Source organism: Abrus precatorius, unplaced genomic scaffold (genome assembly GCF_003935025.1).
Source record: "Abrus precatorius isolate BTA unplaced genomic scaffold, Abrus_2018 Scaffold11, whole genome shotgun sequence".
Classification (NCBI taxonomy): domain Eukaryota; kingdom Viridiplantae; phylum Streptophyta; class Magnoliopsida; order Fabales; family Fabaceae; genus Abrus; species Abrus precatorius.
In genome coordinates this window covers 4,297,242-4,369,330 of record NW_020874303.1, presented here as the reverse complement: position 1 = coordinate 4,369,330, position 72,089 = coordinate 4,297,242, and the positions used below count along the sequence as shown (strand labels likewise).

The 72,089-nt window shown below is 32.9% G+C and overlaps 5 protein-coding genes and 2 non-coding genes across 9 annotated transcripts; 4 read left to right on the top strand and 3 right to left on the bottom strand.

The window, feature by feature from the left end:
- Positions 1–14,245: 14,245 nt before the first annotated feature.
- Positions 14,246–16,475, top strand: LOC113854000 (NAC transcription factor 56-like). Its single transcript, XM_027484774.1, has 3 exons — positions 14,246–14,538; positions 14,663–14,970; positions 15,300–16,475. Exons 1-3 carry the CDS (start codon positions 14,355–14,357, stop codon positions 15,915–15,917), a joined length of 1,110 nt encoding a protein of 369 aa, XP_027340575.1. The 5' UTR covers positions 14,246–14,354; the 3' UTR covers positions 15,918–16,475.
- Positions 16,476–21,913: 5,438 nt separating this feature from the next.
- LOC113856396 lies at positions 21,914–23,181 on the top strand. Its single transcript, XM_027488197.1, has one exon. It carries the CDS (start codon positions 22,072–22,074, stop codon positions 22,399–22,401), a length of 330 nt encoding a protein of 109 aa, XP_027343998.1. The 5' UTR covers positions 21,914–22,071; the 3' UTR covers positions 22,402–23,181.
- A 2,217-nt stretch (positions 23,182–25,398) lies between these two features.
- On the bottom strand, positions 25,399–28,396 carry LOC113854549 (purple acid phosphatase-like). The gene is made up of 8 exons (XM_027485584.1): positions 28,232–28,396; positions 27,938–28,135; positions 27,531–27,642; positions 27,172–27,401; positions 26,883–27,021; positions 26,275–26,495; positions 25,693–25,814; positions 25,399–25,591 (listed from the first exon to the last, which is right to left on the bottom strand). Exons 1-8 carry the CDS (start codon positions 28,394–28,396, stop codon positions 25,399–25,401), a joined length of 1,380 nt encoding a protein of 459 aa, XP_027341385.1.
- Positions 28,397–32,370: 3,974 nt separating this feature from the next.
- Positions 32,371–35,366, bottom strand: LOC113853976. The gene is made up of 7 exons (XM_027484727.1): positions 34,503–35,366; positions 33,728–33,868; positions 33,535–33,648; positions 33,262–33,435; positions 32,920–33,035; positions 32,517–32,604; positions 32,371–32,407 (listed from the first exon to the last, which is right to left on the bottom strand). The coding sequence occupies exons 1-7, from the start codon at positions 34,998–35,000 to the stop codon at positions 32,402–32,404; spliced, it is 1,137 nt and encodes a 378-aa protein (XP_027340528.1). The 5' UTR covers positions 35,001–35,366; the 3' UTR covers positions 32,371–32,401.
- Positions 35,367–39,936: 4,570 nt separating this feature from the next.
- LOC113854041 (trafficking protein particle complex II-specific subunit 130 homolog) lies at positions 39,937–52,676 on the top strand. Of its 3 annotated transcripts, XM_027484859.1 has the most exons (22): positions 40,196–40,259; positions 40,725–40,954; positions 41,665–41,846; positions 42,446–42,629; positions 42,774–42,864; positions 43,027–43,187; positions 44,673–44,762; positions 44,887–45,048; positions 45,297–45,358; positions 45,516–45,606; positions 46,837–47,000; positions 47,114–47,324; positions 47,538–48,083; positions 48,189–48,401; positions 48,660–49,047; positions 49,134–49,224; positions 49,359–49,443; positions 50,275–50,457; positions 51,133–51,148; positions 51,449–51,726; positions 51,962–52,052; positions 52,188–52,674. In XM_027484859.1, the coding sequence occupies exons 1-22, from the start codon at positions 40,196–40,198 to the stop codon at positions 52,367–52,369; spliced, it is 3,765 nt and encodes a 1,254-aa protein (XP_027340660.1). In that variant the 3' UTR covers positions 52,370–52,674. The 3 variants fall into 3 exon arrangements, with proteins under 3 accessions (XP_027340659.1, XP_027340661.1, XP_027340660.1); XM_027484858.1 differs by lacking the exon at positions 51,133–51,148 and having other exon boundaries at positions 39,937–40,259; positions 50,275–50,464; positions 51,434–51,726; XM_027484860.1 differs by lacking the exons at positions 40,725–40,954; positions 51,133–51,148 and having other exon boundaries at positions 40,071–40,259; positions 50,275–50,464; positions 51,434–51,726; positions 52,188–52,676.
- Positions 52,677–53,221: 545 nt separating this feature from the next.
- On the bottom strand, positions 53,222–53,293 carry TRNAQ-CUG. The gene has a single exon. It is a non-coding gene; the product is annotated as a tRNA-Gln (tRNA).
- A 13,175-nt stretch (positions 53,294–66,468) lies between these two features.
- LOC113856735 lies at positions 66,469–66,664 on the top strand. Its single transcript, XR_003502970.1, has one exon. It is a non-coding gene; the product is annotated as a U2 spliceosomal RNA (small nuclear RNA).
- Positions 66,665–72,089: the final 5,425 nt, after the last annotated feature.

The window sequence follows — 72,089 nt, the reverse complement described above, 5'->3', positions numbered from 1 at the left end:
ATAAACTATGATTGGATTCCGTTAAAGCATTATGCAAAACTAAAGTTATATTTAAATAAAAGGAATTGAACAAGAAATATCATCGATCTTGAAAATAAGCGTTACGTCATTTTCTATATATCATCAAATGTTAAATGATTTTAAAGGAGTAGTCACTCTCAAGATTTTATTTTCCACCATTTTTTGAGAGTCAAGTATATATCAATTAAGAGACAAAGACTCGGTAAATATTACAATGGAATAATTAAAAATAAATAATGTTAATTTATCTTTATATAATAAATGTAATTTTTTATTTTTGAATAAAAATAAATTTCAGAACTTTTTTACTAAATTACGTGATTTCTCTTATAAATTGAATATTAATGTTAGTTTTCCATATTTATTTTTAAACACTATTTTTTAATGTTTTAATTTAATTTAAATTTTAAAAGGATAATTTATGACCTAAATTACTTCTCAAAATTGAAAGAAAATTTTACCTGATAGACTATTTGCACTGTGATAGTAAGTGAATGTCAAGGGTCATCAAGGAGAAAACAAAGAGAATGTAACGAATATATAATAAAAACAAGATTTCATATAGGTACCGTGTATAAATTTATAAAATATGTAATATTTTATTTTATTATTGTAATTCAAAATTATATTTAATATCAATTTAAGTATTACAAAATTATTATAAAACACAATTTTTAAATGAAATGAAAATTTTATTTTATTATATTATTGATTAAAGTAAAATGGACAATTTGATTTTAAAAGAATAATATTATTTTTAATAATAGTATATTAAATGTTAGTGAAATATTTGATTTTATTAAATATTGTTCTTGGGAGTGGCTCATGGCAAAACTTTTGAAAAGCTTAATTATGTATGTAAATTAGATTAATGCTCCATTAACATGTATTATTAATTCCTTTAGAGATATAATGGGTTAGAGTATCTTTCGTACTCATATTTTATCTTTAATAAAATGTTAATAATTAACAAAAATAAAATAAAATAGTTTTATATATTTGAAAGAAAAATATCTTCAATATTTAAAAGACCAAATTAATATATAATACAAATATGTAAAGGAATAAAAAAAGTTCAAAATATAATTTATAAACTTTAATTTATAAACTTTTATATATATATATAGATATTTTCTTTCATATTATAAAAATTACTAAATATATAAAAAAAGAATAATAGTAAATCTACTAGTATACATATAATGAGTCTATAATTAATGATGTATAACAATTATTAACATTTGATACATTAGTAATAAATACTAATTTTCTTAAAATAATATAATTCTTTATAAATATAACCTAATATCATTTCATTACCGTAGACTTGTAATAATTATATTAATAGTTTAATTATCTTTAGATAAATATCATACTAAAATTAATCCAACACCAAATCTACAATTATCAATGATAATTTTTTGGAATTTATCTGATCTCGTAAGACGTTTAAAACATGTATTATACCATACTCTCAAGTAAAGGTTAGCAAAAGCTTATATAAATACTTAAAGACATTCTAGAAGGAAGCAAGTACAGGATCCAGGATAAAGGAATCTCTCTTTTTTCTTTTTTCTTTTTAATTCAGTATCAAAATAAACTAAGAAGACATTACATTTGTTATTATCTTTAATTAACAGTAACAAGGACGGACAAAAGGAAGGGTACAAATGATTGATTGGAGTTCGTATTCTATGTGTTCATCCACTTAGCCCTTCAATTAAAAGATGATAAAGCGAGACTTTACTAACTTTTCTTTCTCAGCTTTTCGTCAATTGATTCTGCAAACTTTTGGATATGTTCACTGGTATGGTAAATTAGTGAAATATGCAAATGATGCAAATAGCTATTATATAAATCTTATAAACGTGAGTTTTGAATTAGGCGAGTACAAGTATTATTCTAATGGCAATATTATTATTTATAGTGAAGCGTTGATTAAACCTTTGGCACGCTTTACACGGTTGATGTCTTTTCGGCTGGCTTTTTTGTGTGCACCAAATTAAAGAAAAATGTTAAAGTAGAACTTACCTTTGAATCAAAGTGTCAAGTGCCAAATTTATTCGGATTCCGAATATTGTTTTAAATGTTTGTGGCAAAAGGAAGAAATATGATTTGATCATTTCACTTTAGAAACATTATGCTCGGAGCTTACTAAGAAAGCTCACGAATCACACTAGAATATGTGATTATTTACAAATTTTTTTGTTATCAAGCTTCAACTTTCAATTTATCATGTAAGTTCAGTGTAACCTAAAGGGAGGGGTTGAGTAGCCAACAAGAGTTCGTTAACTTGGTCCATCTTTCGTTAATGACAATTGTTTGATGTTAGTCACATCCTTGCTTGGCTTAAATAAGGTTGAATTCAGAAAAAATTATGGAGATGGTTTATAGAGTCTAGTAAAAGGAAATGCCCCATGGCATTAGGTCATGATAAACACATGATCTAACAAGTAATATCAAAGCTTTGTAGCGTTGTAGGCCTAGTCAAAGCTAGTTTGATTGAAGTTAGGTCGAATTAGAATCTTGATTTTTCTTTCTAACAGCTGTTTTATGGTATACAATAAAAAATGAATAAATAATATCGTATACAACAAATAAAAATTAATAAATGGTAACATTTAATATTACTAATACATTATAATTTTTTTTTATATATTATGTAATTTTAATAAAAATAAACTACTGTATTATATTTTATGTTTTAGGACACACATTAAAAAAACCATTATACAAAAGAAGATTTTTTTATCCAAACAAGGAAACAAATTAAGCTAATGTTAGTAATAGTTTGGGTTATAGTTTGATTCAACCTTATAATAAGTTGAGAAATGTTAGCAGAAACTTTTTATTATTAACTAAAATTTATAAAATTAAGTTTCATTTTTTTTCACTTCTAAATTAATATTTCTTTCTTGTACTTTTGTAATTTTTGATAAATTTTAGGACAAACATTAAAAAAAATTATAATACAAGGAACAATTTTTTTTTGGGTCCAAACAAAGAACAAATTAAGTGAATGTTGGTAACAGTTTGGGTTAGAGTTTGATTGAACCTTCGTGCAAAATAATTTTTTTTTTTCGTTTTTGGTCCACTGCTTAATAATAGGTTAAGTGTAGAGGTTTGCCTATTTAAAAAAGGTTTAAGTGTAGGGATCTGATCAGCCCACAACAGATGGAACTGTTGATCTCCGAAAGCCCATTTCATAGTGATCTGCTTACTTGAATAGCTTGGTAGTCTGTCACCAAAACTTATAACATTAATCTGAAGGGCCCATCTTTTGCTGATCATAGGCAACAATGAAAATTGACAATTGAAAAAAAAAAAGAAAAAAGAAGGGCAACAATGAAAAAAAAATAGTTAAATTTTTTTTAAATATTAGTTTATATTTTATTAAAAAATTCGTCTGGCGTTTGAAAAGCATAATAAAACAATTGTTATTTCTGAAATATATTTTAGTTAGAATTCATTATATTTTAGTTAAAATTCGTTTATGTTAAGCTTCAATATTTATATTATTTAGTATTTTTTATAAAATACAAGATTAATTAATTTAATTGTTTAGTAATCTTATTTTACTTTCATAATCATGTATATTAAATTTCATATAATTTAAATATTTGTATGTATTTAATCTAAAATTTAATATTTATTTTATATTTTCAAAACATATCACATATTAAAAGAAAAAAAATGATAAAGTCTATTAATTTTATTTTTAAATAAAATTTTAAGAAAAAAATTATAAGCAATTCTTTCATTATTTTTATTTTTTTAATCCTCCTACACATCCCCCACAAACTGTGCATATACTTTTCAAACGTAAGATTAATCCTTGTTTTAGCGTGTGTAGCTTAACCCCAGATTACGCGTGATTTTTTCAAAACTAGTAACTATATACAGGTACAATATATAAGAAAAATGTATGTGATATACATGTTGTTATGAATATTTTAAAATTACATTTATAACATAAGAGACTTTAATAAATTTTTTAAAATAAGAAAATTTTAAACAGAATAATTATAAAAAATATAATTTAAAAAGAATAAGTCAATTTTAAAATATATGAAATATTAGAGTGTTATACTGAATAAATTGATAATATACATGAAAGCAATAATTAAAAAAATATTTTTCTATGTAATTTATATATTAATAACTTTTTACATACATATTACTTACATGTCATGTAAATATTTAGTTTTATGATTTTCTTATAAATATTTATCCTACAATATAGATATTAATACAGTTTTATATAAAAATTTAATCAATATTTAATGCAAACGTTTATTTATGTACTTTATTTATTTAAAGTTTTGTTAGTCTCAATATTTAAAGTTGAATTTAAGTATTTAAAATAAAAAATTATTAAAAAAAGTGTATTCATTGTATTGAAGGGTATATTAAATATTTTTTTTAAAATTAAATCTTGCTATTATTAATTATTTAAACATATTTCTAAGAGTTGAAGTTAACATTTATTTATTTATAAAGACGCTATCGTAATAACATAAAATATTAAAATGCTTTCATATAAATTTTTAATTCTTGTGTTATATTAATATCAATTCATTGTTATAATTTTTATATTTATAATTTTTGATAAAAAAATTATTCCCAAATAATATAATAATTTTTTGACCAATATCAATGAATACAATTTTATTAAATACTCAAATAAACTGGAAAGAAAATTGTTTCAGCAGGATAATCAACATGTAGAGCATTTGTAAAACTTGGTCCTAAAGTATGTGCAGTTATTATACACGTACACGTGTAAGTGCAACTTATATGATACCGTATATTAAGAACTATAGAAGATACAACAGAAGAGCAAATGAGAACATTAATTGGTCAAAAAGCACCGAATATGTAGTGATGCATAATGAAAGGATCAGTTGATTTAGCAATAAATGGATGCAAGCATGAACATATAAGCTATAATGTGATTAGCCATTAGCACTAGATGGAAGCAGCTAGCAATAGCCTATAAGGTGCAAGGTGATTTTAAACCAGACCGAGCATATTATATGTATTAAATATTTTTAAGAACCTATAGACCCTGATGATGCTAAACAGAGAGGAAGAAAAGGAAAGCTTTGAATACACAAAAGATAACATCGTCCGCAGTTCATTGGATCATTTTCATGGTTAAGACGTAGTGGCTTAATTTGTGGCGGTGCATGCTTTTGTTTCCTGTTTATGAATTTGTCTTGTTCCACAAAGAGGCAAGTTATCTGCATTTGCAAACAATGTCGGCAAAATTTGACTTAAAAACAGCTATTAGTGAAAGCAACCCTTAAACTCGCATTTTCTCTCACATTCTGTATAAGGCTAAGCAGAACCCAACGCTAATACAACTCTGATTGCCTTTCTTAAGCTCTACTTGATGAGTCACCAATCACCCTTTGTTCTGTTCAAGTGTATCTTTCAGGATATGAAAGCGAAATGCAATTTACAATTACATTGCATGGAATTTGTCGAGCATTAATTATATATACGGCAGTAGACTCTGGAATTTCATATTTATTTTTTATAGGGAAAATATTTGTCAACCAAATCACTCCGTACTAAAAAGGAGTCAAAAGGATTAACAAAAATTTAAAGTTGATTCTCTATTTGTCTGAGAGGAGAGAAAATGAGGACATTGCAAAATTTTTTAACTTACATTAAAGAAAAAGTTAAACACAAAAAATTCTATTTTTATCTATTAAAAAAATTAATTTTATTTTTAAATAGTTATAAAAAATATAATATTATCTATACTTTATCTCTTTTATATTTTAATCTCGTTCAATTAGAAAGTGTAAATAAAATTCCTTGCAAATATTAGCCAGTTATTATTGAATGGTACTTGGTTTGGCCACGTGTGGCTTTTTTTGGGTCGCCGTCTCAAGCCCACTACTAGACAAATTCAGGAGCTGATCTACACAAGGAAAAAAAAAAGTGAACCAATGCTTGTAAATTCCCAATTTGACCTCTTTTGGAAGTGGTAATCTATAATGCATGAAAGGAACCTACATGAATGCATTTATTACGACAAGAAAATATATGGAACTAGTAGAGAGAAGATAAATTTGACAAAGAGAACAAGAAAATATGGAAATGTCACTGAAGATAAGCATGCGTTTTTGTTCGTAAGCGTATTTTAGAATAGATTACATTCTTTAACATTTTATATTTAGATATATCCTTTTATCCTCTTATGCGTGCAAGCATCGTTTTGCAGCTTTTTATCTTAAAATCCACGTGCAGGGAAAAACCCACCTCAACTTTTGAATAGAGATAAATCTAAAAGATGAGTTCTCTTTGAATTGATTCTTTTTCTTTAATACTCAGACTACATGTTTTTTGCTATATATTAGATCCTTTTGAATATAAATAAGTTACTCACAAGCATATATTATCGACAGGGTAGCTTGCATCCCAAAATCAAATGAGAAACTAGTTCACAATTTACCACGTTCTCTCAATATATAACCGTACCTACCAAGTACCAAATTCATCATATGTCGTAGCACATATCATGATCTCTCTCTCATAAAATGTCTTATAAGTTATAACAATATGTTTTTTTAATATAATGAACCATAGCTCATAAGAATCCCTTACCACTCCCTCATTTTCGGTAACTACGGTTGACATCACGAATTATCATGTAACTAACTGTCACATGGTAAAATACAAACATGTGGGTTATGGGATCACAACCAGTTTCATATGTTGTTGTAAGCCATTAAAATATGACGAGATGTTACATGACCTTGGTGAACCAGAAATTAGTAGTCATTTCGTAGTTTTCCAATTTTTTCCCCCTCTAGCCAAATGCAAAATCTACATGGTTTCATCCTGAATTTTATTTAACATGATAATGATGATAAGATAATAAAACCGGAACTGAAAAATAAAGATATATATATTTTATATATTTCCTTCTTTTGTTTTTAAATTTGGAGAGTTTGTGAAAGAACTTTGGCTTGCTGTAGAATCAGGTGTAAGGTGCCAAACTTATGGTTTCCTGAGAAGGATGGATTACACCGCAAGCCAACTGAATGAAAAGGTCTAAATCATGTGTGAAAGGGTCATGCAATTGAGGCCCTCTTAAAATCAGTTACAATGGAGAGGGAATTAGGCAATTTTTGGTGGCATTCTCCGAGGATGCTTGTCTTATACAGTTTATTGGCATATCAAGAAACAACCTATGGAAAAAGGGGGAACAGAAGGGGTAAAGAAAAAGGTTTTGTAAGATTAAGTCAGTAAACAAGTCTTTGAAAATAGTAAAGCAACGTGTTGAAAGCACCTAGCAATTAAGAGATGACCCTAAAAAGATTTTCGGTGCAAGAGAGGGAAAGGTCATGAAAAACATAACAAGGGTGCTGCAAGTCCTATTAACTCTATTCCCTTATGTAAATTAGCAACCACTCCTTGAAGTGTAGTTCGCTACTATTATGTACCCAATATCACAATTTTCTATTGTACTTTTTTTTCCCCTGTTTATGCATGCCGTTGCATGAGCCCCACAATTTCTTTACTACCCTCCTCCCTACATGATTGAAAAACTTCCATGTGTTATCTCTTAATATAGGTAAAATGGTTGAGGGGTATCGGCAATATTTAACCATATAAATGCAGCATTTATGAAAGATGGGGACGGTACATAATGACATAAATCTACTATCTATTTTAGTAAATTCCTACGGGTTAGATGAATTAATTATTACATGTTATTATTCAGTTCATGAAGCTTATCCTATAGCTATCCGTGACTACCTAAGTGTATTGCGAGAAAACCCAAGTAAAGTTAGGACAAAAATGAAAATGTTAGGGGAAATTAAACGAGAAGATAAAAATGCTGTTCTCGTCTACGGTTGACACGCACAATGTTACCCTTTTCTGTTTTCCGAAGTGATAAAATTTAAAGGAGAGGTTACGTTTTCCACAAGAGAAATAGATATTGATTGATAAGATAACATGGTATCTCGCTATGGACCGAGATGCGCATGCTTATGTAACTCACATGCACAACCACGCTATGTATCTGTCAAATTCTTCAACAACTTGTACCATTTCCTTGATGGTGAAATTAAAATAACTTTTTCTTTTCTGTTTTGGTGTAGTAATAATTATGTATCTTAATAGCAGTGGTGATTGGACACAAACATCTAGGTCATGAATTCAAATATATACTTCTAAAATGCTAGCTACCCTTCTTATTTCTTAAACGAATAAAATTTAATTATTAATTATATACTAACGATTTGATTTTAATTGGACTTACTTACGTCCATTAATATATTTTCTTGTTTTAAAATAATTAAATTATTAATACTTTATATATACAAAGGATACAGTGTATCGTACCGACAAATAAATTTATTGGTACTATCAAAGATTGATATATATTATTAATATAACACATCATAATATTTATATAAACAAATTAATTTTCGTTAGGTCATATCTTCACAAATATTACTAACAACGAACTTTTTTGTTTTTTTAGTACATTGAAAATTTTTATGGTCATATATTGCATTTGGCAAAGGTTAATTTCTTCGAAGGTTAAAGGGGGGAAGTGGGAGGAGAAAGAATCAATAGGTTATAGAGTACTCATCGCTAATTGAATATCCCAACAGAATTAACGTAAGGATTAGAACAAATTGATAGTGTGATACGATGGATGAGTATCATATGTGCAAGGCAGCAAAACTGGATTCTTGTGTATTGTGTTTTGGGTACTGTCAAGGTTTCTTTCTACTTGGAATTGCATTTCGGGATAACATGGACACAGATGTGGTCCAAGCATACAATATAGGCTAAACATCCATAATCACCACGAGGCAAATTATTTTCTTGGCTACTATTCTTTTCACCAATTTGTGAAAAACAACTTCGTTTATTATTCAAGGAAAGTGGGCACTATATATCTCTCTTACACATTAATTATCTATGTATCAATTGCTAATTAATCAACCTCAGTGGAAGGCATAGAATAGTGGAATTAATGTATGTAACGAACACAATACCATAATATCCTGTTTCCCCAAACCTCTCGACAAATATGAATGTTGCACTTAAAAGTCTCGTAACAATCCATTTAAAATTATATAAGTAAAAGAGCTATGAATATATAAGTTGTGTAAAATATTTTAAATAGATAAATAATTCAAACTTTAAAATGTATTCTTGATCTAGAGTCATATTCAATGTTCTAATATGATTTCAGAGTTAAAGGACAAAAGAAGCTTAAAATGGACAAAATAAACGTCAAGAAAAAAAAGACTTATGACATTAAAAAAAATTATAAAAAAAGACAAAGTCCAAACAATAATGATAAAAAGAAGACTATTCTAAGTGTTCAAATTTAAAGTGTAAGTCTGAACTAAAAATAAAGTTTAAATATAAGTCACATTTAGGTTTTGTTAGACAAATAAATAACTCAAATTCCAATTTAAAGTTCATTCACAAATCTTAGATAAGCTAGTTCACATTTAAAGCTTATTCACAAAGTAAGAATAAAATGCTAACACGTTTCTATACTTTCATTAGCGCGTCTAACTACGCACATAATTTTATATGAAATCAGTTGGTTGTGGACATTTCTCAGTAATCAGCTATAAAATAGTTATGAATGACTGTAAATCTGAAAATTAATTTGCAGACTAACGTTGTTCTAAATGTCTAATTTATGGGATTATAGTAGCTAAATATTTATGCCATGTTATAGTGGCCGTGAATATTCCAGAAAACAATTAAGGTGACTAAAGTAATTAAACATCTTTTCCATTAGGATATATACTTTTATGGTACACTATTGTATTCATAATAAAGAGTGAAAATTATGTGGTTGTCTAAAATAATCTACATATATGGATAAACAAAGAGACAAATAAGATCTGGTACATGCTGGAGAATCTTGGATGAAGATATCTGTGAGATGCAACTTAAAAATGGTATCAACTCAATCATCATCATCTTCTTTCAACTTTTTGGTGTGGGATTACAAAAAAACACACGCTTCTTTTACTTTGGAAAATCTATAATATATTTGTTTTCTAAAGCCAAATATTACTTATATTAAAAATCAGAGATCGAAGTAGAGAGATAGATGGATTAGTTTTGCAAGTTGAGCATGGCTCTGCCCATGATCTTATTTCCGAGACTGAGATGTGAGTGCTGCTTAGAACAGATAAAGTTGGATATGGCTTTACGGTTATTAGGATCAGTCAAGCAAATGGACCTAGCACATGCTTGAACACTATCATTTTATCTTGAATTATTAAAAATCCCATTTTTAGTTATTTTCTTCATATTTCTCTTAAGATTATGCCTTTTGCACTGACTTATTTAATACATTCAATATCCGATAATTAAATATCAGACTTTTAGAGTACATAATATACTAATAAACCTACTCTTCAGTTTTCTTCTATAAGAAATTTTTAAAACCTTTTAATGATCCTTAGGATTTTTTTAATAAAGTTTTAGCAATATTTTTTTTATATTTATCCTTCATAGATATTATTAAATTTATTTAACTTCTAAGCTATTAATATGACAATTGAGTTTATTTTAAATAGAAATAAATTTGAAATTTATAATTATTTTTTAACAACTAATAGTTTAACTAATTTTAACAACTTATCTTATTTTATGTAATTCAGTTAAAAGAGACTTACAAATAGGACCAAAATAAATATATTTAAAAAAAGAAAAAATATTTTATAAAGAAGTCAATTAAAAATATTTTTTATTTAAAAATATATTTATATTTAATAGCCAATCATACTTTGACGTAGATTGTTTTCAAAGAAGTCCTAAGCCCTAAATATTCAAATAAAAAAAGTAATCAATAGTTAAAAAAATGGCGTAGATTATTGTAAAATGATTTGATTATATAAATTATAAAGATCATATAAATTCCTTTTTTGCAATGCCAATACGAAATGAGCTATGTCTTGCGTAATTGTGTTCCACAAAGACCTTGAATAGTTTCTATATTCTAATGTAGATATTTTTCCAAAAAAACATTCTAGGATCGAAAAGTAGAGACAATATTAAAGAGAAAAGAGGAACGTATGCATGATTGTTTTGTCATGAATAAGCATGGATTCGATCCGTGGGATAATTAGACAAACACCAGTGGGTGAGCACAGCTACACTTACCACAAAAATGACCATGGATACCACATTTAATTAAAGAGATTAATTAAATTCTTAATTAATAAAAATGTGTCATATAAGAGTTCATCACACAAAATTAATTATAAAACTTGTCAAAAATAAATTAAAACACTTATTTTGATAATTTATAAAAATATATTAAAAATAATTTATAATGTTTTATAGTACATATTCTTTTAAAAGTGTTGAGGTATATATGATATGGTGGGTAATGTTGCTGAGAAGTGGTTTGGGTGACAACTAATTAGGGTTTTTTCACCCTTTGAGAGGACCATACTTAGTGTCAGGTCATGGCTGTAGCAAGTGACTTCTAATGGGACCCTCTGGTCGCTCATGTAATTAGCATTTGGACCCCACACATCATAGGGTATGTGCTTACCCTTTTGAATTTTTTGCAGCCTCCATCGGTTTTAATTGGATCATTGGGTCATTGTAGGAAATAGCCTTTTCTTTGTCTTCATCCTCTGCATGTGTCACCATTTACATCGCCTTCACCCCCCTTAGGTCAAAGACATGAAAGGAATTTGAAAAATTAGTTAACGGCTTGATTTCTCAAAAATTTGTATTTTTTAGTTTTTAGTTTTTGTTTTTTAATTTAATTCTCTTAAATATTATTAATTTTGTATTTGATCCCTTTAAATATCATGGTTTTTATATTTAGTCATCATCAATATCATTATTTTTTATTATTCTTCTTAAAATTAGTAATTTTATAAAAAAAAACTATGATATTCAAAAAAAATAAAAAATCATTTTGCAACAAACATAATTTATGAGAGACTCTTTTAATAAAACTTAAATATGAGAGACTGAATCAGAAAGGATCATAATTTTTTGATCCAAGGATGAAAATTTTAATTAAAACTAAATTGATATATCAATTGTGTTCATAAGAAAACACAGTTAATGTAAATCGTCGAAAATTCTTAGTCACGTGTACAAAAACAATTTTATTGGACAGAAAAAAATCTACTTCAATAATTTTTAACTTTGAAAAAGATTAGCAGTGTCGACTAAAAGATAATTTAGAATACCAAAAAATAAAAGACTTAAAACATATTTGTAAAAACTATTTTCTGGAACTCTTTCCTCTTTAAAGAAGATAAATTTTTGTTTTCATTTTTCAACTTTTACAACCCTTACACAATTGTTTCAAACCTACAAGCAGCTAATAGAGTTTCTAATTATGTGCAATAAATTTTACAGTCCATTATGACTACGATTTATCATTATTACCTTGTTGAATACGCCCCTCGAAGTTAAATTGTCCATTACTAAGCTTCTTGAAAATTTAATTAATTAGCAATAGCGAACAACCATATATATGTTTTATTAACATTTTTTCATATACAAAATAAATGCTTTTCCATTTTCAGAGAATGTGCTGAATTATCATTGATCAACATGATTTGAATAAAAACCAAGTCATAAATAAGAAATATCAAAATATAATAAATTATATTAGTATTTTCAAGCTCAAGCCCCTTCAGTACTAATAGATTTTACGCTAAATATAGTAAAGAGTATTTAAACAGTATAAGGGGAATACCTTTTTAGTAATACATAGAGTATAGACTATATGGAGATGAAAATCAAATAAGAGCAATTACTAATCTCGGGTGTCAACAACACCCATATGGTTCTTTATTGAATCTCATCCAACACTTTTGTTGTAAGATATTAGATATTGATTATGCATATTGATTTTTTGATAAATTATATATTAGTAAATGTAAAATTTTATAAACTTATTTATATAAAATTTTCAATCTAATAGTTAAATTGATGAAATTTAAAATTATTTATAAAATTATTTATATTTTAATTTGTATATTTTTTAATTTATTAATTATAGTCACTAATTATTGTTAAATAGTTATGTGACTAATTTAGATATTATCACATGTCAATTTTAAAGTGAAGGTGTTGCCTTTTTATAAAATATATTAGTAAGAGGAGACAAAATAAAAAAAAATAAACATTAGAATAGAAATAGGAAAATACAAAGATGCATTTTAAAAAATGAATATCATATTCAAGCTTATATATATATATATATATATATATATATATATATATATATATATATATAATTTAGTACCAGGTCATAATTAATCTTAAATTATGTGCACACTCTAAATAATATAAAAAAAGGGATAATCAATTTGTTTAATTATAAAGCGCTTATAATGTTACAGAAAGGAGATTATTATCTTTCACGCGTTTAATACCCGATTCATTTTAATATGTTAAATATTCTGAAATATTAATTGACTTAAAACTTGAAGTATTTTAATAGTTATAAGCAGAAAAGTGTCATAGTTTTGAAAAATTAACTGGCATAGTTGCATAAACAGAGAAAATTAGAGGCCATTAAGATGAAGAATAAAGTTGAAATATATACACACACAACACACTAACATAATGATGAGCCATGGCATGACTAATAATGATGCATTCTTACCATTCTGATGGTTGAAAATTAAAAGTGGGTTTAAGGCGTGGGGCCCAGTGGATTAGCATGGTAATTTTCTTGTTAACATAGGCAATGGGAGTGCTGTATGCGCAACAAAAGCAGGAGACTAAAACCTTATCTCCACTGCCACACCTCACACTTATCATTCCAATGGACCCTTTTTCTTTCCTAACACAAACCATAAAATCATAATCAGTGAAAAATAAAATATATTTTATAAGAACAAAAGAAAGGGGAAAAAAGAAATACCACAGTTCTCTCAGCTCTCACCCACGTGTCAACCCCTCCACCATTTGGAATCCCACGTGTCAACCTCTCAAGGGCCAGAATTCCAGTTCACGTCATCATCACATACCAACCTCCTCTCCATACACCCGCAGCCACCTCATTGCACAGTGTCAATCCCACATCGTCAAAAGACCAAAATGCCCCGGAGTTCCCACACGTCTCGAGACAATTGGATGGAAAATTGAACCCGCACGTAGCAGATCCTTCCCCACTCCCGTACCGGTATAAAACATGAGGTTCAGTCTTTGTGGGGTAACAAAAGCTACAAAACATTTCGTCCTAACTAACATAACATGTTCTTCTGTGGAAGCCATAGCCATAACCATAACCACCACTTGAACCCATCTCAGTAAAAAGAAAAAGCTTCGTTTTCGTTACCATGGAAAGCACCGACTCATCCACCGGTTCACAACAACCGAACCTGCCACCAGGGTTTCGGTTCCACCCCACCGATGAGGAACTCGTCGTTCACTACCTCAAGAAAAAAGCGGCTTCAGCTCCTCTTCCTGTAGCCATCATCGCCGAGGTTGATCTCTACAAGTTCGATCCATGGGAGCTACCCGGTAGGTCCAATTTCAACAAAGGAATACAAAGACTAAAACTTTACGTTCAAAACCAAAATGGGTATGTCTTGCTTTGTTCTTTTTTTGTTGTTTTATCATAATTTATTGTTGTTTGGTTTTGCAGCTAAGGCCACGTTTGGGGAGCAAGAGTGGTATTTCTTTAGTCCAAGGGATAGGAAGTATCCGAACGGAGCGAGGCCAAACAGGGCTGCCACGTCAGGGTATTGGAAGGCCACTGGGACGGATAAGCCGGTGTTAACCTCTGGTGGAACCCAAAAGGTTGGGGTGAAGAAAGCTTTGGTTTTCTATGGAGGGAAGCCCCCAAGAGGGATCAAAACCAATTGGATCATGCATGAATATAGGCTTGCTGATAACAAGCCTAACAATAGGCCTCCTGGATGTGACTTGGGCAACAAGAAAAACTCCCTAAGGGTAATTAAATAAGTCTAGTTTTTTACATAATTTTAATATCATTTTTAATTTAAATTTAAACTTGATTTTGATAACTCGCACAATAAAATTTATTATTTAAAAATAGTGAAACTGTCAAAATAAAATTTTTATTTTAACCCAAAATAATGTAACAATTACTTGAAAAATCTATTTAAGTTTTGTCCATTAATTAAACTATTTTTTTCACACAATATTTGCTTTGTTCTGTTTCTACTATTATTATTATTATTATTATTATGTTGCCTTCTCTCTCTGCTGCGTTGGATTTCTGAATTATGTACTTTTGGATTTTGTGTTGATGAGAGTAGCTTGATGATTGGGTGCTGTGCCGAATCTACAAGAAGAGCAACACGCATAGGTCTCCTATGGAACATGACAGGGAAGATTCAATGGATGACATGATGGGAGGGATACCCCATTCCATCAACGTGGGCCACATGAACGCGAGGTTTCATCTTTCAAAGATGTCCACAGGCTACAACGGTGCATTGTTGGAAAATGACCAGAACTTATTGGAAGGGATGGTGATAAGTAATGGAGGGATGAACACAGCTACTACTACTACTACACATGCTGCCATGTCATCTTTGGGGCCCTCCAATTCCAAGCCAGAGCTTCCTTTTGTCCCAACCATGACTCAGTCTTCAAACACTTCCAAGAGAACACTCTCATCACTGTATTGGAATGATGAGGATGTGGCAGCAGGAACCTCTTCATCCAACAAAAGGTTCAATTTGGAAAGTGGGGATAATAACCATGCAAGTGTTGTTAGGACTGAAGAAAATGGCACTGCTACTTCTATTGCAACCCTGCTTAACCAGCTCCCTCAAACCCCTTCATTGCACCAACAATCAATGCTCGGATCATTAGGTGATGGGCTACTTCGGACACAATATCAAATACCAGGAATGAACTGGTATGCTTAGTTCAATTTCAAGGAGATATTGAAACTATAAGAAGGATCCTCAGCTGGTGATACCTTAGACAGTACTATTCTCTTGATCCTGCCAATTAGATTGTAAAGATTTTAATGGGATATTGAGATTTTGGTTGTTAGGAATTTGGAAGCAATTGTTAGAGTTTAATCAATTAGATGTGCCTCATCGAACTTCTTCAACCATTGGAAACTAGGAAGCTGCAGGCAATAACAACACAAAGGTGAGGCCATGGATATATTTAGTTATACTTAAATATAGCTTTATACATATATAGATATTTGCTTGTTTTATTGGTATGTAAATAAAAAATGGTGGTGCTCTCTTCATGTACAAATATTCACAACAGAAAAGAGATATTTCAAATTAGCTGTTATATATTTATATATATTTATACTTTGATTTAGGATACAAAAATGAGCCTTGTGTAGATCATATTACTGTAGAATACGATCGATTGATATAAGAATTGAAAAACAAATAGTGACGTCAATGTATTGTATATTGTTCTCTCAAGAAATTGATATATTGATTAAATTTTCGTTGGTTTTATCTGTGAATTATTATGCAGGTTAACACAATAGTAACGGGACTTTAGTTTGTTTAATTAATTGTAATATATGGTAACCAATTCTCAATCACGTCTCTGCATGTAACCTAGCTAGAAGGTTGTTAGTCTCATTCACATCTTTATCCTTTTGCCCAGAATTATTCCAGACGAATCTAATTGAGTTGGAACATGTGTATCAGTAAATAAACACATATAAAGTATACAATATTAATTTGTTTGTTATGAAATAATTTTCACCACGTCCTATGCGACGTAGGAAAATCTATATTTTTAACTTGTTAACTAGGGCCTTTTCTGGTTTTTACAACTTATCACGTGCACTACTCAACTTTAAACTAAAATTGTTCTGATCAATAACTTGTATTCTATATTTGATAATACGATATTTGTCTTATTTTTATATTAAGTTAAAAAGTAATTGTAAATAAAAAAATATCGATACTTGTAAGTTACGATTCATATTTTTCTTATGCTTGATACATAAAAAACAATAAATATGTTAATCATCCCCCTTCACCTATTAGTGGATGGTGATGCACTACTGCCAATAGAAAATCGAGTTAATTAAATTAAGCTTGTCACATTATTTATCTAATTGATATTAAAGAGTTATGGCTTGTGATGCGATTATTCCATGATTATGAGCTCCTAGTTTTCGTGCTGTCTATTTTTGTTTCCCTATTTTCTCCCTTCTAAAAATGTCATTGACTCGTACAACCATATCTCAGGATAAATTGCCCATTTTCTTTTTTCACTGCAAATCCAGTACATAGAAATTCACACAGATAATTCAAGTATGCCTCATCTCCAGAAAGTCTGACACTTCACCCTACCTAATCCTAATCAATTTGACATGCGCGCCTCAAAGTTCTAGATGACGTGTGTGTGCGCGTTAATAGTCAGAAAATATCATATTAATTTGTGAGAATTCATTAGTGACAACTAGATAGTAAAAAAGCAATTGGAAGAATTGGTTTAACAGTATAAAATTTAAACTCTATCGTGTAAAAAATTGGTATAACATTTAAACTATGAGGGAATATTAATTTTAATACCTGAAAAAATAGTAAAAAGATAATAATGAAGTTTTTTAACTGTAATACTATTGCTCCTAGAAGAGAAAATTAGTGAATATATTGATATAATAGGACAAGTCATAGGACATACACAGGGTCTCATTCCTTGCAGGATAGATTCAAGCTTGAAAACAAACAATTTCACATCAGCAAACCAATCACTAAACACTTGCGTTGGATACATCAATTTCCTGACAGAAGCCCACACAGTTGCAATCCCAAATTTTTCTAACCTGCACTTTCAATAAGCAGAACATGGTCAATAATAGACCAATACTCATGAGAGGAACAAAAATTATATACTGAAGGAGAGTGTGGTCACAGAAATAGTTAAGTTGAATATTATTATTCGTTTAACCTTTATACTTATTAGTTTTGCACCTACACCAGCTATGATTTAATCTGAAAAGGGTATGAAGATATTTGAGCATGGGTGTCATTTTCTTTCGTGGGATTGATAAGACGTAGTTAAGTATATTCCACCAGCCAGAGGTCACGCAAATAGACAACAAAGTCGACCTCACTAGCAGCTAGCTTTCTTTCTGGCTTGACTCTAAGGGACCATTCTTGTTATCATATAAAGGAATCATTATCCTAATGCCACACAAATTTAATACCCTTTTAATTGCATTCCTTTCTGAGGAAAGAATACAAATCAACTTTATAAAATTTAGCATCATTTGTGCTTCGTTTTGGAATAGATATCATAACGATATATTGCACTATTATTGCTGTTGGTATGCTTGAGTTGTGCATGATGCTTTCACAGCCTAAATGTATCATATCTGATCCATGAATTATGCAAATCTTTTATTAAAAACAAGAGAGAGAGAGAGAGAGAGAGAGAGAGAGAGAGAGAGAGAGAGGCATATACCCGCTCCTAAAGTTATGCAGAGGGATGAATTTTGGAGAGAACAAGAAAAAAAGGACAATTATTTGTTTTTTTTAAATGAAATAGTTATACGATATTTATAAAAAAAAAATAAGGTGCTGCGTTAAATTCATTTAAATTTATAGTTTTATTATTTTATCTTAAAAAATTGAATTATAAGATTTTTATGTGAATAAAAATTCTATCTTTGTTTTTTTCTTTCCCAAAATATAATAACTCTTAAATATACCCTGAGGAAAAAAGAGAAAGAGAGAGATGGGTAGTCCCCTATAGCCTACCTGTATGTTCTCAATATAAAATTACTTTATCAACTCATACATATTGAATTGAATCTGTATGTTCACTCTTAAATTAAAAGATTTTTAACATTTTGTAAAATAAATAATGACTATTCTTCTATATTATTAAGTAGCTCATAATTTACTTTTTTATATTTTTAATATTATTACTTAAATTTGTCAATTTTAATTTGACTTATAACTTTTTTATACACCATAGCAAATTCACAGGCATACATGATTTTCTAAATTAAATATTTTTTATTTTTTTATCTCAATTCAAAATCTTCTCTTTTTAATTCATTTCTGTCAATTAATAAAAATGTAAGTTTTCTTAAGTCACACTGAATATAAATTTTATTTTAATTTTTTTAATATGAAATTTTACCATTGTTTAACTATGACAATATTTTTATCTTTTATAATTATATTTTTTATTTATATTTTTAAATTTTTGTTGAATATTTTAAAATATTCAATATTATATGAAAAACTTACTAATTTCTAAGTCTCATTTCAATTTTTCGAAAATCAAAATGCGCCCAATTTTCTTTAAATGATTTTAATACTGATTTAGTTTCTAATCGTATGAAGTGTCGTCAAAATTGTCTTTAAATATACGTATTTCTATATTAAGAAACCAAATGGATGTCATTTTTTTTATCAATAAATTAATTAATATCCAATTTTGTATATACAGTATGATTAAAAATCTAAATTAGTGTTACGATTTAAAAAAGATTAATTAACATTACTTTATTTAAAATATTATGAATATGTTTAAAATAACTTATAATTTATTTAATTAATTTATAATCTTTTTATCAAAATAACAGTATTTTATAAACAAATTTATCCCATTAATTTATAGTATTTTAAAAAAAAGTATTTGTTTGAGCATATAAGAACTATAGGTTTATTATATTTTTATTTTTATCTTTAATACTTTCACAAAATTATTTATTTACCATTTCTTTTAATATTATATTACTTATTTTAATAGCATATCCTTTAGTATTATAATATTTATAGTAAATCTTTAATAAATATTTTATCTGTAAATAGAAAAGATAATATTTTAAAATTAACTAAAAAGACCTAAAATTATAATCACCTAAAAATATTATTTTTTCCATAAATACAAATATATTAAAAATTATACAAACATGTCTTTTTATATCATTTTATATTTATCAGTTAAATCAATAAATAATTTTATTAAATATTGCTAATTTAAAAATTTAATTAACAATTTTTAACTATATTATTTTTTAACCTTTTAGATATTTTAATAGCTATTTTTTCCAACCATAACGAAATTTGATATTTATTTTCTCTGGAGGATCCAAATTATTATACTTGTACGTCTTTGGGGGAAAAAATAGATTACTTATAAACCAAGAGAATGGTGATGAATATTTCAAAGACTAACGCAATAATATGCATGTAGACATGCATAATATTGTCTTCATCATCTAAATCAACTCTAGCTAAAACTATTTTACCGTAAAATAAGAGCATAAAAATTGGAAAAAGTTTGAGATGAGGAGAAAGATACAATAGTTTTTGACTTGTTGCATTTAAGTTGATAACTGAGGGAATCAGTGTGTTCCCTTTCATGGATGGACTTTGCTGAAAAGAAGAGAATGAAGGTCTGTGAATCTTGATTGATGGGTTCCCGCGTATCCAGCCAATTACAGATACCATACACCCTTTTGGTTAATTTCAATCTTTAGACTAATTTTAAGTATTTAAAATGCTTTGTTTATTCAAAATTATTTATTATATTAAAAGTATAATAAATATTTTTAATAAAAAAATATTATCATTAAATATTTAAATTCAATTTTAAAATAATTAAAGCTAACATGTTTAATAATAATAATAATAATGATGAGAAAGGAGTGAATTAGCAACAAGTCAAATTTGGCACTGCCCCACCAGCAGAGAGCACAGAGGTCAAGTTCCCCCTCTCCCACTGAAATAAATTGTTTATATTAGGTCTCTCCTGCCTTTGGCAACATGCAACCCTGCATCAGTGGGTAGAAAAGGAAAATAAATGAAAGCAAAATAATTAGAACCCACTTTTGGATATACATAATAGAGTGTGACAATCATAGAAGTTGTACTATGCCTTCCAATTATTTGCAAAAAAATCTTAGATGAAGATATTCTAAAAGAAATAAAAAGACTAAAGCTGCAGCCAGGATGTCTTAATAATAATAATAATAATAATATAATTAGTTTTATTATTTGGTTTAAAAAATTGTAGAGATAAAAGAATTTAATTATTTAATAAAAAATTAATTTACTCAATTTATTATATTTTTCTTTGACCTTGGACCTTGGACTACGGTTAAACTTTTTATATGAACAAAATCTATTAATAAAAATAACAATGAATATTATTTTAATATATTGTATAAAAATATAAAAAAATTCCTTTCTCTTTAGACAAGTAGATAAAAACAAAAAATATATATAAATATTAAAAGTCAAATCAATATTTATTCTTTAAGTAATTAAAATGTTCGTATTTAATTTTTTTTTAATATGGGATCATTGAGACATATTAAAAAAAAGAAGAATACATAAAGAGGAAGTAGGTGGCAGTGGGTTGGATCGAAAGAGAAGAACAGTGAGCAAGTGAGGTATTGGTTTTCCCAAACATGACCCAATGTGCCCAACAATTAGCCAACTAAGCATTTCAGATGGGACTTAGCTGTATGTCGCATTTTGTGATCAAAAATTGGTGCATGCAATTACACACAGCAGATATGATATGTGGAGGCTGATTCTCTTCCATTATACAAAAATTTATAATAAGATTTCCATTCCCATTTGCATTCTCTGTCATCATGTGGCCTCCATCAATGTCAAGTGGGCTTGCTGGCCCAGTGCCAGTTATGACCCTTTTGTGAACGTTCTGACTAGCTCCAGCTCCAAAACGTGAGAAAGAAGAAAATAGCCAATTAGATTAGGAATAATCATCAAACGTTCGAATTTCAAATTCGTGTGTCAAGCACTAGTTAATTGACCAAATTCCAAGTACACACACGCCAAATGAGTATTGGTCAAAAATCATACATTTTGGTCACTTACTCTCTCCCCATTTATTTATTTACACACAAACACACACTCTTTCAATTCAACCTCTCCATTACCAAGTCTTCTAACTGGTCAAGCATTCCAAACCCAAACAAAGGTTCACGAACCTTCCCTCATTCTTTCAATATAAATCCCCGAATTTTCAGAAGCTCCTCCAAACCCAAAACTAGAACTTTGAAAAAAACACACACCAAGTTTCCCTTTCCTAAAATTCCTTCATATGATGAGAGAAATGGAAAATACCCTTCAGCTACAAACCAAAGAAAGTTTACAACTTCCACCAAAGATGGGTGAGATCAGTGATGGTCACAAAAGGGGTTACTTGGCCATGACTCCCCGGTCTAGACCAGCTTGCACATGCTCGAACCGGCCCGGTTCGGTTCGGTGCGCGCGGCACGGGTATGTGGTGCCAGGGGAGAGATTGAAGAAGCGCGTGGCGAGTAAAGAAATTCTGAGAAGGGCACTAACGCCACCACCAAAACGTTTAGCCCTTAGATGGTTGAATTTCAGACCAACCCCTAGCAGGCTTTCTAACATGTCCATGGCTTGATTCTCTCTCTCTCTCTCTCTCTTTTTTTTTTCTTCTTTGGATGTTTGTATAATTGAGTTTAACAATCCAATGAAATTAGAAATTAGATTATTCTATATTCTTTATAAAGTTTCATTTTTTTGCAATAGGGTAATTTAGTTATTGAAAGCTGGAATTGTCTACATGTATAGGCTCAAATTTTTGTATATGATTTGCCGTCACTTGCTCTAATTCAAGTTGTGACGGTTAAATTGTATGAAGCTGGTGGTTTATGGGTGTATTAATTTTTGCTTTGTCAGAATCACAGCTTTGGTGACAGCGATGACAATTATTGTCTGTCCCATAATAATTACAGGAATCAGAGATATTCTTTCAATAGTTTTGGTGGAAATTTTTTTGACAACTTCCCATATGGTGGTGTATTCATGTCGTGGTTGTTAGACACGTTTATAAAGTATGGTAGCAGCATATTTTTCTTCATTCACTTTATCAAGATTTACTGTGGTAGCAGCTACTATAATGTTGTTGCACACACAACAAATCTGTAGTTTTCGGGGCATTTGATTTCGAATTGTGCAGGAATGTTAGATTTGTCCCGTTCTTCTATACCTAAGCTTTATTCCTTTGATCTTTTCTTCTGATTTTCTAACAAGAGAAGGGTGAGAAAAGGATAGGAGATGAGAATCTTTAGATTACTGACACCAGCTTACAGCAATTTCATTTGAACTGGCACACAGAATCTAATGACAAATGAACATGTTCAAAATCTAAATACACCTCAAATATAAAATACAATTATTGGTCATTCTGTATGTGCTTGATACATTCCTGGAAATCTTAGATAATTTCTTATGTATAGGAAATGAAGCTATGTAAATTGCTTATTTTCAATTGTTTAAAATAATCAACTATAAATATAAGTTAAAGAGTATTAAAAAAGTATCTATTGAAGCATTCCTTTAAGCATAAATTTAACTCAAGGAATGCTGGTAACTTACTCTACACATTCTCTCTAAAGAGAAATATTAATTAAAGAGTAAGAAAGGGTGAGTCATAGATATTTTTTGTAACTTTAAATAAATGTTAACTGATAATAAAGTGTGTATTACATAGAGTATATTGCTAATATTATTCATTAAATTTTAGCATGAGATGTGTTATTCTACATATCCTAGTTATGTGGAAAATTTGGTAACAGAGAAACAAATGCTTTTAGGAGTGTGTACATTTCTTCGGTCTGTGTGAAGTTCAACATTAATCAGATCGACGAGAAGGTCTTGTATCCTCTAATTGAAGAATTAAAGACGTGGACTATCAGCATTAGAGAGTTAAGTGTTGATGGTAATGAATATTGTTAAGGAAGTCTATTCTTTACATATCTATGATTTCGGATATGGCTCGTGTAAAGTGAAATTTTAATTTAGAAAAAAAAATGAGATGTTTTAACCAATGATGATAAAAAGATTGGATTCTAATAATTTCCTCTATTATTATATAAATATGTTTAAATTCTGCTCGAAAGTCTCGTAGTTGTGTATTTTATATATATATATATAATACTTTCTAACAATTTATTTTGTTTGTACTAATATTTCATGTTAATATAGACCTATATTATTATTATTGAATAACATCCCTTATTTATCCTTCTAAAGTGAAGATTTCCCTGCCAAAGATTGATTCTTAAAAACCAAGAATTTTTGTTGTTCAGGTCATAATGTTTCACTAAATTCTTGATTATCTTGATAAATAATTATTAATTTTACACTTGTCTCTTTAAAATGTATTTTCCATTTTAGAAGGTCCAATTCAGATAAGTCTATTTCTTAACTCAGCAAAAGGGGTAGGACCGTAATCCATTAAATGTTAAGCTAATACGTTAATATGTATTTTATGACCTCACCAATGTTTGTATAAACTAATATAATTAGCTAATTTTAATTTAGTAAAACTCTAATTTGTTATTTTTTTATATTGATTTGTTAAATTTCATGTGGATTAATTCATCTAGTTAACCCATCTGCTTGAGTGCTTGGAGCCTTATTGAATTTTTTTTTATATTATTTTTTTGTATGTCTTCTTGCTGCTTGGCAGCTAGACCACTTCAACACGTCTCTATTCCAGCGTTTATTTCATTGCAAAATTATTATATTATATATATGGAAGAAATAGTCCCTAGAAAAAATAAGATCATTTAAAACGTGCAAAACTTTGTTATTAAATAAAGTTTTAAATTTATATTTTGTTATATAATTAAAATTTCTCAATCAAAATTTTAACTTCAGCATATTATTGTAAATATTTCTAATTCAAGAAAGTTTTGGTTAGATTAGCTAAAAAGTATCACATCCGAAACCAGTCAACCTAAATTAATGATATTTCAGACTCATTTAAGTAAACAACCTTTAAGCATTCATTCATTCAATTAAAACATAAGAGATTATAAGTTTGATCTTAAAATTATTGAAATAAATCCAGAAAAAGGTATAAGATACTTTTATAAGTTTATAAACTATTGTAAACATCTCGTTGCTTAATTTTTATTTTATTTGTTTTTTACAAAATTCAAACTAAACCAAAAACACACTCTCAATAAATATTATTTGTGTGTTCTGTTTAGTGAAAAACGTAAACATTATTTCAAAGAGGAAAAAAAACATTAGAAAGTGAAAATTTGTGACAGGTTGAATGTCAAAGGAGAACATTTTAGACGTGGTCAACGATGAAGAAACATGAAGTTGTGACTCATGTTTTGCTGGCTACAGCCACGAAAGAGCATAAGTTGTGCTACATCAACCTCATGACCATATTATGAAAAGTAAAATGTAATAATTTTTATACTAAAAACGAAACTGTCTAATAGATTGAGATTATAAAAGCATATTAAATACCATTCTTTACAATAAAAATGTACTATTTTTAAATACTTAAAATAAACTTCAAGAGTTGAGAACAAGTTATAGAAATATTTCAAAAAAGAAAAACTAAAGGAAGACTATACTACTGGTGTTGATTGGTTCACTGGGTTGTGGAATCATCAACGGGGTGCCAATATCTATTGAAAAACCACATGCAATCAGCTTCAACGGCATAGTCATCTTCATTTCGGTGCCAGGTATAGTGAGCATGTGTTCTGTTCTTTATTTCGAACATTGCATGTCCAAAACTGGCTTCCCTGAATGCAGAGTACTTAGGCTGTGGCTCTGTCATGCTGCAATGCAAAGAAAAACACAAATCATTAATCAAACTAAACATGACATAGAAGGCACAGGCCATTAATACAAGAAGGAACCAAATTTCTATAGAGCTTACTTTCTTGCTAAGCCTTCAATGTTCCCTCCATCACCAATGTTTATGTATACAGGAGCTGACTCATCCTTCACTGGCATGCATTCACCATTCACAATGTTGTATGCAATATTGGAGATACGTTCCTGATATTGTAACACATACAATTTGGTTTTTACCACATGTACTTTAGAATCATTTTGGGTAGGAAAATGAAAAAATAGTCGAATGATGCAATAAAATTATTTCAATATTCTTAGGAGTTTTGTTTTAGAAGAAAATTTAAAGTATAATATTTTAAGTGGTTGTAATATTATTCTTCAATAAAAATCAGAGCTTCACCTTGGTTATCTTACCCATATGGATTACCAAAATTAAACTCCAATTTTGATAGAATAATGTTACAAACACTTTAAGTAATAACACCTTAGTTTTGTTCTTTGTTTTATGATTGACCCAAACTGATTTGAGTTCAAATTGAATAAACTAATTTAATCTAACTTGAATAGAAAACTTTATTTAATGAGAATCAAACACAATTAACCAAGGCGAGTTGTAACTTTAGAAATGTTAAAGTTGTAATATGATATTTTTATTAGCACTTACAGATCGTTCATAGGCATGGACGTGACCGGCAAACACAACATCAACCTTGTACTTTACAAACCAAGCCTCAAACATAACCCTCATGCTTTCCCCTTCCATGTAATGATAAGTGTAGCTATTATACCATGGCGAATGTAGAAGAACAATCAACCAAGGAGTCTTAGTTCTATCAACCTTTGGTAGCTCTGCCTCAAGCCATTGATATTGGGGTGTATATTTGCCTGAAAAAGGAAAATGGTGTTAGTGAGAAACCTGAGGAAGCATCTACAAATGGCTGCAATGGGAATTCCACTTTATCTCTTCTTCCTCTCATGAATGATCATGTAAGATTCTGATTGTTTCCTTTCAAATTCATCTAAATTTGTAACAAATTATTCGTGGTAAATGCTGAAAAATTATCATTTTTGAATAATTATCTTCAATTTTAAGAGCCGAGGTTAATATTTTTCTGTAACTTATAACATACATGTAATTCACTCAATGTTGAATTCTGCTTTGTAAGTTATAAACAAGAATCTTTTAAGCAGCAGTTGAAGATTATAACAAGGTAATATCAAGAGAAATTTTTTTTGGCCATGTCAAGAAAAATGAATGTTATGTAATATTACCATAAGCTGAATATGACGACAAAACTATGATGTGTGCCGAAGCTCTCTTGATAGAATACCAAAAGGGTGCAGTACTCCCTGATGCTTTGTAAGGGACATGATAACGATGTTTAAAAGGCTTGAAAGGTTCTGATTCGCCCTATAAAACCATCATCAATCTCCTCTTTAGAATTCATATATGTTCTAAACTTTGCATAACATGAGAGTCATAATTTATAATTGATAATTAAATTGTGAATAAAATTAAACTCAAAGTTACAATTAAGCCATTAAATAAAGTTTCGCTTACGATTTCAGGGGCAAAGTCAAGTTCATGGTTCCCTGTGGTCCATATCCAAGGTTGATAAGCAGCAATTCTTTCGACCATCCTTCCCCATGTATCCCACCTAACATTATCATGATATGGGTGATTATCTGCATAAGAGAGGTCTCCAACATACAACACAGCTTGTCCTTTATGAGGATTTGATTCGTAATGAGCAAGGGTCCTGTTTGAATCTGAAGTCTGACCCAGATCCCCTGCAAAGAAAACCCCATCATCTAAAATTAATTTTGGCAAGCTTAAACCTCAATGGCAAAATTACTAAGTTAACAAAAAGCAAGTGTAAAACAACCAAATATAATAGTTTTGAGAGAATATAAACTTGCCCATTAGACCAAATGTATAAGGCACATCAGGGTGAATATCAGGAGGAGTCATGAACCAAAATTGCCTTATAGTATGCCCAATTCCAATCATATAATAATACTTTGTATTAAACTGCCAAAACGAAAATCTTGAGTTAACAATTGGATTAATATATGAAAGAAAAAGGAAAATGTTATCATCACTCTTTTTGAAAAAGTAAACATTTATCATATTAAAAATTTAAAAGTATAATAAATATTGTTTTTTCAATGAAAATTTACTTAAAATCAATCTATAAGACTGATATTCGGCAGAAAAATATTTCTGTGACCAATTGATTAATTTGAGTGAATTAATGATTAATATTATTCTCTGTGTTTTCCTCCATTAGAAGAACCATAACATGAAGCAATTAATGATCTCTTACCTCCAAATCTCTAAGGGTGCAGTGATGAATAAAACCAGATGAGTAATTAAAGTATCTATAGGTAACATAATTTCCCTTGGCCTCCTTGTGGGTGGAGTTCTCACTCCAATAACGCACTACACTCTTTCCTGGTTCATCCATAGTGACCCATGAAACGATCATAGCCTTTCCCACATGATCACCTTGTGTTATGTGAACCTATAAAACAAAGACCAACATTGTTGTTCGCCACAAAATGAAGACATTAATTAATTAATGCCACGTTTATAGGAGGAAATCAAAGTCGAGAGGTACCTGCTGAGGAGCATTATAGCCAAGAGGGACTTGAAATACATCACTATCGAGTGGCATGTCTTCACTACTCTCAGTCTTTCTAATGAAAGTGCTTGTCTTGCCTCCATTACAAACAACCACATTCAAAAGAAGCAAAACCAAAGCAAAACAAGAGTAACTCTTCATACCCCCCATGTGTCAATTTCTAATCCCTTTATGATGTGTTGAAGTGTTTGTTTCAACACAGATCTTAATGTATTTATAGCAAAATAATAAAACAGAATGTGGTTATGCTAAGTCAGACACTATCATAAGACTCGGATTTCTCTTTGCCAAAGGACTTTCTTGCCCACTATTTTTATGAATATGATGCATCGTAACGGAAATTTGATAAGGTACCAACAATATACCAATTACATGATAACTCTCACATACAAAATCGGGAGTACAAGATTCCATAATTTAGATTTAAGCTTAAAAATATCTTTAATATCTGAAAAAAGACTTAATTTAATCTTAGAGCATGTTTGTTTCTCTTTTTAAAAATAGATTATATTTTATTTTTAAAAACAGAAATATATTTTTAAAAAGGAAAACAAACATGCTTTTAGTTTTTTAAAATTTTATCATTAGTTTTAGATTTCTCAAATTTTAAATTTTATAATTTTTTTATTGAAATGTCATACATCTTGTCATAGCGGTAATCATTTTAAGTGAAATATAATATAACATGATTACGTACTTATTATGTTACAACTAAGTGATAAGAGGAAATATTTTTAAATTTTTATTTATGAGAATGAAAATTAAAAAAGATAAAAGATAAAGAATGAAATCATATTTATAAAAACTAAAAATATATTTTATACTTAAACTTATTTTTTAAACTAAATTTAACTAATATCAACTCAAAAGATATAAATTTAAAATCAAAACTAGTTCATAGTTTATTTAACTGAAATTCACATTTTCAATCAGTTTTTAAAAGCTTGCGTTTTTATTTTTATTTTTTTTGTTTTAATGTGTCATTATTTGATAAGATGATTTTGCAACATTTCATTTAACTTTCTTTGTTTGTACTCTTAACCATTTTAATCAAAAATTATATGTCAAATAAGAAATTGTCATGTTTTATAAGAAATAAGTTTTTTTCGAAACGAGTATAAAGAATACCGTTGCATATTTAGATGCACATCAAATTACAATAAAATCATGTTTATCTTATTATAACATAGTTATGTAAAAAAATTTACATTTGAGTGTTTTAATTAAAATTAATTTTATTTTTAAACTCACATTTGAATTAACGTGATAAATTATAATTTTTATATTGAGTTAAAAAATTATATTAAATTATATTATCATTTTATTTTTGAAAGAAAATTTTAAAACATAATTTATGTTATTTTAAACTTTTTAAACAAAATAAATTGCATATAATCAAATTCATTCAAATACGATCAAACTCATACACAAATGAGAATGCAAGTGCAAATATAAATCTCCATGGCATCATTCTAGCAGCATCGTATGAAATCAGAATATCCTAACAACCCACTTTATTCAAAGATCACCACAAATAGCCAAATCCTATTTTTTTCTAACGAAAAACTAATTACAAAACAAAGCCATATATAGCAATATTGAAAAAAATATATCAATTGTCACTCTTATATGTGTAATCTTAATTTTTATTTAGTTTTTTTTTAAATAATAATATTATTAATTTAAGTAACAAACAAAAATTATTTAAAAAAGAATTACGACAAATATTTTAAAATAGTGATAGAGTAGTAATAACTGCAATATCAAAACAAAAAATTTAAACCAGAATCAGTAGCCACAATCCCACAAAAGTGTACCACAGTGTCCACTGCAATCCCTAAAGGAAATGTCATTTAGCTTGACGAATGAAGTTTTTAGTAGAAGCATACGAGTAATGAAAGTTGAGTTTCCAAATCTATTATCTCTTATTATTTAAAAAATAATAATAATAAGGGGGATTGAAGTTTTGAATCAAGTAAAATACATGACACTTAACAGTAATTGGTCACACCGAAAATAAATTGTTTTAGGTAAAACTATATATATAATGTCAAAAGTTCTCACTGTTTAGACTAAAAGATTAACGTTGCAATTATACTGAAGAGATATTCGATCACAGACCAAAAAATAATTATCAATTAAAATGACAAATAAAGATTTGACATAATTTAGACTTTGACAATATTTTGTGCAGATATGATTTGATCTTGGCAAATAGGATGATGCGTCTCCTTTGAATTTTGTTTTCTTAAAATACATTGTGATCAATGGAGATTAAAAGTTCATTAATGGAATGTCAATTGTAGTACATAATATTAAATGAAAACAAACACTATCCAAATCATCATTACAAAAGATAAAAAAGGAAAATGAAAAGGTTATTCAAGTTAAATATACTCATGAAGACCAACGATTAGAGGATGTTAAGATTTAGCGTGTTTTTTAATTGGATGTGACAAAATTGTTAAAAATTGATTGTGTACTATCAATTTCTATGAAAATTAATGTTAAAAAATTATTTAAATATGTCAATATATAAATCATTTTAAAATTATGATTGATAGTAGTGATGTGATATGTAAAGACCTGTTGCCTCAGAAAAGTGATTAACATAACTTAATTCTATGCATGTCATGTTACTACTAACAATAGTATGGTTTAAAAAAATATCTACAAAAATACATCATATTGATTATTGAACCTTCTTAAAAAGAAAATCATTTCATTTAGGAAAACTATTCGTTGAATCCGTATCAAATCATTCATATCAATTATAATAAGTTATTTATTTTATTTTATTTTTTCACTGTGGCTTGGATTTACCTCACCTTTTTGCATTTTGTTTCAGGGACTACTATTTTAAGGATCTCTCTCGTTGGACTTTCTATGTCTAAAACCGAAATCCAATCACAAATATTCTTGAGTAGTCTACGAGATGTTACTCAACTATTTTGTTACGAAGTAAAAACCCAGTGTGTTATCAACCTATCATGGTATAGTTTGTTAAATCACCTAAAATTATATATATAAAAAAACTTTTCGATACTATTGTTATACAATATTTTCCAAATTTTAAAAGTTTAAATAGATAAAATTAAAAAAAAAATGGATAGAGGAAAAAGGCAAAAATATGTTTTGATTCCATGAGCAACCGATGGCAATAGCAAGAGCTAATAGTCAATATGCAGAAGGTCCTGCCACATGATTAGACTAACCTAAATAATTATAGTTCTTCAATCTAAATATTCCAGCACTGTGCATCACAGAGTGGATTCCCCTCTGGTGCAACACCCACAAGTGTAGATAAGCCCCCACCAATATCATACATCAAATACCTTCACTGTTGGTGAGGAAAGAGTCATTTGCAACCAGCCATTCCCATATGGTCGTCAACCGCTGACGAGATCGCAATTTCCAAATGACATTCAAGACCACATCAGAATTTTCACCGTCACTAGGCGCAACGATTTCTTACGCTGAACGACTACAGAATCCCATTATTTGTGGGAAGCGAGCCAGCTGTGTCGAGAAGGGGATATGGGAATATATATATATATATATATATATATATATATAAGAATCCACATGCATAGAAGACTAGAGCAACTCAAAATATAATTATCATAAGAGATATGCTTATTAACCCATCAAAAGCCAACCCACCGTTTATGTTTGTTACTTCTTTTCTCATGTACGTTTCGAACATGGCATGTACAACGGAGTGAATCCCATCTCGACTAGGTCTCAATACAAGCAAGTATAATTATTGGAAGGCAAGTTTAAACATAAATTATCTATTAGTAAAATTTATAGACAATTAAATGATAGTAAAATTTATAGACAATTACATGATATAATGTTTACAGGAAAGTTGATGTTACCTAATATACACAAATTTCCAAGGGATGCAACTTATACAATAAGCTTTCCCATGCTCCGCATTACGAGTGTGTGTTTGGAAACTCACTAAAATCACTTTAAATCACGTTTTAAGATGAAGGTTATAACTTGTGGCATTAGAATGAATTCATGTTTGAGTGAATTTGACATAGTCCAAATACACCCACATCTATGACCAAATCGAGGTCACAATCTGATCGAGCAAAGCCATTTTCCTCCCACTGCTTGTTGTCATATCTCTTCTCGTTACTCCTGATAAACAAAAGAAAAGGTTTTAAAGAGGTCCAAAAGCCATATAAATATTTTTTATTTGAAAATTATTGAATACGGGAACATAATAATTATTAATTTGATCATGTACCTCAGGAGGATAAACTGCTGTAGTGGATTTCACTTCTGTAGGCACCAAAGAATCAGATTTTCTTGCTTCTGACTTCTCATTTGAAAATCTATTGATCACAAAAGCCTATGTTAGAAGCATTGCAAAAATTTTCACATGAATAATAACGCAGGAAAAGCAAGAAATATTTTATTGTTTAGACTGTATTCCATGAAAAAGCATTGAATTCGCTAATTGACAGCAATATAAAATCTAATTTCTATACGTAACCCATCTCTCAAGCAAATGGAAAAAACTAAATGAAATGTAACTGTCCATCTTAATATGATCAAACTTCATCTCGTTATCCAAGAAGCATAGTATGAAGTTACTAATGTTCAAATTCTAATGCATAGCAATTCAAAAGAAATCCAGAATGACATACGTCGAAAGTATGGTCACCCAAACAAGCTCTACTATATCCACCCAAAGAAGTCTTTGCTCAACCGGTATTACGCCATAAGTAACTAGATGAGCAAATGGCCACAACTTCCACCCTGCCTGTGTAAGGAAACGTAAGAAAGCATTAAAATTGCAAATAGCCATGTCCATTCCTCGTTTGAGCCCAATAAATAATAAATTGAACACATAATGATGCATGTCAAACGCATGAAGTATGTGGTACACAGCACCAAAATGGTGTCCATGTTTTAGGTTGTTCTCAAAGAAAAACAAGAACTGTTTCAATGCAACACATGAACTAGGATAACATAGAAGGTTCTCTTACCGTCAACATGGGAAAAAATGTTGCCTTCAATTCATTAAAAATACTAATAGGAGAATCAAGACGCAGGAGTCCGACAACCGTATAATAAATGCTGTTCCAAACTGCTGACCATGCAGTTTGATCGAAGGCAACTTTGGCAGGAACTACCCACCATTCTTTGTAAGGAAATAGCTCCTGGTTAAATGCAAAACCACTTAGTAGTATATCACCATAAAGTCAGAAATTTCAAGAACCAAACAGAACAAGAAAAAGAACATAATTACTATGCTCTACCTCACAAAACTGATAATAGTAATGAGAAAGAGAGCCATGCAAAGTAAAACCAACAAGCCCCGATCTGAACATCCGCGCACGGTCAAACTCAAAAAGAGGTTTTCCTTCAAAGCACTGCAAAATCAAGAGTAGTTAAACCACAACGCATTATAGAGAAAGATTGTATTGTCATGTTGACTAAATTGTAACTCACCTGTGCAATCCAATCCCCTACAGAGTAAACAACCCCACTAATCACCATCTTGGCAAAAACCGGATTTGTCTTGAGAGCTTCCTCATAAGCAGACCAGTTATGCTGGGGTGCGTATCTTAGTATCTCAAACAGTGTCCATCCCTATATGGTATAAAAAATTCATGAGTCCTAGCAAAAAATGAAAACCTCAACCTAAAAAACAGTAACATAAAACTTCAACCAGAATACCCAGTTAATCTAAATTAGTGACTATGAGACCTTTTAGAAGAACTAACGGAGATAGTTTATAACTTATATAAGTTTTTGGTAGCTTATTTTAATAAGCTTTTTGTGTAGCTTCTCAAAATAAGCTATTTTCAATTTATATTAATAAATTTCATAATCGAATTTATGTATAAACCTTCTTATGCAATAAAAGCTTATTGAATAAGTGCTTGATACTCGTGGAATACGAGCTTATAACGAGTAAATTAATTATACTTCATTAAAATGCTTATCCAAACGCACCCTAATGCGTGTTCGGTTTAAGAAGAAATAGATACTTTATTTTCCTACAACTGACTCTAAAATGAAGAACAAAAAGTTTATTTCTGAAAATAATCTCCAAAAGTATCATTCAATTACAGTTTAGTTTCTGAATTTATTTACGTGTTTAGCCTTGAAATTCATAAAATTAGTAACAACAAAGCCAAATTAAGTTCCCAAAACAAAATCATCAAACAAAACGCACTCAATTGAAGATAAGCCTCGTTCTTCGTTCAGTGTTTTCACTTACATGCCAGTAATCACTATCAATGGTGATAAGTTTGGTGATGGCAAAAGAACCAGCAGAAAGCACAATAGCAGCATTGATAGTTCTATCAATAAGCTTCTCCACGTTCTGCTCGCTCTCACCACCAACCAAACCCGAAGAAGACGGCGAAGAAGAAGAAGAAAACCCTTCCAACAATAACAAACCCTCGTTTGCTCCGAATCCACTCACTTGCGCCACCAATTCGCCATCTCCACCTTCCATCTCCACGTGCCCCCCCACTACGCCCTCTTGCTGGTCCGTGATATCATCGCTCTGCACCGATATCACGTCGAACTCCTCCACCGCCGAGTTCGCCACAAACGCGCGTTTGTTTCCCGAGAAAACGCGATTCCGGGACAATCTCGCCGCCGGAAAGCTCTGCGCATTGGGAATGGATTTCGCGTGCGGAGCGTTCGGCTTGGGTTTGGGAATCGATGGCAAGAAGCTGCGGGGAACGACGGCGCTGTGCACCGACGCCATGGCCGCAAGTGGCTGAGTTCTGAGTTCCGAGTCACGACTCTCGCCGCTGAGTTCGCTTCTCCGAGATTGGTGAACTGTGAAACGCGCGCGTTTATAGTCGTTTGGTGATCTGGTGTGGCGCGGTTGTGTGTGGTTTGGTACGACTTCGGAGAAAATGTTCAGATGTCTGTCTTTCGGCTTTTGACTTGCTATGTGGTTGGTTGAGAGTGAGGGGACGTAGGCTATTTAGTGGAATGCAAGATACGTGAGTTTTGTTGCGGTGATTCAGCTAATCTATGAATGTTTGGCCACATGAAATCGGAAATATGTGGACGAGTGAAATCCATTCGATATCATCAAATTTAAATAAATAAATAGAGGCGGCTAGAAGTAGAAACATTTTTGTCTATTTTTCAAAAAATACATATTTGTGACAAGGATGAAATGAAAACAATTTCTGCATTACCAACATATAACATATTTACTTTAAAGAATTACTGAGAATAAATATATTAAGAGGATGTATATGTAAAATATTTCAGCTACCGTCAATAATAATCATTTTTTAATGTATGTTAAATAACATATCATAAAAAAATTCAATAATTTTAATTAAAATTTTAAAATATCATAAATTAATAATATTAAATTATATAAATTTTAATAAAAATGTTTATAATTTTTTATTATATATCTTTAAGCATACGTTTAAAAATCATTATAAAAATTATATGCATCGTATATAACTAAAGTACAAAGTTAAAATATTTTCGTCAAGAGAAAAATTATATCCATTTTGGTAACATTATTATTTTCGGTGAACACCAAAAAAATATATAATTAAAATATTATTTTGAAAACACGTGTGAATTTTTAATACGTAGATTGTTCAAATGAAATTTTAATTTTGTCTAGAAAATGGTAAAACGAGTCGTGACATTGCAAATTAGTTTTGCATATATGTAAAATATGATTAACAGGGGTACTGTTTAATGGAAAGGGCTAATTTTCTGCAATGTCGATTGATTTTTTTATTGAAAGAGGTTCTCACATATAGTGTTTGAGTGCTTCGAGTGGAATCATATCCTATAGGGAAATTTTGCGGGAACTAGAAAATACATATACAGGTGAAATATAAACAGCCATGTGTAAATTAAATATTACGAGCAAAAAAGACTGTTGAGAAAGCGTTAACAAAAAACAAAAACAAATATAAGATCATGCCATGTTTAAAATCAGATAATAAAAATAGTACCAAAAGCAATAAAAAGACATAAAATATGGGATAGATATATTCATTTTAAGAAATAAGTTGTTTAAAATATTGCAAGACTAGTTGTTAATTTGAGTTTTTGTTTATTTGATCCAGAGCATTATAATATAGGCAAGCTATATCAGTAATTGTTGCTCTTTTTAAATTGCAATTATCGGTATTCAATAGATTTCATCTAGAAATATTGTTTATCACCACCACCAACAATAATAAATCAATATAATGAGTGCCATGTCTACATGATGGAGCTCTATCGAAGTTTCATGAAAATTTTTTATCGTTAATATGATATAAGAATCTCTAGAATGAGAGAATCTCTTGCTAAGGATTCATTCCAGGCACGCATCATCCGTGGGCCCAACACTGACTCTTCCTCATCCACAAGCTTGAGCCTATGTGTTCACATGAATACTATCGAAGCATCCTGTTTCCTCAGCCTACGTTACTATCAAACAATAGGCTAATGGTTCTATCATGGGTAGCTTATTTTAACACATTTTGTAGGCCAATTTAATACAAGCCATTCAATTAATTGTTAAGGTTATGGCTAAGTATAAGATATTTTCTGTTGGGTGTTTAAAATACTCGTAACAAAAATATGTAGACAAATAAATGCAAGTTGAAATTTTGATTCAGGTATTGTGGTCCGAAGTGTGAGCTGAGGTGGTTTAACTCCAGCCTTACTCCGATTAAGAAGAGGCTAGTACTATTTACTTGTAGTATTATATTTGAAAGAGTAATTAATATTTTTTATATTTTTAATTTATTTTAAATGTTTTAAGTATAGCTTATTAAAATAGGTTATTTTTAATTTAAGTTAATAAAATATATCATTAAGTTTATTATATAAATTAACATTTAAATTAGCTTTATATCCAAATACTTGTTGCCGAGCTTCTAGCCTTGTGGCCTACCCGGCTAACTGGTGGTCGTTGACTGGGAATAGAATTGAATGTTGAAGAGACCAAACTTAATTATCTTATGCTTCAGCCTAGTTATTGTGGCGTAGGGAGATACTTTATATTAGTTTAATTTCTCAAGTAGTGCTTCGGATATGGGATTTGATTAGAACAAAAACAAAAATATATATCCTCATCGTTTCAATCCATGATGTGGTTGTGGTGCAGAGTATGAAACGAAATCCTTCTTTGTCTGCAACCACAAGTGGTTAAATGCAAAGTAAATGGTATCAATTCCTCTCCACAAATAAAATATGGAATTTCGTCGCATGTCCATTCATTGATATACTATTATTCAGCACATCAAAAGTACGTGAAGTTATTAGAAATTGTCTCTTGTTTAGATATATCTTTCATTGTGCCATTGGATGTGATAGAAAACCCAACAAAACTTTCGCACTTAGCCTTTCATAATTTAGTGTGTATTTGAACATATGTTAAATTATGTTTTAACGTTAAAACTGGCACAGGACCTTCCATCGACAGTGGGCCTATTCTATCCTTACCTTTATTCTACTGAAGCGTAACGTAAAACTTTTCTTGTTGCATTTTTTTGGTTTGTACAACAAAATCAGGCTGGTGCCGCATGTATTCAGCGTATGCGTATATATAACATACGGAAATGTTTTCTAAACATCCTCGGAGGGGGTGGGCACCAGTTGGTTTCAATTGGATTCGACTCAAAAAATTTAGAACTGAAGTAATCTCGGTATAGCATGATCTATGAGACACCTATCAGATTAAACAAGTTAGGTGAGTGAGTTTAAACGGGTTTTGACTAAAACATAGTTTAGGTCATTTTTTGCACCTTAGATCTTATTTCCTGATTTGTGAAGTTTGCATTTGAACGACATTATTGCCGGTGGTGTTAGTGTTTTCCTCTATATTTTTCATATCATGGTATTATAATTTAGATTACGTAAACAAAGCAAAGAAGAACTAATGAGTGTGTAAGACAAGTTTATATATGACCAGAAGAGTAGGAAGTCATAGTTAATGAGGTCTGGTATGAGTGAAGTAAGAAAATTAACAAAAGATGGTCCAATTCAGACGAGGAGGAGAAGCAACGAAAATGAGCGTTGAAGTTTGAAAAAACATGTAACATAAAAATGTGTAAAGGACTGTTAAAAATCTCTGGATGTGATGAAGAGATGAATTTCTATTACCAAAAAATTAGAGAAATAACGGAGGAAAGAGATTGAATTGTTAGTCTTATTAATTGAAACATTAAACTATTGGAACGGAGATACTCAAGGTTAGACCCGTAGTACGAAGCCATGAAAATTGAAAAAGAAGGTGGGTCGTTACCTTTTTTGGGAATGAAATTACTTTCTCATGAATTGTCCTTGTGTTGTGTGTGGTAAGCTCAAGAAGACATACATTTTTCGGTTCGGATCACTTAGAGTATATTTTATTATTGTTTTAAAAATACAATACAATTTTATATTGAATTTTATTTTTAAAAATAAAAAATTGTTTTTAAAAAGGAAAACAAGCACTTCCTTAACGACATATTTTGGTGCGAAACCGCATTCTGATTGGATATAACTGAAATTTTAAAAATATTTACCTGACACCCACTCGTTACAAAGAGAGAGTTAATTTCTGGGGATAAAGAGAGAGAAGAGAAATACTTATTTAATAATAACTCCTGTTTTTTTAGAGTTTTTATATAAGAGAAATATTTTATAAATTCTTTAAAACTTTCTTAAATACATATTTTTAAGTTTTTTTTAATTTATTTTTTATTAACCATCATTTTTTATTTTCTTTTTCTTTATCTTTTAAATTCTTTCATTTGTCTCTGTCTAAAATATTAGTTTTGTTTATGAGTTTCGAAAAGAGAAATGAAAAATTTACAACGTAATATTTATGTTTATAACTTTTAATAAAAATTAATTTAAATCAAAATATAGAAGTTAACATTTTTTATGTTACAATTTGTAGTGGTATGACATGATAATGTCCTTGTTTTCGTTATTTTCACCAACAAAACTTGTTTATGAATTTTGCGAGTGACTTTATTTAATTTAGTTCATCACCCCCCCCCCCCCCCCGGCCCTTTTCTTCAACTAAGGTTTATGTACAGGGTGAGACACTTCCAAATGCATGAGAATTTGGAACATCTTGGCTTGATGGAAAGAGTTGTGAAGCCATTTTTCAGTACTACTTACAATTCTTTATTCTACTAAAAAATATGGAATTTTCATCTTTTATAAAAGAATCGCCATTCTCAATATCATAGCCACTTTTGAGAAGAAATAGAATAATCAGTTTCCATCATACATGTTCTAAGACCACTAGTTCTCACAAATCACTCTTTCGCTAATGTGATTTTAGGGTTAAAATTTTTAAATTTTACAAACTAACTTATCAAGTTATTTCATAACTACATAACTGTTAAAAAACTACTTTAAAATTAATAATTTTTAATATATATTAAAAGACATACAATAAAAATTTACACGATAATTTTTTAATAAAAACATAATAAATTAAAAACCATACAATAATATTAAATTCATAATTTTTAGTAAAATTTTATTATTCATTAATTTTTTGTGTGCATGTATGTTACAAAAATTGTTAAATAAAAAAAATTAAAATGACAGGTAAAATATGAAGTGAACAACAATGTATAGCATTTTTTTTTCAGTGCAAATCAATAATAATCTGGAGGTACAACTCCTTGGATATCATAATTGTATAGCTTTTTCACCGGATTATTATCGGAAGAAAAGAGAAGAAAAAAAAAATGGAGACATGACGGCTGAGGCAACGGTCTGATGAAATGTGCGAACGGTGATTGTGATACACCGCGAAACACTAGATCTGCGGGCCGTGACCTCTCTGAACTCCATACTCGAACTCGTTCATCGAACTCAGCATACACACAGTCGCTCACTCACAGTACCAACCATTCTTCCTTCTCTCTTTCTCTCTCTCTGATTTCGATGGATCTCTGGTGATTCTTTAGATCCAGCATGGCCAACTTCCTCGCTCAGTTTCAGACTATTAAGAACACCTCCGATCGCCTCGTCATTTCAGGTATTTCCTTACTATTTTCGTTCCATCGTTCTGTAATCTAAGATCCATCTCTTTCCTGCATTCTAAGTATTCTCCAAATGCACAATCATATAGAAATGTTCCGTTTCTTTGCCTTTTCCTTTTAATCGATCTTTCTATGGATTTTAAATAGCGGTATAGGGCTTTTAGTTCTGTTTCACAGCTATTTATTGTTTTTGCTGTGATATTAGTATTATTATCAATTATCAATAATCATCGATATAAACCAACTCAATGAAATGAACTCTATACAATAAAGTTTAGTAACACTTTAATTTCGATGTATTGTGGTGATCATTTTATAGCGAACTCACTGTTGTCACTGATCGACATAGAAGTGGAAATAGTCTAATCAACGATAGATGTAGCTATCATGGATCTAGTTCACTAGTTGTGTGAGAGTGTGTGAGTGACATTATATTGATGTTTCATCAAAATGGTTCTCAGTGGAGGATGTGAGTGACTTATGGCCAACTGTCAAGCCTGCTTTCGAGGCGCGGTTGCCCTTCAAAAGGGCGACTTTGAATAACAAGACGCGGAACCCTGTTTTCGTTGAGACATTGCCGGCCGAGTTCATATTAACTACAGATTCAAGACTCCGTAGCCGGTTCCCTCAGGAGCAGTTGTTATTTTGGTTTCGAGAGCCGTATGCGACTGTTGTACTTGTCACCTGTGAGGTAACGTGAATTCCTGTTGATTACATTTTTTAGACACTGGTGGGAAGTTGTAATGTTTTAATAACCTCTCAGGTTAGATGAGGGAGACCCACTATGACTTTTGCCACGGTCTATAACTTTGGATGAGCTTATACGGAGTCTTATGAAAGTGGCTTACCGTTCTTTAAGATCTTTTCAGCTCATTTCAATATGCTTCATAAGAAAACTTAAGAATAAACTCTCATGTGATAAGCTCTTATGATATGAATGCTTAAATTAGATGTTTAACCAAATGTTTCTTTAGTGATGCTACATTTTGTGCTAATGAATGGGAGAACAAAAAAATAAGTAATAGTCAAGTAAATAATATGCAAGCATATTGATTCAATTGTTAGCAGGTGGAAAGAAAGATTTTCATTGGGTTGTTGATTTACATATTTTTGGGAGTTCTTCAAATGCTGGAAGTGTAATTATTGGTACTCAGATGCCAAAATCCATTATAAGGAGATTCATTTCATGGAGTTAATCAATAATCCTGTTGTCATATTTCTGGCTATAATTCCAGCTGAGCTTTAGAACATGTCTGTGTGTTGGGGTGGTGGTGGGCTGGAACTATCAATTGTTGGGTTTTAAAATTGTTTCATTGGATTGTTTTTGGCGTATAATCCTTTCTCTTTTTAATTCAGTTGTGGGATTTCTTGTGTAGTTTAACTTTTAATTTTTCTTCACAGGATCTGGATGAGTTCAAAACTATCCTTAAACCACGCCTGAAATTAATTGTCCAAAATGATGAAAGGGAATGGTTTATTGTATTTGTATGTAAAGCTCATCCATCTAATGATCAGGCAAACAAAATGGCAAAGAAAGTATATGCTAAACTTGAAGTTGAGTTTAGCTCCAAAAAAAGGGAAAGGTAAGCGTGAAAAACTGACTTGCATGATTGTACTCTCCCCTTCCCCAATTGATCTGGATGATTTTTTGGTTGAAAGTTTTCTATTTTTTTTTTCATTTCAATGTTTTGTCTACTTTTTCCCAGACATTACAGCATACGGTCAACGTGTTGGAATCTTATATGCTATTAATTGTATACTGTTTTCATTATTATGAACTTGATGTGGTAATAAAAAGCAAAAATGGTGCTCAGAAATTTAGCTTTGAGGGTCAATCTTATAGTTGCTTCCAGTAGGATCAATTGTCCATTGTTGTGTGATTGTGTCTTTTTATAAGTATTTAGCTGAAAGGAAAGTTTATAAATAAATATTGTGGAATCAAATGTTTACATTACCCATTTGAGCGGTTGAGAAATTTGATGTTTGAGTTAGGAAAAATCAGAGTGTAAGGACTCTTACCAAAACAGAAGTAATAACAATCAGTTGTAAGGAATCGATTATTCAAGTTTTCCTTCTCATCTGTTTCCTAAGTACAGGTTTTTTAATGTTAGTCTAATTGCATTATGATAAAACTTAATTTCTCTCCTTTTGATGCTTTTAACACTGCTTCTTTCTCATCCAGATGTTGCAAATATGATATGCATTTTCCAGAAGCAAACTTTTGGGAGGATCTAGAATCAAAGATAATGGAATGCATCAGAAATACCCTGGATAGACGTGTACAGTTTTATGAGGAGGAGATACGAAAGCTCAGTGAACAACGCTTCATGCCAGTCTGGAACTTCTGCAATTTTTTCATTCTGAAGGTTGATCCTTTTCTGATGAATTCTGAACTTAAAAATTGCAATAAGTGGTTCCAAAAGCCCACCCTTTTTGGCTCTCTATTAATTTTCCTTTCATCATTCTTGGAGCTTTTGGCAACTATTAATAAATTTGTATTCTATACTCAGGAAAGCTTGGCTTTTATGTTTGAAATGGCTCACCTTCACGAGGATGCCTTACGGGAATATGATGAACTAGAACTCTGCTATCTTGAAACAGGTGCATGATGCTTAGTTTCCTTCTCTGTTGTTGTAGTCAAATTGGTGTTTAGATTGACGGTAATGTGCTTTAACACCTTATGAAGCATTAGATCTTGTGTTAGGCAGAGAAATTTCCCATGAGCAATGAAAATTGAATCAAATATTTCTGGAATTCATGTAGTTAGCATGACTGGAAAGCAGAGAGACTTTGGAGGAGCAGATCATGGTGATGATCAGGCAGCATTACTTAACCCAGGAAACAAAGCATTGACGCAGATTGTTCAAGAGGACTCATTTAGGGAGTTTGAATTCCGACAGTATCTATTTGCCTGTCAATCAAAGGTTTGTCCTAGGCTGAGCACTTGTACTACACAAAACATGTTACACATATTGATGGCTTAGTCGCAAAGCATATTTAGATTGATTTGTCTTTTTTGTCTTATTTGATGTTTACAAACTTGGTTGCTTCTTTACTCATATAACTTATTATATGATTTAAGATGCATTTTACAGGTCAGACTGAATTTTATGTCTTGCATTGCATTAAAAATACTATAAAATAATATGCTTGAAAATAAGTAGTGCATCATATGCCTTTGGAAAGCCAATTTTTCTTTTTCATTATTATAATCTCTTATGCCCTCATCTAGTAGGATAATGCTATTGTTCTTGTATATTCTACCACATGCCAGTGTGTGCACGTTGATAGCTTTTGTGTAATACCTATAAGGGTTTGATTATTCAAGTGATTTAAATAAATGTCAAGAAAATGTAGCTGGCAACCTTCTATTTTTTAGGATGTTCTAATTTCGTATGCATCTGCCTATGAGTTTTAGTTATTAATTGTTTCAAATGTGGTATTATTATTTCCTGTGTCGCAATTCAAAGAATATACTAGTAAATTCCCCTTGAAAATTTTCTTTTCTTTTTTTAAGTGCATCGTGAAAGTTAATTTTGTTATCTAGTAATTGAACAAATATTTGTTTGTTGAACAAATAGTAATATTGTAGTACATATGTATAAATGCTGTGTAATTATTCCTCCTTTCTATTTCTAGTTTTGTTAAATATCATACCATCTGCAGGAGGACCAATGTACCTCATACATCCTAAAGGGTGCATTTCTTTTAGTTTTAGAGGAACATATCATAGGCTCCAAAATTCTCAATGCGTTCAGATGTAGGTTGTGTGAGAGAAATATTAGGAGAGAAATAGAAGAAAATATATTTACTTTCATATATCTTAAGAGTTCTTTCTTGCAACAACAAACATTAACAATCAAAGTTCCCTTCCAATTTTACATTAGGGCCCCAAGTATGAAAGTTTATAAGTGAAGAAATAGGAGGCCCAAATTAGAGGAGCCCAATTATGTTAATGAGTCAGGTAGTGAAGAGAGTGAAAACAGTAGTTAGTTAGATCAGTTAGGAAAAGAATAAATGGAGGCTTGGAGGAAGGTGAGTCAGTTTTTGGAAGTTAGAATTTTGAGGAGACAGGGTTCTCAAATTCCCTGTGGCTATTACTACTGTAATTATTTCTCTGTTATTCTTTCCGTGTTGAAGACAAATTGTTCATAGGAGGGTTCAGTGCATTAAGGATTCATTCTTTTCTTTCAGCTCTGCTGCACTAGTCTTAACATTATTTGGTCTTCAGTCTTTAATTTATAGATGTTTTTACTTCAAAATTTGTGATGTCTTAAGACTCTTTGAGAACTATCGCTTTGAGTTCTCATACATTTTGGGTTCAAGCACTTTCATAAGGAGCCATGCTTTTTAGTGAATACCTATTTATTTAACTTTCTATGGCTTACTACTCTACTGTCATTTTGCAGCTCTTATTCAAGTTAAACCGTCCCATTGAGGTTGCATCACGAGGTTATTCATTCATAATAAGCTTCTCAAAATCCTTGGCATTGCATGAGGTATTTGAGTTTCTGTTGCTCATATTTTCTCTTCACATGTATATATATTACTAAATTTTTCCAGTTTGAATTACATAATTTGCTTTTTGTCCCATTTTGACGTCTATTTGATGTTTCTTCCCAGCGTATTCTGCCTTTTTGCATGCGCGAAGTTTGGGTAGTAACTGCTTGCTTTGCTTTAATTGAAGCAACCACTTCTAATTATAATGATGAACTTCTGGCACCTGACATAGAGAAGGAGTTGTTTCGTCTTTTGGGTGACCTACACTCTCTTGCTAGAGTTAAGGTATAATGCTTCTGTCTCGTGAAGTTGGTAACTAGATTGGATATTTATTTTGGTTTGATTCACTTTTAAATGAGACAACTCCAATGACCAAAATTCACCATTGGGAAATAGAGTTGAATCAAAGGCATCTTTTTCCTCCTTTATCCCTCTCCTTTTTTCTCTACTATGTTGATTACTGACTACATTGATATTGGGTACTGTACCATTGTTAAGTTGGATAGCTTTCTGAATTTTATATATCTTGACAGTTCATGAGGCTTGCCTATTTAATTGGGTACGGAGCTGATATAGAAAGAAGTCCTGTCAACAGGTACATATTGTACTTAGAAGGCTAATAATCTTTTTTCATTTTCTTAATCTGGTTATTTTTTATTTCATTAATTAATCATGCAATGCAAGCTTAGTTAGTTACATCACACCTAGCATCATTCTCCGTGTTTATTAGCTGTTTCTTTCCTTTTGAGCAGTGCTTCCCTCAGCTTGCTACCTTGGCCTAAGCCAGCCATCTGGCCTTCAGTTCCTGCTGATGCATCAGCAGAGGTGCTAGAGAAAGAAAAGGTAAAATCATAATTATGAGTATGACATCACATAAGATTTTGTGGCATCCAAGAGATATTTTAATTATTAACAAAAAAATTTGTTAATTCCTTAATACGTCAGTATAATGCTTTTTCACACCTGTTAAATAATTCAGTTGAATGTCAATAGTGAAATTTCTGGCAATGGAAGATGTAGTTATCCCAGGCCCAGTTCCAAACCTAGAAAAAGAGGAGGATTGTGTGAGGCAATTATTGGCCAAAGTAAAATTTTGTAGAATCTTCACATGAAAGGTGATGTGAATTATATAATGTAATTTATAACAGTCATGATATTTTTTTCTAAGTGGCCAGTCTGGCTTCCATCAATTAACTAAGTAATTTTCACTAATGAATCTGCTTAAGAACACAAGTTTGGGCAATATATCACAAGTTATTTGAATTGAAAGATTTTTTTTTTAAAGTCCACATTTTTGCGCCAGCCAAAGGCACTGAAAACAGTATATGGCTATGTAGAAAATTATTTCACAAAATCATTTCACTCAATTCTTAGTTAGAGGTTTCTTGTTTCTTATATTCCCTTATTTAAATTTAAAATAATTTTCTTAATTAGATGCATAGCCAGTCCCAAGCTCAAGAAAAGAAGGAGGGTTGTGTTAGGCTTTTGGCAGCCAATGTAAAACTTGTTAAAACATATACATGGATCACTCACAATGATATTGTACTAGAAATGAAAATGTTAAGATTAATAAATAGTTGTATAAGAATAAAATAAAAAATAATTGTATATGTAAAAATATTAGAGTAGCACCTATAATGAAAAGGATGACCGAAAAGTAATTAAGGTGATGTGGACACATGCAAAAAAGGTCATTGGTGACACCAGTGAAGAGTGGATAACATAGGTTTGGTAAAAAATGGTAGAAAGAGACTCAAGGATTTTAGGAGAAATTATTAAAAATATCTTGTGATAAATAATATATCAAAAAATTTGGTTTTTGACCGAGTTTAGTGATATTGTATAATCCATGTAACTGACCTTAGATAATGTTTGGTGGCTGTTATTATAGTAGCACAAAAAAATTGCATATATTTTCCTTAATAGAATTAGAATTTCACTTAGAATAGAAAGAGAAAAACTTTGCATATAGAATGTGTTGAGTACATGTTTCATTTGTTACAATTATTATTTTAGTTTCCCCTGAAATTTCATCCATCATATTTTTACCTTAATGTGATTATATCTCTGCAGCTGATTCTCCAAACAACTTCTAGAACCAAGCACTTCGGTATTCAGAGGAAACCACTGCCTCTTGAACCTACTGTTCTTCTACGGGAGGCCAATAGGCGGAGGGCTTCTCTTTCAGCTGGAAATGTGTCTGAAATGTTTGACAATCGCCAAGGTGCAATGGAAGGGTAATGAAATGTTATATATTGTTCCAGATGGATTCATTTCAGTGAACTGTTAAGAAATCCTATATTTGCTGTTACAATTTGGGTTTTTATCAATCTGATTCATATGCTGACAGATCAGGTTTCGATGCATCCGCAAGAATGTCACCACAAAAAACCCTTGCAAGTTCCATGTCACGTACAAATTCTTCACCAGGAAACTTTGATAGCTTAATTGACCGACCAATGAGGCTTGCCGAGATTTATATTGCTGCTGAGCATGCTTTGAAGCAAACAATTTCTAATCCAGAACTTTTGAAATCGTTATCATCATCTGAGGAATTTGAGGTATCTTCTTGGGCTGATGTATTGCAGAAGCTCACGGAATAATTTTCTAGGACCTCTCATGGAGAGTTTCTCAGGATTTCTATCCATGTCTATGATTGTGTTTTACCATTATTCTCCTTATGAGTAAATCTTGAATACTTGTAAATATTTATGTTAATATTTTAGTGCTATTTGGACTTTATTTCTTACTCATTTTTCTCATTTTATGGGCAGCAAAAATATTTAGGGCTGACTAAAGGTGCTGCTGACAATTACCATCGTTCCTGGTGGAAAAGACATGGTGTTGTCCTTGATGGTGAGATAGCAGCTATCTCCTTTAAGCATGGACATTTTGATCAAGCTGCAAAGTCATATGAGAAGGTTTGTGCATTGTATGCTGGTGAAGGATGGCAGGACTTGTTGGCTGAGGTCCTTCCCAATTTAGCCGAGTGTCAGAAGATACTTAATGATCAAGCTGGCTACTTACTATCTTGTGTTAGATTACTTTCTCTTGATGAAGGATTATTTTTGACCAAGGAACGTCAAGCTTTTCGGTCAGAAGTTGTTCGTCTTGCTCATAGTGAAATGAAGGACCCTGTACCTCTTGATGTATCATCATTAATTACATTTTCTGGAAATCCTGGGCCTCCATTGGAGTTATGTGATAAGGATCCCGGTATCCTTTCTGTAACTGTTTGGAGTGGCTTTCCAGATGATATAACTCTTGATTCAATCAGTCTTACATTAAATGCAACATATAATGCTGATGATGGTGTGAAGGTATTTGTCGTTTGGTGTTATTTTACTCATTTCAACAATAGTATGAGAAGTTTATAGTTTATAATTATTTCCTCCCCATATAACTCATTTTTAAAATTGTTTTAGGCATTGAAGAGTTCTACAGCTATTGTGTTACACCCTGGTCGAAATACTATCACCTTGGATCTACCACCTCAGAAACCAGGATCCTATGTTCTTGGAGTTCTTACTGGGCAGATTGGGCAGTTGAGGTTTAGATCTCATAGTTTTTCGAAAGTTGGTCCTGCAGATAGTGATGATTTTATGAGTTATGAAAAACCAGCTAAACCCATTCTGAAGGTAGCCTCTCTTCTAACAGGATGATAAGAAATGGAATCTGATGGTTAATAATAGAAGATAGGAATTTTTTATTCATATTATTTTTCTTCTTTCCTTCAATGTTTTCCTCTTGATCATTACATAACTTGAACTTAAATTGATTTTATATAGATTTCTAGTAATTATAATCTGCCATTTGTTTTCAGAGTGCTGTTTATCCTTTTAGCAGCAACCAAAAAAAAAGTCAATTATCTAATAATATCATTTATCTATTTCTAGGTTTTCAAACCTAGAGCCCTTGTTGATCTTGATGCTGCTGTTTCATCTGCTTTGTTGATAAATGAAGACCAATGGGTTGGCATTTTAGTCCGACCAGTAAATTACTCCCTTAAATCTGCTATATTGCATATTGATACTGGTCCAGGGTTGGAGATTGAAGAGTCAAACATAATTGAGATGGAAAGCTATGCTGGGAAATCGCGATATGATGACCAGGTGCAGAAGGATGGTGGTCAAATAAGAACTCTAGATTCTGATAAAAATTTTGAAAGATTGACTCTTCATGATGGTAAAATAGAATTTCCAAATTGGGCAAGTGACACTCCTTCTATTCTTTGGGTTCTGGTTCGTGCCATCAGTGACACACTCAGCACAGGATCATCTTCAGGTTAAGATGGTGACAGAAGTCTTGATGGCTCCATTATGTCCATTTTAAATTTAGCCATATGTACTTATTTTGGTTTCTCTTTCCAGCCACAACAAGGAGAGAGAGTATTGTAGATGGAATGAGAACAATAGCTCTGAAACTTGAATTTGGAGCATTCCACAACCAGACATTTGAAAGGTTTTTCCATTTTCCATCATCCTTGTGTTTTAATCATCATAATTTATCATACAGATGTTGAATTATACAACATGCATCTGGCTTTTGCATACTCTGCCACTAGTTACTTAATAATCTCTTGCCTTGATTTCCAGGACCCTAGCAGTGCATTTTACATATCCTTTCTACGTGAGGACACGTGTTACTGATAAATGCAATGATGGTACCCTGATTCTGCAGGTATGAGTCTTTATTTTCATAATTATTTAATTACGCTTGATTATGGACAATGGGTTAACAACAGTCATTAATTAAATAATACGGGAATTGAGGCACCAAATATATTACTTCCATTGTTTTTGTGCCAATATTAGAAATATTGCATCCATTGCCTTTTCACATGTGAAACTTTTGGGACAGTTGATTAATTTCATGGTATCAGAGCTTGTATGACCAAGCGGTCTAGAATTTGATTATTGATGCTCCCATTCTATTATAAGTTTAATTTAAGCACAAGGTAGGCGGCCTATGCATTGTCCACACTTCAAGCCCAAAGCGCTTCTGCATAAGTTGGCACGTTAAATATATCATAATAAATTCATTCATGCTCTACGTAAAAACTTGTGCTTTTGGAGTGGTTGGTTCATAACAAGTGAGGTCAGTGTTCTAACTAGGTTAAAATTGCAGCTCTTCATAAGATGCTTTGAAAAATCAATAATGCTGTTGTTGACCTCTATTAGACGTAAAACCATTCATGTTCTTCTCCAACTCATTCTTCTAAATAAAAATTTCACACACAAAGTACTGTAGACTCTGCATTGTCCATGTTTTGAGTCCAAAGGTTTCTTCCATGAGGAGACATGTTACATATAAAATCATTCATATGCCATCCCGAATGGCTAAGCATTTAGGTAGTTGGTTTATGACTACATTCAACTTGCAATAATATGCAAAAAGTCCAAGACCAAGTTACTTTGAAATTTCTACTTGCTTTGAAGTTAACCACTAAAATTCTATGACTTCATCATGTTCGTTTTTGTTGAAGTATACAACCCTTCATGTGACTTGTAGGTAATCCTTCACTCCGAAGTAAAGGCTACATTGACCATATATGATGCTTGGCTTGATCTTCAAGATGGATTTGCTCATAGTGGTCAAACTGAGGGTAGACCTAATTCAAGTTTCTTCCCACTAATCATATCCCCCTCTTCCAAAGCAGGAATTTTGTTTAGTATCTGCCTAGACAAGACAAATGCAGAAGGTAATTGCAATTTTCCATAGTTCAGTTAAATGATGTTATTGTTGCTTTTAGTATGTTTATACCAAATGAACTTACAAATGCCCGAAATATAAAGTTACTATATAAATGCAGAATTTGGTAACCATCCATAATTAGATTTTAAACAGGTCTTTACATTAAACTGGAAGTGCATTTCTGTACTTTTATCCATTTTCAGAGGTTTGTGATTGGTTGACTTATTCTATTTCAAGTTTAATAAGCCGTGGCCAATTGCAGCAATCAATAATACTTATGATATGTTTTTTCTTTTGAAGTTACCAATTCCATATTCATCTTTTGTAACATGAAAGAAAAACTCTTTTCTTGTATCTTTGACCTTTAGTCTATGTTAAACACTAATGGTGTAGTTTTCAGTTTTGAATCTTTTGATAAAGTGCACAGGCACGATTGATAAGTGATTTTGATGATATCACCTCCTTAGTAGTCACATGTTCATTTCATTATAGTTTTCCTTGAGAGATTTTTACTCAGTAAGGTGAGGGACATGTAAGTTGAATTTACTTTGATCATGCAGCTTTTAAAACCCCCTTTTCGTTGAAAAAGGAAAACTTGTATAAATATAGCAAAGCATTATGGCATTCTTTATTTTTGCAGTCTGGACATGATGCAAATTGATAAGCTTTGTGTAGCGTGATTTACCTGTGGGTATTATAATAGCCTGATTTACTTGTGGGAATTATAATAGCCTGATTTTCTTGTGGGAATGTACTTTGATCATTCAGCTTTTAAAACCCCCTTTTCCTTAATCCTTAAAAAAAAGAAAACTTATATAAATATAGCAAAGCATTATGGCATTCGTTATTTTTGAGGTCTGGACATGATGTAAATTGATAAGCTTTGTGTAGCCTGATTTACCTGTATATCGTGAATTGTAATAGCCTGATTTCTTCAATTAATCAGCTGATTTGATTTTTGAAAATAAAATGACAGAAGCCAAGAAGCAAGCAGAAAGCATATTAAATATCAAATATGGAATTTCTGGTGATAGAACAATTGGTGCCCACCCTCCTGTTATGAATGAATCTACAGGAGCTGATGGTGCAAAACAGGAGTTAATCTTCAGGAGTGCAATTACTTTGCAAAGGCCTGTGCTTGATCCATGCCTAGCTGTTGGTTTTCTTCCTCTCCCATCAGATGGCCTAAGAGTTGGACAACTAGTTAAGATGCAATGGAGAGTGGAAAGGTTAAAGGATTTGAATGAGAAAGAAGTCTATAAACAGCATGTAAGTCCCAATAAACGGAGACAAAAAATTTTATTCCTCTCATCCTTTCCAAACCACCAAGCATAATGATGTCAGCACTGCATGTCTCTATTTTCTTTGGAGAAACAGGAGACGAGACTAGTTAAATATATGGTTTCTGAAGAGTTGTTTCAGTCCTGCATCCAGATTATTCTGTGATTCTCTTTTACTCTCTCTTTTCTGTTTGATGCCACAATCTTGTTTTTAATTTTGACAGGATGAGGTGCTGTACGAGGTAAATGCAAATTCTGGAAATTGGATGATAGCTGGGAGGAAAAGAGGACATGTATCTCTGTCCACAAAACAAGGTACTTGGATCCATTCTCAGTTTGGAAAAATATCGTTTTCAGTAACTGAGAGGAACATATTTTTAAGCTATTAATTGAATGACTTGCGATGTGCTATGCTTTGTTGATATTAAAGTTTTGTCCTTATCTTGATAGGTGCAAGGATAATTATCTCAGTATTATGCATGCCATTGGTGGCTGGTTATGTTCGCCCTCCTCTACTTGGGCTGCCAGATATTGATGAGGCAAATATAAGCTGCAAACCTGCTGGGCCACATCTGGTTTGTGTTTTGCCACCGGCTCTCAGCTCATCCTTCTGCATTCCAGTTAATTCATGAGTTTTCAGTGTTTTTCCACTACTCAAGCTTGATTGAGTTTTCGTGTTCCATAGGAAAAAGTTTGAGAAATTTTTGGTTTCAGTAAAGTAGGAAAGTGTAACTTTGTGCCTGTTTACTTCATTGCATGAAAAATCACCGTAGTTGGATTTATGTGGCTTGTGGCCTCCATGCCGTGCTCAGAGTATCAGCAACAACCTTGACGCATGTAAAGTCGAATTTTGTGCTCTTCCTTGTACGATAGATACAGACCATAACATTCTTTTGTCTCATATATAAAATTATAAAAATTGGTAGGAATCATACCCATTGAAAAATTATAACTTTCATTTGTTTTCTCCCTTTAAACTTGATAAAAATTGCCACGTGATGATGAATCCAATATTTTATCTCTCATTAGGAATCATAAAGTTTCATCATTTTATTCCTGAACATTTATTTTTTACTCCGTTTATCAATCGTTGTAAACAATTTGATAAATAATTACTTCAACTTATTACTATAATTATACTTTTTATTAATCACCTTTATTTTACCCATTAAAATGTATGAATTTGTGGGAAGTTAAAGAATAATAAAGGGAGTATAAATATAGGTATTTTAGTTAAGATATAAAATTATTTAACAATTAGATTTTTTTAAAATATGTATGCATAACTATGAATAACAATAGATACAGAATGGAGTATGAAGTTTAAATTTCATGAAAATTAAATAGCCAAGGAGCCTACCAGCACGGACAAATATTAATTTACCATTATTAATAATAATAACGATTAATTTGCCAAAAGCCAAATGGCGAAAGTGAAAATATTATATAAACAGGAAAAAGTAGTTACGAAGTGAAAAGAACCTAGGTCCCACCGAGATTTGAACTCGGGTTACTGGATTCAGAGTCCAATGTCCTGACCACTAGACCATGGGACCAAGTTAACAAGGTTTTGGTTATAAAATATTAAATAATTAAAACAGTAGTTGGTGGAATGGAATCGAATGGCAACCGTGGAGAATTTAATTAGACTAAAATAGAAACCTCCACTTCAGTGTTTATATTAAATCATATCAGTCTGGAGTTCTATAAATATGATTGTCAAGGGAAGCATAAATTGTTTGTTATAAATCAATTAAATATTGAAAGCATAAGTTTTTCAATACAAAAATATATACTTTTTAAAACAAAATGACGTATAAGATTCCTTGGATGAAAATGTCTACTTTTTGCCCTTTCATTTTATTGTAAGTTTCATTTTTGTGCTGCAGCGATATTATTTCATCTTCCCACACGCATTAGCTCCTATGTACATTTGTTACCTCTCGTCAATAAATTTTGTTATTTTTAACATTTTTACATTTTGTTGCTAAGATGAATTTGATTCAAAATATTATTCTTTTATCAAAGTCAATATAATTTCTAATTTTTTTTCATTTTTTACAATTAAAATTTATTCATAGGTAAGATATTATAATTAGAATACAAAATTATAAAAATAAATTAAAAATAAATTTTATAAAATGATTAAAATAAATTTTTACAAAAATTATTTTTTAAAAAAATATAATTTTCTTTTAAAAGGTAAAAATATTCAAATTATATTTTTTTAAATTTTTATAAAATATTTAAAAATATATAAAATATGAGTAAAAATACAATAACTTTTTTTTTTTTATCATATCTTAATGTTTTCTAACTCATTATTTTCGTGATATAAACTTGAACTATAATAACATGATAAAATAATTTAACATGGTTTAACAATCGTATCCTATTAATTAATAAAAATTAAAATTATATCATTTTATTTTATTTTATTTATATCAAATAAGTCTTTAAAATTAAAAAGAATACTAGAAATATGTTTTTTTTTTACAATGATCCACTATTAAATAATTATTTAAAAAAAATACTAGTAATATATTGTTTAAAATATTTTAATTATTAACTAAAATCTATTTGAAATCACTAAAATTATGTAAGTCTTATTCTTTATTTAATTATTTTTTTTTATCAATAACTAATGTTATATTTAGATGAAATAAAAAGAAAAAAGAATGTGGTAACAAAGAAATTATATGAGAAATGAGATGAATAATATATATTGTTGAGATGTATAGAAATAAGATAAAAAAAGAAATTTTTTTAAAGGTTTGTATGAATAGAAGAGAGATTATAAAAAATAATTTATATAAAAGTTTTTGTATTTATATGACTATTTAACAAAAATTTAAAATTTTAATATAATAATTTGTTATGATATTTTCTCAATTAAAATTTTATTTTAATTTTTTTAATTATATAAATATTAATTAATATAAAAACAATTCAAACAATATAAAATGCTAACCGTTGTCTCTCTTACGTCCCTCCCTCCCTTGCTTTATATTCTCTTAGTATTTTAACAACATTATGACATAAAAAGGTAATTTTATTTTGATAGGACTTATTTAATTTTTTCCCTTGCACAGAATGATAAACTATTTAAATGATAAAAAAAATACTTTTTTTTTACAAAATCATTCTTTTAATTTTTTAATAAATCCAAACAATACATACGAATGTGTTAAAAATAATGTATTAAATAGTATATTTCTGTCACTCTTCAATCATGTAATGCAAGCACTACACTTTATAAAGTTTTTATTTCATTCATTATAAATTTTCTATTTTCTGCAACATTCTCAATTTTATTAATTATAAACCTTTAATAATTTCAATTAATTAGAAATTTTCCATTGCTTTGAAATTAATGTAGAAGTTAATTTATAATTCAATCACGTAGAAATTTGTATCAGAGGATTCAAGAGGTGTACGGGATAGGGAAATTTATGGACCCTACATATAGAAGAAAGGAAACTGAATACCTAGTCTAAATCAGTACCTCTAAGTTTCAAAGATAAATGATAATTAGAATTTTATCTAAACCATGAAAAGGGTTAAAAGTCAGAGTTGACTCAGACCCATTAGCCCATTACAGTGTCTATAAAAGAAAGGTAGAAAGAGCAGGTAAAGGGTTGACTCTTTATTATTGAATATCATTTATTGCTCTGAGCCGAATCCTAACTTCAACATCGGAGTGCCTTTTACAGGTACCCTCCTATATCAGCAATTGTCAGAAGGACACCAGAGCGAAGGTTGAAGACAGTCGTTTCTCAAGAAGGAACATTTTGGCGCCCACTGTGGGGCAGAATTGACTTCATTCATCAGGATTAAGCATGGTAATGACGAGAAGCCAGCAAGAAGGAACCTCTCGGCAACAAATGGAGGGCATCACGCCAGAGGAACCAGTACCTGAAGTGGTGATGCAGGGAGGTACGGAGGAAAGCATTCTAGCTGCACTGAGGCAGCTTAAGGCAGAAATGATGGAGATGAAGAAGGAACGCGAAAGAGATGCACTGGAGCTCTCGGCCCTAAGGAGGGAAAATGCTGGCTTAAGGGAAGAAATAAGGACACACATCCCTTCCCAAACGACGCCTTTCATCCAAGATCAAGGGGAATCCTCAACACTGCAAGACAAATCAAGGCAAGTCTATCAATCGGCAACCAGAGATGACCGGGACGACCTTGTGAACCGGAGCCCGTTCATTCACCGCATTCTGGAAGCCAAGCTGCCCGATAATTGGAGAGGGTTGGCAATAGACAAATACGATGGCACATCCGACCCCGGAGAACACGTGGATATCTTTACAACGCAGGTCGGTCTGTACACAGAAAGCGATGCCTTATGGTGCAGAATTTTTCCTACTTCACTCCGAGGACCTGCGCTCAGTTGGTTCACCCGACTCCCCCCTCTCTCCATCGACTCGTTTACAACTCTCACAAGGCGTTTCAACTTGCAGTTCGCCACAAGTCGGCCCCATCCCCTAACATCCTTGGCCCTAGTCAATATTCGCCAAGAGAAAGGAGAATCACTTAGAGCGTTCATGGAACGCTTTGGCAAAGTGACTCTCTCAATTCATAACTTGGAACCAGCAGTAGTTATGCACCACCTCACAACAGCATTAAAGCCGGGACCCTTTGTTAATAGCCTCTGCAAAAAGCCCCCGATCGACCTAGATGAGTTAAGGGGTCGGGCTGCGAAGTACATGCAAATGGAAGAATTATCCGAATATCGGAGCCAGGTACGGATGGACTAAGGATCTAACTCAAAAGATATAGAAGGAAAGGAAGCCTTTAAAGCAAGGCGGGGGAACGACAGAGGAAATGAACTTGAGCGACCACCTCGGCGACCGAAGTATCCGTCCTACACGACGCTCAACACTAATCAGGCCAGAATACTTGATCAAGCGTTGGCCACAGAAATATTGAGAATGCCTAGACGCGCTAATACTCCACCTCGAGCAGATAAAAGCAAGTCTTGCTGATACCATCAGAACAAGGGTCACACTACTGAAGAGTGTACGACACTAAGAGATAAAATTGAAGAATTGATTAAAGGTGGATACCTAAAAGATTTTGTACAAACAGATCCCACAAAGCAATCTAACAGAGGAAGAGATCGTCACCCTGATTCACCAAAGAGATTCGACCACAAAAAAATTGAACGACACAGGAGCAGGTCCAGAGAGCCCCCAGCTAGAAGATTTGAAGAAAAGTACCCGAAAAGGGTCATTAACACCATAGCCGGAGGGTTCACTGGTGGAGGACCTACCCATTCGGCTAGAAAAAGGCATCTTCGGCATGTCCGTTCGGTCAATAATGATTCATTGGGCAGCAGAATTCGGATCCCGCCTATTACGTTCACTGACGACGACTTTCAGGGAGTCGATCCGGTGCAGGATGATCCCATGGTAATTAGTGTAGACATTCTTAACTGCACTGTTCGAAAAACACTAATCGACCAGGGGAGCTCGGCCGATATCCTATACTGGAATACATTCAAGCAATTAGGCATCGCAGAACAAGAGCTCAAGGAATACCATGAACCATTGGTTGGGTTTTCCGGGGAACGAGTAGAGACCAAGGGATGTATTGACTTGTACACCACGTTTGGATCAGAACATGAGGGCAAACGCATAAGAGTCACTTATCTTGTAGTACACGCAAACACATCTTATAATATACTACTCGGCAGACCATCCCTGAACAAATTGAAGGCCATAGTGTCCACTCCGCACTTGGCCATGAAATTTCCGTCTGAAAGAGGCCGAATTGTTACCGTCCATGCTGATCAAAAAACAGCCAGGGAATGTTACTTTGCAAGTTTACGCCTTAAACCATTTCATGGGAATAACCGGGATGTCAACATTGTATTCCCTCGGTTGGAAGAAGAGTTGGATGTTGAACTTGATCCTAGAATGGATGCGGAATATCGTGTCGAGCCCAATGAAAACAAACAATCCTTCCAACTAGGAGCAAAGCTAGAACAAGTTGCGTATTTAGGGATCGGTTTGAACGAACAAGAAAAAGCCGTCCTCCAAAAGATGCTAGTAAATAACGCCGATTTGTTTGCTTGGACAGCCTCGGATATGCCTGGCATTGATCCAGCATTTCTTTGTCACCACTTATCGGTCTATAAAGGAGCCAAGCCGGTAGCTCAAAAGAGGAGAAAAATTGGTGGTGATAGAGCAAAGGCAGTAAAAGAAGAAACCAGCAAACTAATACAAGTTGGCTTTATCCGAGAGGTCAGGTATTCAACATGGTTAGCCAACATTGTCATGGTTAAAAATGCCAGTGGCAAATGGCGAATGTGCACGGACTTCACGGACCTCAATAAAGCATGCCCAAAGGACGCATACCCACTACCAAACATTGATACCTTGGTCGATGGTGCAGCCGGTCACAAAATACTGAGCTTTTTGGATGCTTATTCTGGGTATAATCAAATACGAATGTACCCCCCGGATGAGGAAAAAACAGCGTTCATCACAAATTCTGCAAATTTTTGTTATCGAGTGATGCCGTTCAGTCTGAAGAATGCAGGAGCAACATACCAGCGACTCATGAACAAAATTTTTGAAAAACAAGTGGGTAAATGCATGGAGGTGTATGTAGACGACATGGTGATTAAATCCCTCGCATTGAAGCAACATCTTGACCACTTAGATGAGGTATTCGGAGAAGCCAGAAAACATGGTATGAGATTCAATCCTGAAAAATGTACGTTTGGTGTAGCTGGCGGTAGATTTTTGGGCTTCATGTTGTCGGAAAGGGGGATTGAGGCAAACCCCGACAAATGTAGAGCCATCATTGACATGGCCAGTCCTCGCAATGTCAGGGACGTGCAACGACTCACCGGGCGGATCGCAGCCCTTGCTAGATTCTTACCAGTAATGGCAGAAAGGTCTCGGCCTTTCATCGAATTGTTAAAAAAATCTCAAAAATTTGTTTGGTTCAAGGAGTGTGAGGACGCCTTTGTACAATACAAGCATATGCTGGCGGCACCACCTGTGTTGATTAAACCGACACCAAATCAGGAAATGATATTTTATTTGGCTGTATCCGATCACACCGTCAGTTCGGTTCTACTTCAAGAAACACCTGAACCGAACCCCGTATATTTTGTTAGCAGGACACTCCAAGGTCCTGAATCTCGGTACCAGTTAATGGAGAAAGTGGTACTTGCCCTAGTCCATACAGCTTGTCGGTTAAGACACTACTTTCAGAGCCATCGGATGGTGGTACGTACAGATTGTCCGATGGCCAAAATATTGAAGAAACCAGAATTGGTTGGTCGGTTGGTGGCATGGACAATTGAATTATCTCAGTTTGATATCCATTTCGAGAACCGACGCCCCCTTAAAGCCCAAGTGTTAGCCGACTTCATCAATGAGTTCACTACACAACATGATACCATTTCGGACATGTGGAATGTGCATGTTGATGGATCATCAAATCAATTAGGCAGTGGAGCGGGGGTCATTCTTGAAGGACCGAATGCGTTCGCCATTGAACAGTCTATCCGGTTCGGATTTAAGGCATCCAACAATCAAGCCGAATATGAAGCTTTACTCGCCGGTCTCAGACTAGCCAGGGAAATGGGGGTTAAACGCATTACTGCTTGGAGTGATTCAAAAGTTGTAACCGAACAAGTGAATGATACCTATCAGATCAGGGACTCGGTCATGCTTAAATATTACCAGGAGGTTAAGAGAATAAAAACCGAGTTTGAGGAGGTATGCATTCGGTACACACCCCGAAACATGAACGCATGAGCCGACAGGCTAGCTAGGCTGGCTAGCCAACGGAAACCAGGGCAGCTGCAGAGCATAGTTCACCAACAAATCCTCCAACCTAGTATCACCAAGCAAGAATGCATGGACATAGAAAATTCATCTCATAATTGGATGACCCCCCTGGCCCAATACCTCACTGATGGCAGTCTCCCGCAGGACGCAGCAGCAGCTAGGAAAATTAAAGCACATGCAGCCAAATACCTTCTTCTCGGCAAAGAATTGTATCGAAGAGGAATTTTCACCCCCATGCTTAAATGCCTAGAAGACGACCAAGCTAAGTACGTGATGAGAGAAATCCATGAAGGTATCTGTGGAACCCATTCGGGCGGACGAACTATGGCAGCCAAAGTGCTCAGGGCCAGATATTACTAGCCAACAATAACTCAAGACTGTCAGTTGTTTGTAAAAAGATGCATTCCCTGTCAACAACACGGCCCTCACCTGCGCCAACACGCCGATACCCTTCGGCACATTAGCGCTCCTTGGCCCTTCGCTATTTGGGGAATGGACCTCGTCGGTCCATTTCCCTTGGCAAAAGGGCAATGTAAATTCCTCCTTGTCGTCGTGGACTACTTTACCAAATGGATTGAGGCCGAACCCCTAGCATCAATCACGGCCCATAACGTACAAAAATTCACTTGGAAAAACATCATAACACGGTTCAGTCTCCCTCATGCACTAATTACAGATAATGGGCTTCAGTTTGCAAATCGGCAATTCAACGAGTTCTTGGCAGGCCTGCATATCAAACATAGGGTTACATCTGTTGAACACACGCAGACAAATGGCCAAGCCGAGGCTGCCAACAAAGTGATCTTGCATGAATTAAAAAGGAGGTTGGGTTCGGCAAAGGGAGAATGGGCAGAGAAGCTGCCTGAGATTTTATGGGCCTATCGGTGCACGCCGCAGACCACAACAAAAGAAACCCCCTTTCGGCTTACCTATGGTACTGATGCCATGGTACCGGTAGAAATTGGAGAGCCATCATTCAGGAGAGAGAATTTCAAGGAATCGGCCAATGAAGAGGCTCTGGCCGTCAACCTGGACTTGATAGATGAGATCCGTGACCACGCTGCCATCATGACTGAGGCTAGTAAAAGAATGGTGGCTAGAAAATTCAACTCCAAAATAAGTCCTCGACAATTCTACAAAAATGACCTGGTATGGCGAGTAACCGGGGACGCGCGCAAGGATCGACAAGAAGGGAAGTTAGCAGCCAACTGGGAAGGCCCCTTTCGGGTAGCAGCAAGATTAAATAATGGAGCATACAAATTGGAAACCCTGGCAGGAAAATTAATACCAAGAACCTAGAATGTCACTCATTTAAAGCATTATTATAGCTAAAACCTTGTAATACGTGCACAGGTGCACTCTTTTCCTATCCCAAGTTTTATCCTCTTAAAAGAAAGTGAAAAGGGGTTTTCCTGAGAAGGTTTTTAACGAGGCACCTAATCAATAAAATTTCTCTTTCTTCACCTATACGGTTTTTTACGCATTACATACCTTTCAAGCACCATTCCCTCCCAAGTTTCACTTGGCCAAGGTTGAATTGTTTCCCTTCCGAGTACCGCGCTCGGTCAAGGATGAATTAATTCCCTCCCGAGTACCCCCACTCGGTTAAGGACGAATCAGATATTTCCCTTCCGAGTACCCCACTCGGTCAAGGATGAATTAATTCCCTCCCGAGTACCCCCACTCGGTTAAGGACGAATCAGCTATTTCCCTTCCGAGTACCCCACTCGGTCAAGGATGAATTAATTCCCTCCCGAGTACCCCCACTCGGTTAAGGATGAATCTATTATTTCCCTCCCAAGTATGACTTGGCTAAGGATGAATTAATTCCCTCCCGAGTACCCCCACTCGGTTAAGGACGAATCTATTATTTCCCTCTCAAGTATGACTTGGCTAAGGATGAATTAATTCCCTCCCGAATACCCCCACTCGGTTAAGGACGAATCAGCTATTTCCCTCCCAAGTATGACTTGGCTGAGGATGAATTAATTCCCTCCCGAGTACCCCACTCGGTTAAGGATGAATTAACTATTCTACGTCCCGAATACCGCACTCGGTTAAAAAATGAATTTTTTCCTGCAAACTACCTCCACTCGATTAGGGTGAATCAGTTATATTTCCATTCAAGGTTGAACTTTCCCGGACCAATTACCCTTACTCAAATAAGAATGGAACTTTAATGATATTTTAAATGGCACCTAGTCGATTAAAATTATTTATCTACCCCTGCTCGGTTTAACGAAGAAGCTATTTAGAATAAATATCGTTATATAGAAGGAAAAATGGTCAACTTCTTTAGCAAAAAGTGAACACCAGTGAGAATTTCTATTTCTGTTAAAAAGATTACAAAAAATGGGGCACTTTGGCCCATGAATAGAACAGAAATTAAACTAATTCTCTGGGCGAGAGGTATCAGGACCGGCCGCCTCTACATCAGGGGCTGTAGCATCGTCGCTTATATTTCTTCGTGGAGGGGCTTCGGCATCAGGTTCTAAATCTTCATCCACGTCATTATATGCTAGGAACCGACCGCCGAAAAAATCTCTAGTAAGATCGAACTGGAAGTCAGGAGGCACTTGGCAAAAACCATAACACTGGCGAACGGCATGATTAAAACCCGACTCGTGTTTAATAGCCACTTGAGCTGAACACTTGTCGGCAAAAGCTTTCATTTCATCATCCGCCCTGTGCCTCTCAGCAGCCACGACCTCCTCCATTTCAGCAGATTTGGCCCTCAAGGACTCCTTCAATCCTACAGACTTTACCCTCCAAGCCTCCATCTCCTCTTCCCTCGCCTTCAATGCTTGTTTAGCAGCTTGGAGCCGATTTTCCACTATATGATAATGTTCTTTATATTGAATAACCTCAGCTTCCAAAGCTTTATTGGTTTCGGCCAGATTTTGCCGAATCTCCTCATTTTCTGCAAGGGTTTGTTGGGCGGCAGCATACTCGTTTTGAACCTTTCTCAGCTCCCGTGTGGGCTCCAGAGCCAATCGTCGGAGCATCATCATAGCTCAGATTTGAAACTCCGAGAAGTATTTCCACACGGACTCAATCTCAAGATTGCTAATCGCCTCCTTTCCTGCATCCGACAGCAGGTCAGGCGCAACTGCTCGGCCAACATGAACACCATTGTTGAAGAAGGCGTCGGTCAGAAAGAAAGAAGGGAAGACGCTATTAGAGGAACTGGCAGCGCCAGAGGCCAGCTCACCCCGGCCCTGATGACGGCTACCATCCGAGCCACTCGGCCTTCCTGAATGAGAGTGCTTTCTTTTCTTCTCTCTCTCCGCCTCTTTGCCCTTCTCTTTCTCCTTCCCCTTGTCTTTTCGTTTTTTCGGTTGGTTTTCGGCAATAACAAGGTCTCGGGGAGGAGGTTGCGGCTCGGTCGCAATAGGAATCTGGTCCAGTTGAGGATGTCGGTGCTCTTCGGTGGGCGTGTTCTCAGGGGCCCTAGCTTTCAAAGTTTTCCGATATGTCGGCACATGAACCCCCCGTTGAGCCATTAAACCTACAATAAAAAGCAGCCGGTCAAATTAATATCGTTTAACCCAAAAATAAAAACCACAATCACGAAACATACCATCCATGTCTAGGCGAGGTTGAGGAGATTTTAATACTAAAAGTACATGTCGGGCAGGAAGGTCTCGAGGAAGAGACTTTAAATATTCCAATGCCGCTAACTCCCTAGCCGACAACATATCCTCGGGAATCCAGTCGTACCGGCGAGGCACCCGGGTCCAATGGAAAGGAAAAAGAGGATTATTTTCACTATCAAAGAAAAAATTTCTACCTACAGGATGGACGGTTACTTTGAAGAAACCGGTTTTAAAACCCTTAAAAGACGAGGCATAAGGCTTGAACAAAGGCAAATCTGGTTGCCTTATTAACGATACCTATCTGGCAAGGTCCGATGGACGAGTACAAAAAAAATGAAGAAACAATCCTACGCTAGGTTTAATATAATGAAATTTACAAAGTACTCTAAAAGCCTGGATAGCCGCCCACCCATTCGGGTGGAGTTGTATCGGCGCTACATTTAAAACTCGCAACACCCCCAGTTGAAAATCATTAAAAGGCAATTTTATACTCAGCTCCCTAAACATATACTCGTACATGAAGAAGGTGTCGGCCATATCGGCACCCCCTCGAAAAACAAGCTTAGGGTCTTCGGTTTCGTCCCCGCGACAAGGATTAATGAATATAGGATAGGGATCGGACGGCTCCCACAATGAAATGTCCACATGGTCAACAAAAGATTGGAGATCTTTATTTCTCCTATACTGAGAAAAGTAGGCAGCTACCTCACCGTGCACCCACTCGTATCCAGGAATAGTACAAGGGGGAAGTACTGGTCTCTCCCTAGGGGGGCTCATGCTCGGTAGGGGTTCAGAAGAATCAGAATTGGTGGACTCTGACGATTCGGCTTCGTCATTGCACTCCCTAACGCAAATTTCTACGCCTTCATCGTCCCTACTAGGTCCTGAACCAAGTGCTACCCCCCCTCCGGTTTTCCCGGCATGTTGACTATCAACACTACTCGGCGTGGACGACTCGGACAACGAGTCTTCCCATTCTAAGGATCCGGCCATGATAAAAAAGGGAAAGAATGAAGCGTACCTCACAGAAGTCGGTTTGAAAAAGAAAGATTGAATACCCTTCGGTTTGGAGCAACAGCATATACTTCTCGGTATAGAGACAAAGTAGAGAACAAAACACCTGGACCACCACATATTTATAGAGGGCCCTCGGATATACGAAAGGTCACATCCCTCTCCAACCGACAGATTCATCCCAGATCGAGCGGTGAGGATCGACTCCCCTTTCGTTTCACGCACACATATCGAGGAAACCCTAAAAAAGTACTTGACATTCTAGAAGAATTCGTTTCCATTTTGTATTAAATGAACATTTATTATTATTCATTTATTAAATTCCTTGGATTACATTGACTTTATTAAAAAACCGAATACCCTCCCTAGGTACTCTTGATCACTGATTGAACCGAATACCCCCTAGGTAACCGAATACCCCCTAGGTATTCTTGATCACTGATTGAACCGAATACCCCCTAGGTATTCTTGATCACTGATTGAACCGAATACCCCCCAGGTATTCTGGATCACTGATTGAACCGAATACCCCCCAGGTATTCTGGATCACTGATTGAACCGAATACCCCCCAAGTATTCTTGATCACTGATCGGACCGAATACCTCCTTCGGTATTCCCTTCCGTTCATCAAACCGAATACCATCCTTTGCTTGGTGATACTATGCGAAAATCCCTCCTCGTCCGACCGTACCTCTAATTTAAAGCCCTCAAATCGTACCTCTTCGGGCTTGGGGGACTAGTGTACGGGATAGGGAAATTGATGGACCCTACATATAGAAGAAAGGAAACTGAATACCTAGTCTAAATCAGTACCTCTAAGTTTCAAAGATAAATGATAATTAGAATTTTATCTAAACCATGAAAAGGGTTAAAAGTCAGAGTTGACTCAGGCCCATTAGCCCATTACAGTGTCTATAAAAGAAAGGTAGAAAGAGCAAGTAAAGGGTTGACTTTTTATTATTGAATATCATTTATTGCTCTGAGCCGAATCCTAACTTCAACATCGGAGTGCCTTTTGCAGATACCCTCCTACATCAACAATTGTCAGAAGGACACCAGAGCGAAGGTTGAAGACAGTCGTTTCTCAAGAAGGAACAAGAGGCATAATTAATTTAATCAAGAATTGTATTGTTATTTGTTAAATGAGGTTGCACGAAAGGAATATTATATATAAACACTCTTTTGCATACACTTCATTTTCATTATATATAAACACACTTGGTTTGGATTTGGTTAGGTTGTAAGTGCTTTCAGCCTTTTACCTTCCGTCATTCTTTATCAATAGAAAATGAAATAGCCAATGTATTCATTTTATGAGAAAATGATGGACCTCGGTTTTGTACGTTTGTCAAACAAATAAATAATGCTAAAAATCTGTACTTGAAGAATATTACAAATGGAAATAAACAATTTTTTTTTTGTTGACATTGTGAAAGTTTTTATTTTATTCATAATTTTTACAATTTGACTCGCGTCAATGCATAGAACCGTTGATTATATAAACATATTCGTTAAAAAAGTATAATAAAAATAAATATTTAAAATTTTAAAAATATATATGCTCTATCAAGTTAACGAACTCTTTGAAATTGATTTTCGATTACTCTTTGGTGAGATTTGTTTATTCTTTATAGTTTCTAAGTAATCTTTGTCTACGAAAATGGTTATTAGAAACCAATTGAGGTGTTTACTCTTAAAAGAGATAAAAGAAAAGAAGAGAGAAATGATAAATGTGATGTAATAGAAAAGAAAGAGATAAAATATGTTAAATAAATATTGACACTATTTGAATATTTAAAATTAAAGTTCGCGTAAGAATGTCAATTGCGTTTACCAATATTGTGCTGAGAGCTATGAAATTGGCTTTCATATGGATATGCATCAGAATCATGTTATCCATGCCCTTAAATAAAAATACATTGGTTCGTGAGAATTTCGATTCTAGAGGACGCGTATATATTTCTTCGAAAAATTTGAATATTCAAAGCACTAAACCTAAAAACTACAATTTAAAAGAGGAGTGGTATTGTGATTTCTCATTGTCATGCAGAGCAACAGCAAGCTAGTCTCAACCCTCGACATTTAAAATTTTTATTGAATGCATCTAATTCCCAGAATGGGAACAAGATTTGGTGAACTTGGATGGTTGCTCATCGATCTTCAGTATATTCTGCACACAGAGTTGTAGAAAGAAAGTGTATCGGATGCCCAATGTTGTGTTGCTCATATCTAAGTCCCACACTGCTGAGGAGAAAGAATGTGCATCAAAGACCTGACTATAAATTAAGCGTTTTTCCTCTTTCAAAAGCATACCTTTCTCGGCCTTTTGGCTAAGATCAAGTGTAGTATCTGTTCTTATCAGTTTAATATCTGATACGTGGGTCATTGGCCCACATGATATTAAATTAATTTTTTGAGGGGGAGGGTTCATTACAGTAGCTTGCTACTGGAACTCTCAAGCGTCGCCCATGCGTTGCACTAAAGCAAGGGCCTGGCGCTCCCCACCAATTCAGTGGACAAGTTTTGATGCTCCTATCAATACTAAGCTACAATTTGTGGCGGCAAACTAATTCTAACTGATGTTTAACGACTGATTACTGTGTTTTGTTTTGTTTAATTTACTTGTGACTCTTAAGGCAAATAGGCCTTGTAGAATATTCAAGTATAATGTAAAGTTGGAATGGTTTTATGGAAGCTTGTAATTTTTTTGCCTGGTGGTCCGGGGAAAAAAAGGCTTTTGCACCCTGTGCGTTAAAAGCCTTAACATTCTCTTGTGTGTTCTGAGAATTCGAGTTACCAAAATAGTGGAGTAAGACAGCCAACGAAGACGATGCTCCTCATGAATGTAAGTAATGTCTTAAAAATTAGTAAAGTGGTACTAAATAAACTTGATCTCACATTCCCGTTATCCTTTTTATCCTAACAATCATTTGATGCGGTGTTGGAGTGTTAAGCACATGTTAATAAAAATTGATATATTATCATTCTTTAATTTGCAATCAACCAATGTCCATTCTTCCTTCGAAAGGTTGATTGCTTCTTTGGATGTACACTCATGCCCTCTTTCTAGTTACTATTGCTATAAAGCTTATTGCTGATTCTATAACCACGGAGATTCATACTGCATATTGGACATAGAGGAAAATAATAAACATTAAATTATGCATAAGAGAATGATTAAGAGTGTAATTCAAGTAAATTTTGTAATTTTAATAAATTTTTACTGTTAGTTAAGGATTTTTTCAGTGTTAGTATCCATCCTCAAATACTAATTGAGTATTCGATATTCGATTGTTGATCCTGCATCGCACTCGTCTAATCTGGTAGCCAGTAAGTTTTTATTCTTATGCGTATGTAAGGACATAATATGTTTAATTTCCTTGTTTTCAGATTCTCAAAGATACGGTTGTTGAAGCTGAGGGGTTCATCTCAGGGAAAAGTTTGTAAATTCTTGACGCGTGGTTATGGCATTAATAAAGGCATAAGTGCCTGGCCAAGGGAAAGAAAATACTACCCCTGAATTGCTGGAGAGAAATGAGGAAGAAAGTATCAGTGAACACTATTTTGGCACCCTATTATTAGGAGAATTTCACGTAACTTTTACGAAAAATTCTTTACAACTCACTTTCTAATAAAATTTTAATTAAATTTTATTAAAAATTACAAAAATAATGTGAGTTTCACTTTGAATTTAATATTTTTATTGTATTTTTGTAGTTTTTATGAAATTTTAATTAATAGTTTTTATTAAATTTTAATTAATAATTAAAAGTATATTAAAAAGAGTTTGTTTAAAAATATATTTCTAAAATTCCTCAAGTTTTATAGTATAATTGACGTAATATTCACCTGTTTATTGGATAACATTGTTCATTAAGACATTGAAGTTGGAGGTATCACCATAAGCAAAAGAGTAATCTTATTTTTACTCTCTTTTCTTTATGACAAAGAAACGAGATAAGAGAGAGGGAAGTACAGGATAAGATGAACTACGTGATAAAGAGAGATGAAATAAAATAGAATTATAAGAATGTGTTGTAAAATATCACTCTTTTCATTCATTTTTATAAGGATTTTTTTATTAAAAAATTATGTTCTTAACGTTAAGACTCAGCAGTTTTATAAAAAAAAATTTCATATCTATCCCTTGTTATTAAACTTTTTTTTCATTTATTAATGATTGATATAATAATAGAATATAACTATAGATAAACTTGGTATGTTATAATTAAATTTTTAAAATAATACATTAACCATTTTTAACAACTTTTCTTAATTTGCGTAATCAAGGTAATGCGATCTAAAAAAAAGGACAGAGCAATAAGAAAAACTTTACTATGTGACAAGTTAAAATAAAAAATTATTATCGTCAAAGTTGAAATATATATATATATATATATATATATATATATATATATATATATATATATATCAAGGCCACCACTCTCAAACTTTACACATTGTAAATTGAAAAATAAATTATAGAAAGTGGATTTATATCGCATTTCCTTGTTCAGTTTATTAATTTTATGCTTACTAAATTAATCCAAATTAATGTGAAAGAGCATGAGTTAGAAAGCTAGGACTCCTGGCCTAAAATATACTTGTCAGTACTGGCCTGCATTTTGACAAAGGTAGCCAAGGAAAGATAGTATCTTTCTTGGTAAACCCAGCTACATTATTGTGGAGTATATTTATAAGAAACAGAGGATCATTGTCTTTGGTACATTCCTTACAATGTTGCACTGTTGCTCAAGGGTTTAGAAGATCAATGTTCATTAGATTCAGATATATATAATTGATTTCATAGCCGACTTTGTCTTGTCCAAGGCAAATAGCTGGCCCATCACCATTGCTGTTAAGGTCAAGGGACCTACATTTTCAGTGACACAATTCTTCGTTACAGTGAAAAATAAAAAAATTTATTAAGTACTTTAAAATTATGTAATCTTGATTATTCATGTGTAAATTTTTTATAATTTATAATAAAAAATAATATATATAACCACGTGAATGGTTGAAATCACGAAGTATCCATTCATCCTAAATTTTGGTATAAATGGAGAGAGTACAAACAATGATATCATGCTAAAAATAATAATAAAATAATTTAAAATTTTGTTAAAGAATTTAAAAGGAAACGAAATGAAAGTATTTAAAAGATAAGGAAAAAATGAGTGTTAATTCAAAACTATCTAAATTAAAAAAATTTAAAATATATGATTAAAAAGGGTTTAAAAGATTTATAAATTCTTTTTTTTTCGTATAAAATTTCTCAAATAAGAAATTATATTACATAAGTGTACTGAATAGGGTATTCCTCGGTCCTATCCACCTCTCGAACCTACTTGTAGGAAAATGTAACCGAGTACCCCTTCAGCTTAACATGGCCAAATACTTCATGTTAGGATTAAAAGGTAATTAACTTAATTAGCAGTAATTAACAGATTATTATCTACCTTAATTAAAGGGCCAAAATTAGGCTGACTCAGCAAGCCCATTAGCCCATATCACTGCCTATAAAAGGAAGGTAGAAAGTACAGGTAAAATATGAACTTTTTATATTAAATAGCATTTATTACTCAGAAGCGAATCCTGACTTCAGCATCGGAGTGCCTTTTGCAGGTACCCTCCCCACGTCAGGCCATGTTAGCAATAGTCAGAACAAAGACTTGAAGACTAGTGTTTCCCTAGTAGGAATATTTTGGAGCCCACCGTGGGACACGATTGTCTTACTTTTTCAATCAACATGGTACTAACAAGAAGCCAACAGGACGGATAGACCCAACATAGAGGAACTACTCATCAACAAGAAGAAGCCACACCCAACCAGCCAATCCCTGAGGTGCTGGTAGATGGGGGAGGTGCTGAAAGCCTTTTTGCAGTTTTGAGGCAATTCAAAACAAAAATGATGGAAATGAAGAAGGAGAGGGAGAAAGATACTCTTGAGCTTTCTGCCTTGAGAAGGGAAAATGTTAATCTAAGAGAGGAGATAAGAACGCACGTACCCTCTCAAACTACACCTCTCGCCCAGGAACAGGGAGAGTCCTCGGCATTACAGGAGAAACCAAGGCTGATACAACCATCTAAAACCAAGAATGACTGAGACGATGTGGTGAGCCGAAACCCGTTTATTCATCATATCTTAGATGCAAACTACCTGACAACTAGAGAGGCCTAACAATAGAAATATATGATAGCACATCTAACCCTAGGGAACATTTGGATGTCTTCACAAATCAGGTCGGTCTATATACAGAAAATGATTCCTTGTGGTGTAGAATTTTTTTAACTTCACTTCGAGGACCAGCCCTTACTTGGTTCACCCGACTCCTCCCTCGTCCATTAACTCTTTTGCAACTCTCACAAGACAGTTCAATTTACAGTTCACCACAAGCCGACCTCACCCTCTGACATCCCTGGCACTCGTCAATATTCGTCACGAAAAGGGAGAATCACTTAGAGAGTTCATGGAACGCTTTGGCAAAGTGACCCTTTCAATTCATAATTTGGAACCAGCCGTGGCCATGCACCACCTCACAACGGCCCTTAAGCCAGGTCCTTTCGTTAATAGCATATGTAAAAAATCCCCCATGGACTTGGATGAGCTCAGGAGTCGGGCTGCCAAATACATGCAAATGGAAGAGCTAGCTGAATATCGGAACCAAGTCCAAATGGACCAGGGGTCCAATTTCAAAGAAGTGGACAAGAGAGAGTCTTTAGGGTCTCGGCAAGAGACTAAAGCCAGAAGAAATGATGCTGAAAAGCTGCCTAGAGGACCCCAAGTATCCCTTATATACAACCTTTAACACCAAACGATCAAGGGTACTCAATCAAGCCTTAGCAACAAAAATACTGAGCATGCCTAAGCGTGCTAATACCCCCCTCGAGCAAACAAGAGCAAATCTTGCCGATATCATCGCAATAGGGGCCATATGACAGAGGAGTGCACGACTCTAAAGGATAAAATTGAAGATTTGATTAAGAACGGGCATCTTCGAGGATTTGGGCAAACAAACTCCACCGATCATGCCGAAAGGGGAGAGACCGCTACCCCGAATCATCAAGGAGATACGACAATAAGCAGCCTGAACGACAACGGAGTCGGTCAAGAGAACCTCCTACCAAAAGATATGATGAACGCGAGAAATATCTGAAGAGGGTTATTAATACCATAGCTGGTGAGTTTGCAGGTGGAGGACCTACCCATTCGGCTAGAAAAAGACATTTGAGGCAAGTACGCTCTGTCAACAATGTGTCCTTGGGTAGTAGAATCTGGATCTCGTCCATCACATTCACTGACGAGGACTTTCAGGGAGTAGATCCAGTACAGGATGATCTCATGGTCATAAGTGTGGACATCCTTAACTGCACCGTCCGGAAATCACTAATTGACCAGGGGAGCTCGGCCGATATCTTGTATTGGAGTACATTCAAACAGTTGGAGACATTCGAAGGAAAGCTAGTACCGAGGACTTCGAACGTGACGCATTTAAAACATTACTTCAGTTAAATACCTGTAATATGTAATCGGTGCACTCTTTTCCTTACCCAAGTTTTGTCCTCTTAAAAGAAAGTGAAAATGAGTTTTTCTGGGAAGGTTTTTAACGAGGCACACATTATCAATAAAATTTCTTCTTAAGCTGTTCGGTTATTTTGATTATCATCTATCTAAATTCCCTCCCGAGTACCCTACTCGGTCAAGGATGAACCATTTATTAAAATTTTCTCCCAAGTACTTTTACTTAGCTAAGGTCAAATTAATTAATTCCCTCTTGAGTACCCGTGCTCAGCCAAAGATGAACCATTTATTAAAATTTCCTCCTGAGTACTCCTACTCGATTAAGGATGAATCATTTATTAAAATTTTCTCCCAAGTACCTCTACTTTGCTAAGGTCGAATTAATTAATTCTCTCCCAAGTACCCCTG

What these genes read in the sequence shown, in the direction of transcription:
- LOC113854000 (XM_027484774.1), top strand. Translation starts at nt 14,355, where the DNA reads ATGGAAAGCACCGACTCATCCACCGGTTCACAACAACCGAACCTGCCA. An exon ending in CGATCCATGGGAGCTACCCG is followed by an intron (nt 14,539 to 14,662) that starts GTAGGTCCAATT and finishes TTGGTTTTGCAG; the next exon opens with CTAAGGCCACGTTTGGGGAG. An exon ending in ACAAGAAAAACTCCCTAAGG is followed by an intron (nt 14,971 to 15,299) that starts GTAATTAAATAA and finishes TGATGAGAGTAG; the next exon opens with CTTGATGATTGGGTGCTGTG.
- LOC113856396 (XM_027488197.1), top strand. Translation starts at nt 22,072, where the DNA reads ATGATGAGAGAAATGGAAAATACCCTTCAGCTACAAACCAAAGAAAGT.
- LOC113854549 (XM_027485584.1), bottom strand. Translation starts at nt 28,396, where the DNA reads ATGAAGAGTTACTCTTGTTTTGCTTTGGTTTTGCTTCTTTTGAATGTG. An exon ending in GCACCCTTAGAGATTTGGAG is followed by an intron (nt 27,643 to 27,937) that starts GTAAGAGATCAT and finishes TCGTTTTGGCAG; the next exon opens with TTTAATACAAAGTATTATTA. An exon ending in TCCATGCCTATGAACGATCT is followed by an intron (nt 25,815 to 26,274) that starts GTAAGTGCTAAT and finishes TTACAATATCAG; the next exon opens with GAACGTATCTCCAATATTGC.
- LOC113853976 (XM_027484727.1), bottom strand. Translation starts at nt 35,000, where the DNA reads ATGGCGTCGGTGCACAGCGCCGTCGTTCCCCGCAGCTTCTTGCCATCG. An exon ending in TAGGGGATTGGATTGCACAG is followed by an intron (nt 33,649 to 33,727) that starts GTGAGTTACAAT and finishes TTGATTTTGCAG; the next exon opens with TGCTTTGAAGGAAAACCTCT. An exon ending in ACTATTATCAGTTTTGTGAG is followed by an intron (nt 33,436 to 33,534) that starts GTAGAGCATAGT and finishes GCATTTAACCAG; the next exon opens with GAGCTATTTCCTTACAAAGA.
- LOC113854041 (XM_027484858.1), top strand. Translation starts at nt 40,196, where the DNA reads ATGGCCAACTTCCTCGCTCAGTTTCAGACTATTAAGAACACCTCCGAT. An exon ending in AGCTCCAAAAAAAGGGAAAG is followed by an intron (nt 41,847 to 42,445) that starts GTAAGCGTGAAA and finishes TTTCTCATCCAG; the next exon opens with ATGTTGCAAATATGATATGC. An exon ending in ACTCTCTTGCTAGAGTTAAG is followed by an intron (nt 45,049 to 45,296) that starts GTATAATGCTTC and finishes ATATCTTGACAG; the next exon opens with TTCATGAGGCTTGCCTATTT.